The 70,766-nt window shown below is 34.1% G+C and overlaps 8 protein-coding genes and 1 pseudogene across 9 annotated transcripts; 4 read left to right on the top strand and 5 right to left on the bottom strand.

The window, feature by feature from the left end:
• Window positions 1–842: 842 nt before the first annotated feature.
• On the bottom strand, window positions 843–5,406 carry LOC120257480 (acetate/butyrate--CoA ligase AAE7, peroxisomal). Its single transcript, XM_039264934.1, has 3 exons — window positions 5,148–5,406; window positions 2,041–2,631; window positions 843–1,941 (listed from the first exon to the last, which is right to left on the bottom strand). Exons 1-3 carry the CDS (start codon window positions 5,358–5,360, stop codon window positions 1,045–1,047), a joined length of 1,701 nt encoding a protein of 566 aa, XP_039120868.1. The 5' UTR covers window positions 5,361–5,406; the 3' UTR covers window positions 843–1,044.
• A 5,773-nt stretch (window positions 5,407–11,179) lies between these two features.
• On the top strand, window positions 11,180–21,293 carry LOC120257478 (calmodulin-binding transcription activator CBT). Its single transcript, XM_039264932.1, has 13 exons — window positions 11,180–11,338; window positions 11,442–11,567; window positions 12,732–12,847; window positions 14,148–14,236; window positions 15,000–15,045; window positions 15,840–16,029; window positions 16,150–16,284; window positions 16,357–16,415; window positions 16,977–17,366; window positions 18,241–18,950; window positions 19,460–20,015; window positions 20,375–20,686; window positions 20,899–21,293. The coding sequence occupies exons 1-13, from the start codon at window positions 11,275–11,277 to the stop codon at window positions 20,923–20,925; spliced, it is 2,820 nt and encodes a 939-aa protein (XP_039120866.1). The 5' UTR covers window positions 11,180–11,274; the 3' UTR covers window positions 20,926–21,293.
• Window positions 21,294–22,239: 946 nt separating this feature from the next.
• LOC120257484 (serine/threonine-protein kinase TIO) lies at window positions 22,240–32,705 on the top strand. Its single transcript, XM_039264939.1, is given in 25 exon segments — window positions 22,240–22,494; window positions 22,593–22,667; window positions 23,122–23,214; window positions 23,293–23,367; window positions 23,496–23,588; window positions 24,374–24,437; window positions 24,861–24,945; window positions 25,287–25,359; window positions 25,480–25,548; window positions 25,656–25,736; window positions 25,844–25,937; window positions 26,025–26,159; window positions 26,382–26,520; window positions 27,283–27,454; window positions 27,592–27,690; window positions 27,778–27,923; window positions 27,925–28,321; window positions 28,966–29,049; window positions 29,051–30,103; window positions 30,184–30,417; window positions 30,641–30,784; window positions 30,869–30,949; window positions 31,483–31,671; window positions 31,827–32,359; window positions 32,429–32,705. Coding segments are annotated over 24 exon segments (4,014 nt in total). The 5' UTR covers window positions 22,240–22,404; the 3' UTR covers window positions 32,076–32,359; window positions 32,429–32,705.
• A 255-nt stretch (window positions 32,706–32,960) lies between these two features.
• Window positions 32,961–33,985, bottom strand: LOC120257482 (annotated as a pseudogene).
• A 2,735-nt stretch (window positions 33,986–36,720) lies between these two features.
• LOC120257486 (GTP-binding protein SAR1A) lies at window positions 36,721–39,249 on the bottom strand. Its single transcript, XM_039264940.1, has 3 exons — window positions 38,909–39,249; window positions 38,681–38,812; window positions 36,721–37,267 (listed from the first exon to the last, which is right to left on the bottom strand). Exons 1-3 carry the CDS (start codon window positions 39,035–39,037, stop codon window positions 36,947–36,949), a joined length of 582 nt encoding a protein of 193 aa, XP_039120874.1. The 5' UTR covers window positions 39,038–39,249; the 3' UTR covers window positions 36,721–36,946.
• A 2,827-nt stretch (window positions 39,250–42,076) lies between these two features.
• On the bottom strand, window positions 42,077–46,963 carry LOC120257477. The gene is made up of 7 exons (XM_039264931.1): window positions 46,810–46,963; window positions 46,588–46,659; window positions 46,136–46,200; window positions 45,101–45,233; window positions 44,894–44,977; window positions 44,676–44,792; window positions 42,077–44,587 (listed from the first exon to the last, which is right to left on the bottom strand). The coding sequence occupies exons 1-7, from the start codon at window positions 46,933–46,935 to the stop codon at window positions 44,528–44,530; spliced, it is 657 nt and encodes a 218-aa protein (XP_039120865.1). The 5' UTR covers window positions 46,936–46,963; the 3' UTR covers window positions 42,077–44,527.
• A 3,130-nt stretch (window positions 46,964–50,093) lies between these two features.
• Window positions 50,094–50,944, top strand: LOC120257479. The gene is made up of 3 exons (XM_039264933.1): window positions 50,094–50,495; window positions 50,590–50,787; window positions 50,870–50,944. The coding sequence occupies exons 1-3, from the start codon at window positions 50,094–50,096 to the stop codon at window positions 50,942–50,944; spliced, it is 675 nt and encodes a 224-aa protein (XP_039120867.1).
• Window positions 50,945–58,656: 7,712 nt separating this feature from the next.
• LOC120257481 (argininosuccinate lyase, chloroplastic) lies at window positions 58,657–63,392 on the top strand. 2 transcript variants are annotated; one of them, XM_039264937.1, is made up of 8 exons: window positions 58,657–58,967; window positions 59,607–59,870; window positions 60,550–60,666; window positions 61,549–61,697; window positions 61,872–62,163; window positions 62,282–62,446; window positions 62,751–63,017; window positions 63,104–63,392. In XM_039264937.1, the coding sequence occupies exons 1-7, from the start codon at window positions 58,665–58,667 to the stop codon at window positions 63,009–63,011; spliced, it is 1,551 nt and encodes a 516-aa protein (XP_039120871.1). In that variant the 5' UTR covers window positions 58,657–58,664; the 3' UTR covers window positions 63,012–63,017; window positions 63,104–63,392. The 2 variants fall into 2 exon arrangements, with proteins under 2 accessions (XP_039120871.1, XP_039120869.1); XM_039264935.1 differs by having other exon boundaries at window positions 62,751–63,392.
• A 942-nt stretch (window positions 63,393–64,334) lies between these two features.
• Window positions 64,335–70,762, bottom strand: LOC120257487 (exocyst complex component SEC8-like; the record flags this gene model as incomplete). The annotated part of the gene is given in 13 exon segments (XM_039264941.1): window positions 64,335–64,693; window positions 64,776–64,825; window positions 64,919–65,014; window positions 65,823–65,897; window positions 65,996–66,097; window positions 66,529–66,606; window positions 66,686–66,878; window positions 67,944–68,029; window positions 68,965–68,976; window positions 68,978–69,157; window positions 70,486–70,593; window positions 70,675–70,707; window positions 70,709–70,762. Coding segments are annotated over 13 exon segments (1,155 nt in total), but the record flags the coding sequence as incomplete, so codon positions are not given.
• Between the last annotated feature and the right edge of the window lie 4 nt (window positions 70,763–70,766).

Below are 70,766 nucleotides of genomic sequence, written 5' to 3'. Positions count from 1 at the left end.
AATTTATAATGGTCATTAAATTAATATTTTTGTATATACTCTAAAAAATTAAATTCATTCTATTCATTATATCTAATTTCAAAATTTTCTAATGGTGATTAAATCAATATTATATATATATATATATATAATACTTGAAAAAAATAAGCTAGTTTTAGTCATATTATACTAAATAAAAAATTAATAATGTTTGGGGCAGTTTAAGAAATTAAATAAAATTCTATTTTTGTTATTAAAATATTAATGCTTATATAATTTCTAATATATTTTAATAGTGCATATGGATAAAACAAGTAAATATACAAACAAATTAAATTTTAAATGGTATACATAACATTTGATTTTATCAAGCATACACATAATTAGTTTATTTTTCATCAATATACAGACAAAAAAGAACCCTTATTATTATTATTATTATTATTATGAATTGCAATTTAATTATTTATTTATTTTTATGAAACCCAAACTTATGAAATTGTAAAAAAGAAAACTTGAAAACAATGGAGACAAAGTGCCACAAGTATTAACAACAAAGAGAAAACATCCAACAAACTCAATAAAGAAAAAGAAGTTTAATATCTTGATTAAATTTTTTTTGAAAAAAAAACAAGAAGAAGCTTGACAAACACTTCATTCATCCATGAATGCCTTTTTCACTTAAAGACACAACAAGTTAATTGATGAAACCTACCTACATTTTGTACACATTAGACAAAAAACTAGATTGGTTGTTGCCTTAAAGTATCAAAGTCATCATATAAAGTTTCAATCAATCCAATTTTATTCACAGAAATTTACATTCAAATCTCTATAAGAAAAAAATAAAAACCCCAAAACTATTATAATTAACTGTTATTTATTTCTGAATGTCTCTGATTATCTCAGCAACTATTCCATTCATTTAGTTACAGAACAACATTAACATACATAACTGCAAGTATTTGCATATACAAATCATGTAAATAAATAAAACTTTATTCTTTAATCCCATCAAACACTGCTTAAGAAAATTTATTCATGAGAAACTTCTGCAGATTCTTACTACATTTTGCTTTTCTTCACAGGCCCCATTTCCTTGGCTTTTGCTCTCAACACATGTTTCTGAACCTTGCCGGTGGCTGTCTTCGGCAACTGTGTGAAGACTATAGATTTTGGCACCCAGTACCGTGGCATCTTCGATCGACAAAATGTTATTATGTCTTTACTGAGTTCGGTATGATCTTTAGTACTGATATTGTTCTTCACAGTCACAAATGCGCACGGAGATTCCCCCCATTGTTCGTCCGGACGAGCTGCAACTGCAGCTTCCAGCACTGATGGATGCATGTGCAGAATTTTCTCAACCTCTAAGCTGCTAATGTTCTCGCCGCCGGAGATGATTATGTCTTTTGCCCGGTCCTTGACTTCTATGTATCCGTCTGGATGTTTGACACCGATATCACCGGAATGATACCAACCATGTTCAAAGGCTTCTTGTGTTGCTTTCGGGTTTTTCAAGTAGCCTTTCATAACTAAATTACCTCGCATTACAATCTCGCCGAGTGTAGTGCCATCTGCAGGTACTGGTTCCATTGTCTTCTGGTTGACAACATCCAGGCCTTCCAAGCTAATGTATCGAACACCTTGACGGGCATGGAGACTAGCTTGTGTTTCAGGCGGGAGTTGGTTCCACTCGGGCTTCCAAGCGCATACAGTTGAAGGACCGTAAGTTTCAGATAGGCCATAGGTGTGAGTGATTCGAAAGCCAAGGCGGGAGAAGGCGGCAATCAGTGACGGAGTAGGAGCTGCACCAGCAGTCATAACATCGACAATGCGAGGTAAAGGTTGGATGATGTCACTCGGTGGTGCATTGAGTATGGAATTGAGCACAACTGGAGCTGCACAAAAGTGAGTCACACCTTGATTTGCAATGGCAGAATAAACGGCCTTCGGTGATACCTGACAGAAAAAAATAGAACTGCTAGAGTAACCACAGCAAGAAATACGGCAATTTAGATAAATCATATTCTATAATTTGAGTTATTAATTGGTAATTACCTGACGAAGACATATACTAGTTCCACAAAGAGCTGCAAGACACCATGTGTAACACCAACCATTGCAATGGAACATAGGTAGAGTCCACAAATAAACAGCCCCTTCATTCATTCCCCAGATGAGGGCGTCGCTTAGAGCCATAAGGTAAGCTCCTCGGTGATGTAATACTACACCCTTTGGGCTTGATGTAGTTCCGGAAGTATAACCTAAAGCAATGCTTTGCCATTCATCCTTTGGGGGTTTCCAATGAAATTCAGGATCTCCGGTCTCTAGAAATTTCTCATATTCGATAGCACCTTTGCTAAGAGCATTTTGAAGTGATCTGGGATCACAACTTTGATCACCTATGACGATTAGAAGTGGAGACCTGAAAGCATTTTTCTTTTTGTCGGCTATAATTTTTAAAGATTCCTCTGCTAGCGTGAAAAATTCTTGGTCGACCATGACTACTTCAGCAGAAGAATGGTCCAGGAGAAAAGCAATGGTTGATGCATTTAACCGAATGTTTACACAATTCACCACCGCTCCGGCCATTGGAACTCCAAAGTGAGCTTCATATATTGCTGGGATGTTTGGCGCAATTACAGCTACCTGTAAGTTGGAAATTTGAGGTTTTTGACTCAAAACAAATATAGGCAAACAAACCAATTTAAGTGAAGATATTATGATCACAAACAAAAGTTAATCATTATCATGTGATTATATTGTAAAAACTGCCTAAAAACAGGTAAAGGCATCTGTTTGTGATTCCACCGCATCAACCAAATCTCATGGAGTTCACTCTAACATGAAAGTCTGCATGATTTAAAGATTCAAAACCCAGTCTTGAATTAAACATGAAACTTGGTACGCTTTAAATCACTGATTTGACCCAAATTGGAGCACTAACAATGAAAATTCAAGCCTCTCACTTCACACAATGCTTCACAAAACTCTAAATTATTCTCCATAAGTTATATGATTTATAATTATATACCAGAATATCAATACAAAGGTTTTCAAGATCTATCGATCAAGTCTTAATTATTCACTCAAAACACAAATTACCGTATTCTAAACATACTACATGATCCCTCTCTTTTTCACAATAATGGATCTAATTAACTTTCATATTGGTAAGGCAAAACGAAACCCTTCAGGAGCAATATGCCCTAGCCTGCTCACCAGCCAGGCAACCAAAAAGAAAAATCCCAATTATGTATAACAGATCTTAGGTTCCAATCTATAATCCTCAACCAGCCATGCAAATTCTTTTGTCCATGATCATGACGCCATTCAATACTAAAATGCCTGTTGTACAATACCACTCAAATCAGGAAACCAATCACACTAGATTCAACTTACTATATTAGGCAAAAATTATACTCATGATGAGAACTGGACTATAAATTCATCAGTGAAGGTTATAATAACATTATGCAATCACTCTATGATAGCATTAGTTTTAAACTGGCATGTTACATTAATTTACTAGAGTATAAATACAAAGTTTTCCAAGGGCAATCAATTAGCATTTAAATTATTCATTCCAACACAAAACTGACCCTAATTCCACTCATTTTCACATTAATGGGCCTGATTGAATTTCATCTTAGCAGCACAAAGGCAAACCTTTCAAAGTCACACTATGCCAAACATATCCACTCTTGCAAATCCTCATATTCAAGAACATGAAGCAATCCAATACTAAGAATGCCTGTAATATCATACCACTTGGAATTGGAAGCCAATCACCACCATATGCAACTTATTATATCAGACTGAAAATTTATTCACAATAAGAACTGATCTAGAAATTTAACCGGGTTTTTACAGAAAAATTATGCAATCACATAATCAAGGCTTTAACGTTGTACATTAAGGTGAGCCACAAATGGCAGTTTGATGCATTGTTTACAAACAAAAGCACACCAAAGGAGATTAAGAGTTTAGTGATTCAATATGATCAAATACTCCCGAACTACATAATTCTCTCAGATAAACCATCTGCCTTGAAGACTCATCTAGGGGAAGTACAGGAACCAATCACAGAATCAACAAACAATAAAGAAGGTTACAACAAGTGCATTACATGGCACAAACCAAACAGACAATCAAACATGGAAAATCAGATAAATCATCAGCATAAGAAACCAAAGCATCCTACAAAGTACAAAGAAATAAAAACTTCACTGGCTTGGTTATATAAATAAAAAAATTGTGATTACCACCAATCCGAAATAAACTAACAATTAAAAAACAAAACAAAGACATTTAGAACCAACTTAAACATACAAACCAAGATGAAAATCAAACAAATAATTAGCATAAGAAACCAAACAGCTCAACCAACAAAAAGAACAAACAGCTAATAGCTCCAAAATAAATTTAAGACTATTGTATGTTCTACAACAACTACTCAAACAATAAAATAAATCAACTTGTATTCAAGCTAAGTCAAAGATATAATTTTTTAACAAAATCAGAGAGTATCTCGGAACTAGTAAAGAAGAACAAAATTCAAACTAGAGCTATCTATCAATCAACAGATGCTCATAAAGAACAAAATTTAAGCTAGCTATAAATCAACAGATGCTCATATAGAACAAAATTCAAACTTGCTATCAATCAACAGATGATCATGAAAAGTTTCATCTTTATTACGATAATATTAACTAAACAAAGAAAGAAAACAATCAAAACATCAAATTTTCCGTGAAAGACTACTGTTTATTCCAAAGCAACTACTCAAACAATAAAATAAATTAGCATATATTTAAGCAAGTCAAACATACAATTTTTTTAATAAAAACAGGGAATATCTCGGAACAAGTAAAGAAGCTAGCCATCAATCAGCAGATGTACACAAAGGTTACTTTCATCCTTGTCACAGCAGTAACTAAACAAAGAAAGAAAACAATCAAAATACCATAGTTTCCGCAAAATAATCAAAAATAAAATGAATTTTTAGTTCATCTTTTTTGTTCTTTTCCAATTTTTCTTTAACCAAGACTCCTCATGGGACCCAAGAAAAAGGGAAAAAGCTCAAGCAAATTAAGTCAAAATCCAAACTTTATCACAAAAAAATGGATTACAAACGAAGAAAAACAAAAAATGAAAAGAATCACCGTGGATCCAGGTCCGATGGAGCGGCGGGAGAGAGCTGAAGCAAGGCGGCGGCAACGGCGATAGGTATCGGCCCAGGTGAAGCGGACGGAGCCATGAATGACCGAAGGGCGGTTCGGGTGGACGAGGGCAGCGCGGTCGAGGAACCAGAGCGGAGTGAGGGCCGTGAAGTTCGCCGGATTCTTGGGGAGGTCGTCGATGTCTCTCTCCGCCATCTCGCCGCGCTGAAGAAGGAAAGCGTGGAAAGTCAGTGAACCGAGCTCGGTGAGCTCTTTTTATAGTGAGGAATTGTGTGCTGATGGACACGTGTGCTTTGAGAATCGTGTGGATGTGGAACACGTGGCAGTTTTTTAGTGGATGGAATTTTCTTTTCTGTTAAAAATATAGCCAATAAAAATTGATGAAAATGTATTTTTTTTTAATTGGGGTTTTTTCTTATAAATATATAACACTTTAAAAAATAATAAAATAATAAAAAGGAATCTTTCTCGTTATTATTGAAAAATAATTTGTTTAATTGTCGTACAAGTCCTTATAATTATGTACATTTTATCCTTTTAGTCTTTCTAATATTTTTAGTTATAATTAAATCCTCATATTTAGTTACATTTGGTCATTCTAGTCCACAATAATATTTTTAGGTATAATTAAATTCTTACAATTTATACTTGCCTATCTATACAACAGACTAAAATTGATCAAATTTGGACTTAATTGTACCTTAAAATATTGTAATGACTAAAAAGGCAGAAAATACATAATTACGGTGACATGTACAGTAATTAAACCAAAATAATATAAACTTCATGAACAATGTTAACAAAAAGTATTTAATATTCATATTACTTTTGAATTATAAATAAATTAAAATAAATAAAATATTATTTAGAGAGTGTGTGAGAGTTTGAGACGGCTTCTTAGATAAGAAGTATTTTAGGGCAAGTAAAGGAGGAATCAAAAATGATTTATATATCTTTTAAATATAAATTTAATTATAAATGGAAGATACAAAAAACTGTTGTGAAACTAAATAAATAATATGTATATATATATTTGACAAAGTAGACAAACTACGTCATGGTGTACATGAATACGGAGTTAATCCTTCAGCACACTTGCCCTTGGTGAGCTGAAATTTAAATCTTTTGTCTCAACAATGCATGAACACCATTTTGAAAAGACATGATGCGAAAAAATCAATGAGTCACATATATATATATATATATATATAGAATGCATCATTTATCAAAATAAGATGCACAGTATTTTAATTTAAACTGTAAATCATTATCGTAACAGTAATTGAATCAATTACAATCATTCAATATTATTTCTACTATTCCTGTAGTTTAAAACTAAAAACCAAATCGGCACAACTTAACAATTAATTCAGACCTGATATAATGCTTATAACATTGTTCATGCACTCATCTTTTCCTTTCTCCCTCTTTCTCAACATCTCTCTAACTTTTCAAAATATGGGGACATTCCTATGAACATCCCAAATAATCTTTCTATATAATAAGCTATATTTGATTATTATTATTTTTTTATTTTTCTCAAAGATGATATTTAGTTTTAAAATATTGGGTAAATTGGAAAGAACCGGATTATTTTCAACCAAACATTAAAATTTTCTAACTTGATAAATTACAACAAAACCCAAGAAACATATACCTTATATTAGTAAATTAAAAGATAAATAGGTTTAATTTTCTATTATTTACTATATTTAGTATATTAATAGTTTTACTGCAATGAGGTTTATTATCAAATCTGATACAGCTGTGAGTCTAGGAATAGTTCTAATCTCATTAGGTCAAGTAGGCAAATGATCTCTTTCCTTAATAAAACTATATCTTTCCTTAATAAAACCATAAGAGCTCTATGGTTTATTATCTAAATTATATTTATATATTTAATAAACGGTTTAAGTACAATTTATCACTTGCATAAATGAAATTTATTCCGAGAGAATAAGTACATACACCTCTTTTATATACCAAAAATTATTTCTTTTATTATTATAGGCACCAACTCAAATCATATTTTAAGTCAAACTCCATCAACAAAATGATGAGAAGTAAAAGCACCTTTGAATTCTTGTTCATGTTATACTATACATATTACGCACATAGATTTGAAGATACATTATTATTATTATTATTATTATTATTATTATTATATGGATAACTCATGCACTTCATATGGGCACCAAACAATAATCATTTCCATTCACTAAAGAGAAACTCATCAGGGTGTGTGTAAATACTGATCATCCTCATTCACTCGAGAGACACTCGTCAAGGGTGTGCGCATGTTTTTTAAATTTTACACACCCTTACCCAACACATGTGGAGATTCTATCATCATGCATCACTCGTGAGTATATTCATTATATATAAATTAAATATAATATATTTATTTACGGTATTATTTATGTTGTTTTTAAAAAAAATTACAAAAAGAAACATATTTGAATTTTACATTCATGTTTTGTCCATTTGTTTGAGATTAAATTAGATGTCACTCATTTATTTAATCATGCTATTTATGTTGTGACGTGAAAATCAAAGTTCATGTACAGTAAAAAGCATAGGTTTATTAAGGTTTTAGCTCAACGAATGTACACATTTATGAATATTTTGTAAAAAAAATATTTCTTTTCCGTCATGGAAAAAAAGTTAAGGAATACTATAGTTAAACCAACTTCATGCAAGTGATATTTTCCTAACTAATATATTTAATATATATATATATATATGCATAAAAATTAAAATATTACCTCAGTTAATAATCTATAAATTATCACAAAACTATTTTTCATCTCATGCACAAATTCATTTGAGATAAGTATCTCTAAAGATATGAAATGGGCCGTGACCAGGGTTAGCCCACTAAGGAACACGTCAGTAGCCCAGTGGGCCGGCCTAACATGGCTTAACATGGCTTGAGAATCTTTGCCATGACTAGCTCGAAGATGGTTTTATACTCCCATTTCGGTCCTATTTATACACCTTTTCATATTTAATATATTTTAATGTTTTAAAAAAATTGTAAAACACTATTTTGAAAGTGAGAAAATAAAATGTATAAGTATATAGTTAAAATAATAATAATTTAATAGAATTTTGATGAACCAATTATTGAAAGTTTGTGTATTTTTTTTATAAATTTAAAACTATTAATTATTTTTAATCGGTTTTTTTATCAATATAAATTAATTAAAATGAACATAAATAAATAGGATCAGAAAGAGTAGCACTATAATACTCTGTTTGTATATAAACAGGTTTATATCGAAAGTTTTTGTGGTCGTAGTCACACTCTAAAAAAAATAGTAAACCATATGATACATGTGAACAATGGGAACACGCAAATCTCATTAATGTTTTGAAAAGAAAAACAAATTATTATTATTATTTTTTTAAATTTTATGTGAATTTTTAGGAAATGAGAATCATATGCATCCCCACATCTATTATTAGTGATAAAACAAAGGGTGTGGGACATTAAACAAAGGGACATATTACCCAAAGGGAAAACCAATTTGGATTCAACCACCTTCATATGTGACCAGATCCAAATCATACATGCTAACTGCCAATCAACATGACTATAGACTGAAATTGACCATTTATTATTGCTATGCTTCCACATTGACTTACATGACTTACTTTTCCAATGTCACATTGTCACTTAAACGATAAAAAAATAAAAAAATAATAAATGCATTCATATCCACTTGAACTTGGATATGACTATTTTCTTGATTTATCAGAGATCAAGAATTTAAATTTTTTATACATGATCGAAAATTTAAATCTTTTGAATATATGATTGAGATGAAAATAATATATATGTCTGGTGATTTTTCTATATTATAAAAGTATAAATTAAAATATTATTATTTTTTATTTCAAGTAAAAATAATTTGAATTATTTTTTTTTATTTTGACATAAAGTATGTTGTTTTTCATATTAATTCATATGACTTATTTTTTTTTCACTTAATTGATTCATAGTCATGTTGCATGATGCATTTTTTTTTTAATGTCGAACAATACAAAAACTTTTTTATTTTTATTTAGAGTGGAAAATATTTTGAATTAAAAATATTTATCATAAAATAAATTATATATTTATTATATATATTTTATTTTAAAATTTATTAATTTTCTAATGAAAAACTTGATCGATAGCAACCTATATATTTTGGATTTTATATAATAAAATTAACATATGTTTAGTTAAAATTTACAATTGAAATTTACCATGACTTAATTCAAGGCTATGAAATCGACAAAAAACTTTGTAATCTCAGGTTCACATTGATAATGTTTGGGAGGAAGAGATTTTTCTAAAAAATCAATATCAACTTTTTTTTATGGTTGATTTGATGAATGAATTATGGATAGCCCTGACTATCACATGGGTCCACTGGTTTTTTCATTGAACGGGGACATATAATTATTTATTTGATTTATTTATTGACAAAAACAACATGAGTCATTACTACACAAGAGGATATTAAAAGAAATCGACAAACACAATAATGCACAAGTTATAATATTTTATCGATTATATAAAAATTTATCATGTGAGGTAGGTTAACACACGAGACAATAATGATTTGTCACTTGTGCCTAAAATGATATATTAGAGATCACAATTTACAATTATAAATTTTTTCTACTTTATAACACTGAATAAGTGAATATTATAACTCTCAAATGAGACCAATGAGCAACGTGTGAACAATGATGCTACAATATCCTCCAACTTTGATTTGAATAGTGTTTTTGTACAATGTAATGGCTCGACGATTTGTCTATGCATCACCCACCACTTTTTCAATGATAGTACATTAGTACGGGGACTAATCATACAATGCACGATCGTATTTGTCCATATTTATTTCTAATTTTGAGAAATTATTGTAAATTTATATTTTTTCCTTTTTTTCCTTTTTTTGTGTTTTAAAATACTTTACAAGAATTTGAAAATAATGTTATTTAATATTTAAATTTCACATTAAAAAGTCATTAGTAAACAGTTTTAGATTTTTTATTGAGTTGTTTTAGTAATAAATAAAGCATAAAAGTCTAATTAACATAATACATTTTTTTCCCCAAAAATATTGAGATGCATTCCAAAAATTTTAAATGGGTTATTAATTAAATTTATTTATTTGCATAAAAATAATAATGGCAATAAAATTTTATCTGAAATTGTAAAATATTGATTAAAAAAATTTAATTTAATTTGTATTCCCATGTTTTTTTAAGTGTTTTTCAAATTCTCTATAAGAAATAAAAAACCTTTTCTTTTTTATGTAAATTCCAATACAGAAAATTCATTAATAAAGAAATTTGGATTTTTTATTAAGTTTTTTTTAGTAGTAAATGACAGCACAGAATTCTAATTACCATAATCCATCTTTTTCAAAAACATTGAAACATATACAAAAGTTTTAAATTGATTTTGTAAATTACTACTTTTTTTATTTATTTGTTATTTTTACATCTTCAGGGCTTTTATTTAAAGAAAATGAGGAAAGTAGTCTGACTTTTCTTGTGTTCTTTTCTCCTGAAGTTATTTAATAATTATTTTAACTGAAGTAGGGGAAAATGTGTCATTTTATAAAAATAAATTTTCATTCACTAACAGTGCTATTTTTTAATTCATATAAGTTCACTTAATTTCCGAACTTTTTAGCTTCATTCACTAATGAAACATTATAAATACTGAAAATGATATCAATTCTTTCGATTTAGAAAAATGACATTTTCCCCGCTCCATCCACGCCTCCCGAAATGAACGCAACTTCTTAAAAGGGAAAAAACGCAACTTCTTAAAAAAAAAAATAATACAAGAAACAAAATCCGGATTCGGATCCAGTACACATTCAAATCCGACCCGTTTAAAGTCCTAGGATTAACGAAAAGTATACCGAATCTCAACGCGGGCCCACTACCGACAAGGCCCATTCGTGGGCCCACTCATCCTTTCCCATTATTTCTTTATCTTTTTCTCTCTTTCTCTCTTCATCGTTCCCTCCCCGAGCTCTCTCTCTAACGAGCGCTAGGGTTTACTTCTTCTCCGATCTCGAATCCAGCGATCGGCACCATGTTATCCACCGATTCGGAGCACCTCGCCGGCGCTGAGATCCATGGATTCCATAACACAGCAGGTAGTAGCGGAATCATCGAAAATTTCATTCGGATTGCCTTGTTTTTTGTGTTTCTTTTGATCCGAGAAGTCTCTGAGGAGTTTTACTTGGTTTTCTTGAGTAGATTTGGATGTAGAGGGATTGATGGAGGAAGCGGCGAGTAGGTGGTTCCGTCCGAATGAGGTTCATGCTTTGCTTTCTAATTACACTCGGTTTAAGCTTCAACCCAAGCCCGTTGAACTTCCCCCAAGTATAGTCTTGCTGTCTTTGTTTATGTTTTGTTCTTTTTTTTTGCCGATTTTTTTGTTTGGTTTTATGTTTTTTTGTTTTTGCGTAAATTTCGGTCCTTGGACTGAATCAAGAGCATGAGAGCAAGTGGTTATTTTTTTATTTATTGAAATTTTATGGACAAAAGATCATTGTTTTTTTTTTTTATCACTATGGAATCTTTTGCGAAAGGCTTAGTTACTAACATATAATTTTGGATTACTTTGCTTGCTTCACGAATCCATGACTGTGGTGGGTTTCTTCTTCTATAGTTTGCCTTACTAGCTTGATGATCAGCCTGAAATGATATGAGTGTAAAAGCTAGTCTATATGAGAACAAGAAGGGATTTGAGTTAACTGGTCATTGTCCAGTGTTCCTATTGAACCAAGAAATGGAGACTTATATGAAGTGTTTCACTTCTTTTGTCATATATGATCCTTCTCTCTAGCAAGTGCCATTCCTTTTTCTCTCTAATTAAGCTTGGTATAACTTGTTTGATACATGGAAATGGCAGTAGTATCAGTCTTTCCCTTCTCTAGTGGCCTCACTGTCACTGGCCAATATGCTTTTCATCTCATCTTGTCTTTGTTCATGATGCCTAGCCGGCAGAACATTGTCAATTTTGAGGAATTTGACTTTATTTTGTCAATTAGCTTTAGGACACACCACACCTTAAACCGCTGGTTTACTTCTCAACCAATTCATCTTAAATATGATTTCAAGTTCTCAAAACAAGCATGAGGTTCAAGGGGGCTGAGGTTTTGGCAAATTTAGTACTGACATTCTACCATTAGTTGAATGTGTGATAATAGCATGCAGCATGCACCAAATGATTGGAGAGCAGCAGCATGAGTTTCATTTCATATGCAAATTTCAACATTATTTCAAAGTTTAAGATAGCTTCTTAGGCGTTGTGTGTTTGTGGTCAGGAAATAACCAGATTGACGTTGCACTGTGGAGAGCCATATTGACTATATATGCTATATATAACTGTATAACTATGTTTTATATACTTTCAATATATATATACATATATAATATTCTCTTTTATCTTTAATTTCATTTTGTGTGGATTAGTTATTTTATTTTATCCACATAGCAACGTTTTGGACCAATCAATCTTTCTTCTAATTTAATTTGCTTTAGGTGGCACTGTTAGGTTTTTTGATCGGAAAATGTTGCGCAACTTCCGAAAAGATGGCCATAATTGGAAGAAGAAGAAGGATGGAAAGACTGTTCAAGAAGCACATGAGAAACTAAAAGTTAGTTTGTCTTCACTGCTATTCTTTGAACTTTTGTTTTAGTTTTTCGGACATCATATTGCGATAGGCTTATTTCTAGTTCTATGAAATGCTACTTGGTTTTATCTTTTCATTTTCTTTCAGTGCCTTCCAAATCTTAGTAGAATGTCAAGTTCTATGAGTGTAGTAATTTGCTCGACTCGTGTAATGTCAAACTTAAGCCTTGTGTTGTGAATTATGGGAACCATGTTGGTAATCTTTCGAAATCATTGAGTCATTAATCTTTCAGCATTTTTTTGGTGCTGTATTGCTTTGTGGCCACGAGAAGAATAACTAGCTATATTTCTAACTCAAACATAGTTTTATGACTTCTTATATTTTGTAATCCTTATGCACGATGCTTTCTTAAGTCGAGATATAAACATTACCAAATGTTAATAAATAAATGCCTCACACTTTAAGCGGAATGAGTTTGTTTTTCTGAAGTTACAAGATCACTGTCCATGCAATATATTCTTGAGGTATATATATATATGTTCTTGCTGTAGGTTGCCTTTACTCATCTGCATTTATATTAATTCATGACAGAAAATCAGGGCTAAGTTTAGGTGGATCTTGTTTTAATATAGAGAGAACTCTGAGGTTAGCAACCAAAGCATTCCCTTATATGAAGTTTAACTTTGAAATCTATAATGATGGATCTTCTTATTTTTATCTATCTCTGTCTATTCTTTCTTTTGAGGAAACACCTTGAGGTTAGTAAATTCAACAAGGTGAATCAAATATGTTTAAATGACATAGAACCATTTTACAGAGACAGCCATAGTGCTAATCATATGAACTTTAGATTCCTTATTACTGTTACAGGGACTTAGGAATGAAAATTTTTAAATATTGTAGTGTAATCTTTCTGGTTGATTTTGATTTCAGATGTGCCAGTGACACATTCTCTGACTTGAACTGGCATTAAGCTCTTAGATAATCTGCTTGTGAATACCTTGCTCCTTGAACTGTAACTTTATGGGAAGGAATAAGTTACTATTGTCTGAGAACATCATTCTGGCTTTTGTTTCTTACTTTTTGTAGTGCCATAGAAAATCTGAATTAGGATACCCCATGAAGAAATTTGAGGTAGCTAGGTTAATTGTCTTTTTTTGATCATATTGATCATGATCATTCTTCCCTTCTACTTCTTCTCACCCTAACCACCTAATCACACTAGACTAGTAGCATTATAACCACAAGGTTAATAAGCTTGTGGTTTTGTATTGTTTAGTTTTATGGAATAAAAATGAGTAATTCTGTTTATGGCTTGTTATAGATTGGTAATGAAGAAAGGATCCATGTGTACTATGCACGCAGTGAGGATGATCCCTGCTTTTATCGTAGGTGTTACTGGCTTCTTGATAAGTATGTTTTTCCAATTTCTACTCTCTCTCTCTCTCTCTCTAACTAGTGTTATGATAATGATGTTTGTGTTAGAACCTTTCAGTCTCTGCTTTGTCACTCAATTTACAGGATCATTACAGTTAATGCTTTTAACCTTTTGATGGAATTTTGCATCTCATGAAGCAAGAAGCAAAATTTTTTTCAGTAATTTAGAAATTTCCCTTGCTCAAATAAATGCAGGAGTAACTCCAGTATGACAATTTCTATGGTGTTTTGAAGATATCGTAAGGGAATAACTTGTGAAGTTAATTGGCTCAGATAAAATAGTGCTAGATCAACCAGCCAATAATTGAAGGCTTCTGACTTTCCATGTGGTGATAATTGGCTCCATACAGTAAATCAAGCCATGCCAACGTTAATTTTGATGATGCAATGACATATATGATTAAATCAAGGTTCTATATGATGCAATACGATATCTAGGTCTCTCTTTTTTACTATCATCAAATTAGGATCATGACATGCTTGGTGTTAGATCATCATATATCTTTGGTTGTGAAAAGCAAGAGTATATGGTTACAAGTTGAGATGTATTGTCTGTTCTGATGTAATTTGACTGCTAAACTTGTATTGACATGTTTTCTTGGTTTGGCTAATGATAATTACTAATTAAATGGATCATATATTGCTTTTTTGTTTAGATTTATGATCTTTGCTTTTGAGTTTATTCATTGTTGATATTTTAAATTTCACCTAAAAACATTATTTCATATTTTTTTCTCAGGGATTTGGAACGAATAGTTCTTGTGCATTATCGTCAGACATCAGAGGTTCTTTTTCCATTAGCTTTTATTTTTTATTTTTCATTTTTGTATATTTTATTTCCAAAAATAAAAAAATGACTGGTTAAATTAAACTAGTATGTATAGTGTAGGTTGGACATTAATTAGACTTGCTGAAATAATGACGCTCCCATTGTTTTGTTTGTAGTTTCAGCAAAATGGATGCCATCATAATAAACTAGAACGTTTGAAGGAGACAATACTTGAAAGATCTAAGTTATTAGGTAGTAGGAGACAACTTGTAAACCATCTTTAAGCATCATACCAAGGATCGAGGAACCCATGATTTTTGGTCACATTGACAATCAGATTGTGAGCCAGGTTCAGGGTTGTAAATGGGTGAGCTTGATTGAGCTAGGCCCAGCTCGTACTCGGCTCAAGCTCAATTCTCATGACTAGCTTGATCAATTGGCAATCCTTGCTAGGAGGCACCAACAATGATGATGACAAATACATTTATAGAAGGAACAGTCAAGATTCCAAATGGTTTTTTATATTTTACCTATTCTTTTGGCATCTTGTTGTACATTCACCAAGCTTTTGCTATCGACATGCATGGAACCTAACCTGAACTATGTACGTTCACCTTCATTTAAATGTGAAGACTAATAGGTATTCTAGATTTGGAATATCGATTTGTTTTTATTGATGTGCCAATTTCGGCATATGATTCTGTAGCAAATTTAGATTGTTGATATATATGTTTCTTAGACTTGAAATTTTCATTCTTTCTTATATAAATTTGATGCAATTTCCTTTTTATTTTCTTGTGTTTGTTTCAGGAAAACATAATTCAACAACATCCGGAGTCAGTGGAATGTGAGGGGGATTTGGCTGGGAACGTTGTCAAGCATATTGATTCCCCAATAGCACCGGTGGATTCAAGTAGTGGTTCAGCCCAATCAGAAATGTCTACTTCCGGAGTTATGTCTGAAGAAATTAATTCTAGAGGTGATCCTGAAACAAATACTGGTGAGATGGCCATGTCCAATGATCTGTCATTTTATTTGCTCACTGCTTGATCAGAACTTATATTTGCATTAGACCCTAGGCTGTTAATGTTGAATGATAACATATGTTAAATTGTGTCAGGGTATGGTACATCACAGTTCGAGAAAGTCAATGAACTTACGAATCATGAGTTAACACTTCATGAGATCAACACACTGGAATGGTCAGATCTGGTGGGGGGATCGCCCTATGTGGATTTTGCCTCAGACAGAGGAGGTAATATCTTGATGTTACTGAAAAATTTGTTCATGTTAGAGAGTTTCCTCATATATGACTGCTCTATTTCAGGTGATGTTTCTGCATTAGAACAACCATCACACCGAGAAGTAAATAATATCATTAATAATGTGAGTAGTAAGCTATTGATTGGTTTTCTGCTTTCTGTATCTATTTGGTTTACATTAGTTTTTAAATCATTCATCACGGTATGCTGGTCATGCTATGAATACTTGTTCTTGCTTAAATTTTTCCTGAAAAAGCCTTCACATTGAGCTGTTCAGTGAGTTAAACTTGTAGCTACAGTATATTAGTCTGTACCAAATTCTAGGATTTCTTTGATGTCTCTGAGGTCTACTAAACCCTTGCTCAGTTGTTTTGATTTCTGGTTGGAACTCTGATCTTCTTCTTGTTTCAGATGAAATTTGCATATGGTTAAACTTGTTCTTTGTTCCCTTGATGCTTGAAAATTCTAGACTTGATATGACTAATTATTTTCAGGAGACTGTTCTGTCAAGTTTTCTGGACAACCATAGTTCTCCATTCTTTTCTTTTTAGAAATATATAGGGTCTATGATTTAGGGAAATTGTGAGGTGATTGTAAATCTAACTGTAATTGGGCCTTGTCAAACCTCTCTATTCTCAGCCCTTTGCTTATTATGCATTAACTGCTGCTTCTTGTCTGTGTTTAGGGAAGCCTTTCTTGTTCCCAAGGTATTGGTAGCTGCCAACCAAATGCTCCGTGTAGTGATAATGGTATCTTTGGAATTAATGGAGCCACTATCGGGAATTTTCAATTGTTGGAGAATCAACAGGGACCGGCACAATCGTTTGGAGCTGCAAGTAGCCATTATCAATCAAGTGAAATCAGGTTACCTGAGGATGTCAGTGAAACGGTGGGATTCCCTAAGCAGAATAATTTGGAAAGGTGGGATTCCATTGGCTTTTTCAATGATCTACAACTTGACAGCGAATTTTTAAATCCAGATTCAGCTGTTACAGAAAATGACCCCTCAGCTCAAGAGCTATTCTGCATTGTAGACATCTCACCTGCGTGGGGGTATTCCACAGAGGAAACTAAGGTTCTCTATCGGAACAGAATATTTCTTCATTATATTATCCTTTTAAAATGTTGATTATCTGCGCTTATATCTTTGGTTACTGAACATTTCAAAGGTCATGATTAACTGTTAAAATCTTCTGCTTTCTGTGCATTGTCAGTTTCAAATCTTTTGTCAATTTTATGAAGTTAATTACATGAAGTATTTGAGATCATAATTTGTATAGTTAATTTTTTTGAAAGGTTGGTGTTCTTTTGTTAATTTTTTTTCACTACCACGGAGATGCTGATCTTATATTCTTCAAATCATTATATTCTTCAATTCATGTTATAGGTCTGATGGGTGATGTAAAGAATAGCAAGTCTGTCACTGCATGTTTTATACTTGGAATCTTGAAGCTTTTCTAACTTATAAGTTTGAGCAGCATGACTGAAAATTGCTTGGTGAGGGGGTGAGAATAATGTGTTTGCAACTGCTGCTATTCAATGTCTCAGGCCAGGCTTGATAGGTTCTAATTGATATAGCTTCCTCAAGTACATGAGATTACTCTAGCACTGATTAGATTTTTTTATCATAGTCAGCAAATCTAAAGATGTTGACAAGTATGTGAGCCTTCATGATGCCCACCTTCAATGCTATGATGTGAAATGAGATCATACTATTTTAAGACATCAGTGCTTATCCCCAGAATTCTTGTTTAGCTCTGCCTAGAGATAGAGAGCTGTTAGGAAAGCAAGTTTATGGATCTTCTACTATTCTATGAACATAAACACAAGTTCACTATTGTTTTAGTATCACAGCACCGGCTTTTGTATACCATTTATCTTATGAATGCAGCATTTTAATCAGCCATATTTGTGTAATGTTGGGGTACATTTATTTTCTGTGATTGCAGGTTTTAGTGATTGGGGGTTTTCCTGAATCACAAAAACATTTAGCAGGACATGAGATTTGTTGCATTGTTGATGGGACATGTGTTCCTATGGAAATCGTCCAGGCAGGAGTTTATCGGTTTACTGCACAGCCCCATATGCCTGGCTTGGTTGATCTTTATTTGACAATTGATGGGTATACGCCCATTAGCCGGGTTTGCAGTTTTGACTACTGCTCTACTGCTCTGTTGCCTGGTGGGATTCCATCAGAAGTTAAGAATGCTGAGGCCAAGTGGAAAGATTTTCAGATCCAGATGAGGCTTGCTCATTTGCTCTTCTCTTCTACAGACAACCTATCTGTTATGTCTAACCGAGTAAAGCCAGGCAACTTGCAGGAGGCAAAGAAATTTGCTTCAGCAACATCTCCTTTAGTGGAAAAGGGCTGGGCAAATATGATCAAGTCAACTTCTGATAATAAGGATTCGTCCTCCATTGATACTCAGGGATTGTTTGAGCTGATTTTGAGAAATAAATTACAAGAATGGCTGTTGACAAAAATAGTTGATGGATGTAAAAAAACCCCCCTTGATTCACAAGGTCAAGGAGTTATCCATCTCTGTGTTATTCTGGATTACGTGTGGGCTATTCATTTGTTTTCACTGTCAGGCTTGTCATTGGATTTCCGTGATGCTTCTGGTTGGACGGCATTGCATTGGGCTGCATCTCTTGGGAGGTACCTTTTTAAATCATTGCTTTAAAGTCAAAATCGGTGCTAGGTTATTTGTATTGTTTTAATGTAGTAAAATCTTTGTCAAAATATTGATGGTGCACCCTTTTTTCGTTATCCTATAATTTCATATAATAATAATAATGATAATCCACTTGGTCATGCTCTTGTTTGCGTGCCTCCTGTTTTACACTTTGTTGATCTCAGGTATCGCTGCTACCTATAGTTTTAGCAACGCATCAAGTCAATTTCATTCTCCTTGTCTGACATATTAATTTCCCTGTGAAATGTTTCACATCAAATATTACTTTAGCTTCCCTAAATTGTCATGTTTTTATTAGGCAAGATTTCTCTCTGATGCTGCTTTTGGATTTTGTTTATTTCTGAGAACGCCATTAGATGTTCAAAGCAATGTTAATTCTTCAGCCATCCATGGAAGCAAATGTTTAGCCTCAGTTTAATTTTAGGATTTTCAGTATTATCAGAAGCATCAGTTCACTTAAAACTGCATGCAGGGAAAAGATGGTCGCTGCTCTTTTGTCTGCTGGGGCAAATGCAAGCTTGGTTTCAGATCCGACTCCAGAATGTCCAGGAGGGTGTCTTGCTGCTGATCTTGCATCTAATGGGGGGTTTGATGGATTGGCTATATACCTTTCAGAAAAGGGACTAACAGCACATTTCCAGGCCATGTCCTTGTCAGGGAACATTAGCGGACCAACAGCACCCGCTTCAAGTAGTCTAACAAGATATGAAAGTATCGAGCATCTCAGTGAACAAGAACTCTGTTTGAAAGATTCTTTAGCAGCATATCGGAATGCTGCTGATGCGGCTGATCGCATACAAGCTGCATTTCGAGAGCGAGCATTGAAGCTAAAAACAAAAGCCGTCCAGTTGGTTGAACCTGAGTTGGAAGCCAAGGCAATAGTTGCTGCTCTGAGGATTCAGCATGCCTACCGTAGCCACAATAGGCGCATAATGTTGAAGGCTGCAGCACGAATACAGGGACATTTCCGCACCTGGCAGGCCAGAAGGAATTTTCTTAACATGAGAAAGCAGGTTATCAAAATCCAAGTAAGCACAAGAACACTTCTCTTCATCTTGATTAATGGGCTTATTTTGCTTACTGGACAACCTCTGATAAAATGAAATCAATCATAATTTCTGTTTTGTTTTTCTGGAAACTTGACTTTGTCCTGTTAATGCTTATACCTTCATGCATGAAGAGAACTACAGAAATGATGGATGGGAAAATAATAGACACTTCACTAGGCAATATATTCTTCTTCTTCATATCATTCACTAATTATGCTAAATCCTCCTTTTTGTATAATGGTCTGAAGATATATTAAAGATTGACACAGAGTATCAAGTGTTATTGTCGGTTCATTTTTGATGTTTTCCAACTATATATTCTGGCCATGCTATCTCAGGCTGCTTTTAGAGGCTACTGTGCTAGAAGACACTACACTAAAATAGTTTGGTCAGTTGGAATACTTGAGAAGGCAGTTCTACGGTGGCGTTTGAAGAGGAAAGGCCTACGAGGTATCCAAGTAGAAGAACCAGAGACAATGAAAGTAGACAAGGAACAAGAAAGTGTAGTGGAGGAGGATTTCTTTCTGGTTGGTCAGGAGCAAGCTGAAGATCGGATAAATAGATCCGTTGTGCGTGTCCAGACCATGTTTCGTTCTTATCGTGCCCAACAGGAGTACCGGAGAATGAAGCTGGCCTGTGAAGAGGCAAAGGTAAAGGAGTATTTCCAGAAATAATAATCACTTTTTTTTTAGAAATATTTAACATCATCATGCTAACAACCTAAGCACAGATTACATTAAGATTTCATTATTTTCTTTCATCAAACTGTGCACAGATAGAATGAACCAATCTCACTGCAAGTTGTAGTGTCCTGTAATGTATTTTGTACGATAAGCATCTGAACTTTATTTTGTAATTGCAGTTGGAGTTCGGTGAACTTCTCCAGTGAACACAGATGAATCAGTGAAACATGTTTTCAGCTATCACTATCTGAAGCAAAAGGATGACTGTTCTTACAAGTGCAAACCTGGCCATGGTTCTTCTGCTTTAGCCTTATAGAAATTTGACCATTTCCCGCAATTATGACTGTGGATGTATAATGTTAGCCTGTATATTTATCTATTCACAGGTTTCTCTTAGAGTGTAGAAATAATGTTCTGCAGTCAACCTAGTCAGCTTCGGCATCATGCCAATTGTACATGTGTTTTTCTAGCCTTTTTCGATTGATGTTTGGTGTGTGCAATATCTCTGGGAATTGGTCAATGTAAAATGAAATGCATATTGTGTTCTGATTGCAAGTTAGGTTGTTATTTATTGCATCTCTTTTATTTCATGTCATTCAATGTTTTCATAGAAATACAGAGCTGCATCTCTTTGATGATACATTGCAGGTCACAGGAGAAGCCCAGAGAAGGGGAAATACCCTTTCTGCCCTTCATTGATTAAACTCACGCTTATTTTCGTATTTGCAAATTATTTATCTAAATTTTATTTGCAGATGTGTTCCTGAAATACACTGTTAATTTTGTTGAATTTGTTTTTGTTTGCAAAAGTAATTTTTTAAAATTTATAATTTTGCAGTCAATCCAAACTTAATTCCAAATTTTGATCAAAGGTTTGGGTCCTTTTATTTCTGTGTTTCTTATTTGAGTTTCAAGTTTTTGATCCTTTTTAGTTTGTTACAGAAGCATAATTGATTTGTAATATCTCATGCATGGAGTTAGTTTGTTAATTATTTTTGTTGGAGAGGGTATTTGGCATCATTTTTATTCTTAGTTGATATTTTTAAGAAAGTTTTCCATTGAAAAGCAAGAGATTATTAAACAGGTCATAAAAATGTGTTTATATCGATCTGCTGATCATCTAAGTTACATAATAAAATAATGTAAAAATCATATAAAATCTAAGGTCAAATTTATCTTTTTTTTTTGGTTTATTGGGAAAAAAAAGGCAAAATTGAGATATTATCTTTTATCTTTTCTTTTAGATTTATTAGTTTTGTTTAAAATGCTTTTCAATGAGGTTAAAAAGTCTATGAAAAATTTTCTTTTCATTGATTTTTTCCCCATATTTTTTTTTTTCAAAATCTTTCACTATTCTTTCACCACAATCCAATTAATGAAATAAAGACACGTGTCCACACAGCTTTAGTACTCGCTGTTTTGCATGATCGGGCTCGTGTAGCCGATCCGTTCTCAAAAATTTGAAATTAAACTACAAATGGGCGGGAAAAACGAGAGAAAGAGACGTTGATGATCTCTCTATCACTATTGATTCCAATCAGCGATCCCATTTCCCCCAATTTCAAGCTAAAACTTTGATTTCTAGGGTTTCTCATCGCTCTTAATCGTCCCTGCTGCTCTTGATCCTGAAGTTCCACCTCTTCTGAAACCCTAATCCTTGGTTTTGGCCGTAGATTTGTTGGGAAATGGGGGTGGAGAACTACCATGTGATAGAGCTCGTCGGGGAGGGGTCCTTTGGGAAGGTTTACAAGGGCCGGCGCAAGTTCACTGGGCAGGTGAGATGGGCTTTAGCTGCTGCTTCTTGATTTGACTCGGATTTGAGCTGTGAGTTGATGGTTGCTTTGTTTTCTGATGATTTTTTTTTTTCTCATAGACGGTGGCCATGAAATTTATTCTGAAGCATGGAAAGAGCGAAAAGGATATCCATAATTTGAGGCAGGAAATTGAGGTGCTGAAATTTAGTTTGTTTAATGCAAGTTTATTATTTTGTGATGTCTTATGTGAAATAGTTGGTACCTTGAATCTATTTTGTTTCTTGATTTGATGTAAAAGAACTAATAAGGTAACTTTGGTGTTGATAATAATGATCATTCTTTGAGGATATGAAGCAGATGATATCCATAATTTGAGGCTGGAGATGGAGTTGCTGAAAATTGGGTAGCTTAGATACTTTTCTTGTATGATTTATTATGTGAAAAGTTGATTTCTTGTATATATTTGGTAGTTTAGTTGATGGTGGAAAGCTACTCTTGTAATCAGTGATCATTCTTTCAGATAATGAATCAGGATAGAGAAACTTATCCAGCAATAATGGCACCTTCTGAAATATATACTCTTGCAGCTTACCATCTTGCTTCTTCGAATTTGCTTTAACAGCATTTGACTGTCTTACCTTTCAACAGATTTTAAGGAAGCTGAAGCATGAAAATATAATTGAAATGCTTGATGCCTTTGAAAATCCTCAGGAATTCTGTGTTGTTACTGAATTTGCACAGGTACTTATATTGTATTGATGCTAATACTCTCTCACTCACTCACACACTCTCTGATGTTGTTGAACAACTGTTTGTTAGGGAGAGCTATTTGAGGTTCTTGAAGATGACAAGTGTCTCCCAGAAGATCAGGTGCAGGCAATAGCGAAGCAGCTGGTATGCTAGGCATCTGATGGCTATTTGACTAACACCCCTTCATAGTTTATATAGATTTGTTGCTTTTGTGTTTTTTCTTATGAATCAGTGGTCTTAGTTCTTAAGAGTTGATTCTGTTACCTTGCCAGGTCAGAGCCTTGTACTATTTACACTCAAACCGCATTATTCATCGTGATATGAAGCCACAAAATATCCTTATTGGAGCAGGATCTGTTGTTAAGGTTGGTATTATTTTTATGCACTAAATATCATACTGTAGAATGATTTTGATTCTTTGGAGGTTGATATCTATCCTAGAAATTGAGTTGTTTTTTGCTTTTCCTATGCCTTCAAGTCTCACTAAAGCTTCTGTTTTCCCTCTCTTACCAAATTTCTGTTACAATTTCATGCCTGCACACGGTTTTTGTGTGGAAAAATTCTCTCATCCAGTCTATGGTATGCTAGTTTTTAGTTAATCAAATGCAATTTCCAGATTGAAGGATGGAATGATCATAGGTGATGGGTGGACCAACCATGCTTTGCCATGGTGATTTATATCTGCTGAACAAATGGAATATGCCTATAAGAATGCTTGAGTAAAAATTGAAGAAGTTATTATGGAAGAAGCATTTGAAACGTTTTAGATTCAATACTGTATTTCCATTGAAGGAGTTATTGGTACGCCATAGTGACACATGAGATGAATGGCGGTGATGATATGCCACCTTTTGATGAATGAATTTGAAAGGTGGAAGAAAACATCTACCATATCTATATAAAAGTCAGTCCGTAGCAATGCATACATTTAACACATCTGTACTAGCGCCAAACATTTATGACAAACAGCTTGCACGTACTGAATTGCAAGCGTACAGGTATACATTCTTGCAGATTAATTTCATGAATTATGGAAGTTGTTACAATAATTCTGTAAGGTTTTTGTTCTAAATATATTTTTTTCATGTTAATGCTTAATTTTAAATTATTTTGCTGTTATTTGTAATGTGTTTGTTGGCCTATGTTTTAGCTTTGTGATTTTGGATTTGCACGAGCAATGTCAGCAAACACTGTTGTTTTGCGTTCCATTAAAGGTAATTCCTTCTTTTATTTTCATCTGTCTTTAAGTTTACATTACCTTGTGTTTTCTTCATGTTGGGGATATATTTTCTTTTTATTGAGGCCATCTGTACCTTCTTCTTTATCTGTATAAATTTTCATACAAAATTTCTTACCTCGTACGTTCTAGGGCTCATGAAAGATAGTATTTCTGTGGCGTGGGGTTCTTGTAAATCAGGGAAGTAGGTATGGAATGGCATTTTTAGGGAATGGATATTGATGTCATTTATATGGCAGAGATAACATTGGGTCCAGGAGGGTTTCCTTTTTTTTCAAAAAATACTAGCTTGCAATGGATCTTAATTACTATGTTTGTGATTGTATATTCTTCTTAAGTGAATGAGTCTTGCTCAATTATTTGAACCTTTTGTATTTGAAATTTGGATATCTTTATGCAGGTACACCCTTATACATGGCTCCAGAACTTGTCCGAGAACAGCCATACAATCACACAGCAGATCTGTGGTCTCTTGGAGTTATTTTGTATGTCAAATTTCTTTATTATCAGCACATTATTGGGTTCTCTTCGTTGCAATGCATCTTTCCCTGTCATATGTATATATGACCAGCTAACTTAGAGTATATTCCTTCACTATCTGTAAAAGTGCTTCTTTTATTTTTGCATCTTTAGAGTAATTGTCAGAAGAGAATTTTGTACTATAGGCTATGATCAAGATATAAAGCTGTGAAAATTTGAGATTTCTTATTTTTCAGAATTATCTATGCTAGAAGTTTGCATGTTTTTTAAATTATTAATAGACATCCATCAGGGTATCTCTTGTATATGTAGTCTTATGTTATTGTCTTTTGTGGTATATGGTTAGGTATGAACTATTTGTTGGTCAGCCGCCATTTTACACAAATTCGGTGTATGCACTCATCAGACACATAGTGAAGGTGACAGTCACTTTTCTTTTTCTTTTTCTTTTTTTTTTCTTCTTTTTTGACTGTTCTATGGTATTTTAGAATAAATAATAATAATAATATAATTCATCTATTTGTTATGCCAAATGACAGGATCCAGTAAAATATCCTGACAATATGAGCCCAAATTTCAGAAGCTTCTTGAAGGGATTGCTTAACAAGGTTTCTTATTTGTCCTTGTGGAACTTGCCTGATTATACTATTTATTGTTTTAGCTATATTTAGTATCAACAGCTATCTGACATTGGTGATGAATGTCATCACAACAGGTACCTCAAAGTAGGCTGAGTTGGCCTGCATTACTTGAACACCCATTTGTGAAAGAAAACTCAGATGATGTGGAGGCTAGGGTCAGTTTCTTCTTCCAATGGAATTGATTCTTCAACATGGCTTTCTTTACATGATCTCTGGTCATTTTGCTATTTTCTAGACTGGTAATCTCTGTTGTTTTTTCCAGGAGACACGTGCTGCTGTCGCTGCAGCCAGGGGCTGTGATGCTGCCTGGAGAGGAGAAGGTAATAATGTAGCATCCTCGAAAATTGAAGCCTCAGGTACAAATTCTGATAGTCTAATCTTTGCTGTGTGCTTACTTTTTGCTTTTGATTACACCTTTAAGTAATCTAGGCAGGCTTTTATAGGTAAAAGAAGTCCTGAGACTTCTTCAGAGATCTGCAAAGCTCCAAGCATTGTGAATGATGATAGGGCTGGTTCACCTTCCCCGATTCCAGAAAATCAACAGGAACAGGCTTCCAATGCTTGCATTTTGTCATCGGGTATGGTTCCAAAAATTGCTGGTCCTGGCAAAGCGCCTTCTTCAAACATTCTTTACATGGTTTCTTATGGTGCTAATTTACTAAAGAGTATCATCGTTTTTTACACTAAGACAGGCAGCAAAATGTCTGGCCTTGGTGGTTGTTTTAGTACCGACTATAATATTGAATTTGTCCTGCCAATTTATGTTATTCTGTTTTCTGATCAATTATTACTGTTTTCAGGACACCAAGTTTTGGATAAACTAGAGAAAAACTCTCGTACAGTCAAAGGCGCAAACATTATTGCTCAAGATTATGAAGCATTATCTGCTATTCTGCTTCCTCTGAAAACTTGGTCCAATGGATCTCCAAGTTCTTTGAGGTGAACATGTAATGTGTAATTTGCATGCTTGCTAAACACATAATGCGTAATTTGCATACTTGCCAAGGAATATATATATATATATATATATATATATATTCACTTTTATGTCAGTATAGCAATTATGGTATAATTTGAAAATCCCATCAGCTGGGCATGATTTAGTTCCAGCTTAAAACTTTGGTCTTGCATTTGGCTAATAATTGATTATTTGGGTGTGGGTTTTTTCATCATATATTCCCAATTTATTTTTTATTCCTAATAACATCTTATGGGTCCTATGAATGAAAGTCAAATAATTGATGTTAATTCACATTGCTTGAAATTGACAAAGCTAGTGACAGATTTCATCTCTAGGCACTTTATGATTGTGAAAGCAAGCCGTTTTCAATGAATTGTGATTAATTTTATTTTAGAGTGGAATATATGTAAAGCCATCTCTAACCTGTAACAAAGGTCCTCTAAAATTTCCAAGAGCTTAGGATGAACCATGAAATTAGAAAATTATTCTTATTTGATAGATCTCATCAAATGTGCTGTACGTTGGAGCATTTGATTATTACGTTTTCCTTTCATTCTCATTTTATCATGATAGACTATGAAGGTTTGCTTCCTCTCTCCAAAGCTAGTTATGGTTTTTGTTTCAAACTACTTATTTTGATTCACAGGAACAATTTTCACTTTCAGGTTGTTTCTCTAATTTCTCATTGCGATGTGTTGGTATACTGCTGGACATTAACTCCTTTTTCCCCTCTCTTTTAGGGATCTAAACACTGAGTGTGCAAACCAGTCTTTCAGAATTGTCACAAATATGATTACTGCTGGAGCACATCAATCTTGTGCGGCATTAGATGACATGATATGTGTGCTTCTTGAATTTGCTGCTGCTATTGTCAAGCTAAATCTCTCTGAAGCTGATGGCCTAGCAGTCAAGGTTTTATTTTTCAATCTTGTAGCGAAGATGACTTTCAAAATGTTTATTTTAAATCGCATCTATTAAGGTTCAAGATATATGCATTTACATTATTGCTCAGAGAAAAAACATCATTCATGATATCTCTACATATGCAGAGCCTTTCCACTCTAAAGAAACTATTGGACAATAGTGGAAGTGGGATTGGAAATTCTTATGCCAGGCACTGGTCTGCTCTTAAAGACCTTTATTCTCAGGTGAGTTATTCAGGGTTTAATAAATGGTTCACCAATGCTGTCACTGTGTTTATCCCCTTTTGGTTTTCATTCCTTTTCAAACTGCAGATCCTGACTACAAATTCCGATGCATCTGGAAGAGTTATTTATGAATCTACAGCATGTGTGGCTGTCATGTTGTCTCGAGTTGCTTTAGGGCTCAAAACATCTGTAGCTGCTGATGTTTCTGAGATGGTTTCTCAAAAACCATCACCCAGAACAAATTCTCATCCAGATAGTCAATCATGCTAAAGAATCCGGCATTATGGATCTGTTGTGTGAGTGTCTAGCAGCTTCAGGATCAAGTCTCATGTCAGGAACCTTAAATATGGTACCAGCAACTTGTGAAGCTTGCAAATCTATATGGGCTTTGATTGATGCAGTGGAGTTAATCTCAATGAAAGGGCAAACTCATTTGTTGCCACTGAATCATTCACGACACCATTCTTCTATTCAGGCTGATGCCAGGATTCATGACGAGAACTTAGTGCTTGAGTCTGTCAAATTAGTTGAGATGTTTGTGAAATCTTTTCTTGAATCAAGACATGTGCAAACTGCATTCTATTACTGCATTCACAATGGCCTAGAATCTGCGCTCAATGCTGGTTTTCAGGTATCATACTTATGTTTGAAGGGTAACGTTTTCACTTTATATTTTTCTTCTTTGAGACAATTACTTCTTTACAATCCAATAATTGTTCTAACACTCAAAACAATGCATTTTGTGAGCCTGCTTGTGTGTTTAGGGAGATCCACAGAACGAGTTACGGACTAGAATTCATCATTAAGCATCGCCTGTTTTTGAATGTGTAGAATCATAGTAAATAACTATGCCAATGCAGAATCAACTAAAAAAAGAATGAACTCTATGATCCACACACATTTTTCAAGAGTTCAATTGAGTAGATTAAAAAGTTAAGCACATACATGTATCTGAACTCCATGATCCACGCACATTTTTCATGAGTTCAATTGGTTCCAACTTTTTGATTGTAAGGGAGGGCTGTTCATCAGTGAGGGTTGTGGCTGCACACACAAATACTCCGGAACTCCCTCAGCATTTTGCTTGATGACTAAATATTCTCTTGTGAACTTTGAGGCCTGCTTCTCTAGCATATACTGATGCTCAGAAACTCCCTCACCATTTTGTTTGATGATTAAATAATGTTCTCTTGTGAACTTGAGGTCTGCTTCTCTAGCATTTTATTGTTGTCATGCTAGTTTTTAGTTTTTTTATTTATAATTTGCGTTTTTCAGATAATTTCACGGATTTGCATATCAAATCATCTTGTCTGCAAAGCATTGTGCACCTCACTGAGTTCTTCAACTACATCGGATGAAACTAGATTCGGGTGGCGATGGTACTATCATTTCTGACATATTTTCCTTGTTGTCCCTGTGTGCCTCATATATAAACAAAGAGTCTGGAGAAATACAGAATCAAAAATGTAAACTGTCTAACCCTCATAGATTGGTTTTACATAGTTGCCTTGCCTTGGCAACAGTTGCCAATTGTTTGAGATCAGAAGAAAAAATTTCTGCGTCATCAATTCTCACATCCTCTCAGAAGAAACAGCGAGGACGACTCTCAGTGCTTGCGCATCTTTGTTCTTCTGATGACAGGGTAGTGAATTACAATCAACCACATTGCCTATCAGCAATGTTAGCTTTATCATCAATTCTGTCCCTTGAAAGTGGTTCTACCACTAGTTCCTCTATCTGCGAGTCTGCGCTTGTATTACTGCCTCCTATGGCCACACTTCGTAATCAATTGAAAGTTCTGCTCTCTGATGAAAATGAAGCATTAAGTAAGTACAAACTCTTGAATTGGTATGGAGTTAGGGATGGCTGTGTTGGATTGCTAAAAGCTAGACTGAATTGGGGAGGGCCTCTAGCCATTGAGCAAGCTTGCTCAAATGGAATTCCACAACTATTGACTTGTTTGTTGGCTGATGGACTTAAGAAGGATCCTGAAGGAAAAGAAATCTCAAAGGTTAGAGCTGGATTGTCACCCATTGGAGTTGTGTGGACACTTTCTGCAATGTGTTATTGCCTACCTGGTGGTGTTTTCCGTGATGTATTGTTTAGGAGAGATCACTTGAAACTCATAACTGACTTGATAACTGAATTGCACCTCAAAATATTAAAAGGCTGGAGAGGACTTGGTGGTGGAACAAATGGAATTAGAGATCTAATAAATGCTCTTGTTGATCTTTTAGCATTTCCTTTTGTTGCTGTACAGAGCTCCCCCAGCATGCCATCAACATCTGCATCCATCAATAGTGGCTTTGTTTTGAATGCTGCATCACCTGGTGGAAAAATAGGCCTGGAAAACAAAGAAATGATCAAAGCAATTGAGGCAAATCTGCCGCATTATATACAAGTTCTCTTGGAGGTTACATTCCAAACAACTTAGGTTTACATCTTCCAATGTTTGTTTGTTTGTTTTGCATCTAACAGCCTTTTTTTTTCTAGGTTGGTTTTCCTGGGCGTATACTCAGATGCTTGGATTTTATTGAGTGTAAAGATTTAGGAAGACCAATAGCTATTATTGCCAAAATGGTGGGCTACCGACCCTTGGCTTTGCAGCTGCTTAGAGAAGGTTTATTGAATCCATCCATAGTCCAAAGGGTGCTTGGTGGCTCTAGCCCAAGAGAAGCTGTGGTAGACTTTCTAATGATAGTTTCTGATCTTGCTCGAATGTCAAAGGTTTGATATTTGACCTTTTTTTATGCCTTTTTGTATCTCTTATTCTTTGATATTTTCCGTAAGCTTGGTATTACATATTTGGCTATTTCTTATACACTATTTCCTTTGTCAATGAGAACTCCTGTTTAGAAAATGTATAATTGCGTTTGTAAATTAAGTGCCCATTCTTTAATGAAATCTAATGATGCCATCTTGATGCTCATTTCAATGAGAAATGTTACAGGATTTTTATGAATCGATCGACAAGGCGGGTATGTTGGTTTTTTTGAAAGAATATCTGAATCATGAAGATGCTGATCTTCGTGCAAAAGCATGCAGTGCCATTGGAAATATGTGCCGACATGGGCCCTACTTTTATGGTCCACTTGTAAGATCTTGTCCTTCTAGCTATTAGTAGAATAGTTTTACAAGCATACATGTCCATCCATAATTTCGGTATTTCTTGCTCCAGGCAATAAATAAGATCATTGATCTCCTCATTGATAGATGTTCTGACAGTGACAAACGGACCAGGAAGTTTGCATGCTTTGCTGTAAGATTCTGCTGCAACCTTTTTGGCATTCGCTTCGATATTCATGCCATTGAGAATTGTTTTCCTGAAACTGCAAGTCTCTGTGGAAATATTCTTCCTGGTTGAATTTTTGTTTTTATTCAATGCTATATATATATATGAAGGGGATGAGCTGTTGGCTCCTTTATTCAATCTATCTGCATGCAGTAACTCTGCTTTTTAATGCTCCTAAATAAACAAAATTGGCTTAACAATAGTTGATTGGCTGATTGATGCCATAGATCCTGTTGTCCTTTGCTCACATTTATAGTATTGGTGTTGTCTTGTTGTTATTAGACTTTGTATGCTGCAAAACTTGCAAAAAATGATAAAACCCCAGCATGTTATACTAATAGGTGTCATTGTTATTGGTGTTTTTTATTTATCTTAGGATATGTAAGTAACTGCTCGATTTTCATCTCCAGTGGAGCTATACAAGTGAAATATACTAGGAATCCTTTGAGAAATCTAATGATTTCTGTTTTTGTGTAATTAGTGCATCCTTGTGTCTCCAGGTTGGGAATGCTGCTTATCACAATGACATCTTGTATGAAAATCTCAGAAGATGCATACCTCAACTAACAAAGTTGTTACTCTCAGTGGAGGAGGATAAAACAAAAGCCAATGCTGCAGGTGCTCTAAGTAATCTTGTGCGCAACTCTAACTCACTTTGTGAAGACATCATTTCACAAGGTGCTTTGCAGGTCTGTGGGTTGAGAACATATTCTACTTCAGCTCGTATAATTTATATGAAGAGGCTAAAAATATTGCTTGATGTTATCTTAGTATTCTTTCTACTATTGTATATGCCCCTCATTAATTATTTTGAATGAGCACTAATCCTCTCTGTTTCAAGCAGGCCTTATTGAAGCTCGCAAGTGACTATTCTGTTGTAGCTCTAAACCCGAGTAGAGGTGATGCAATGAATGAATCACCGCTTAAGATTGTGCTCTTTGCTTTGCGGAAAATGTGTGATCATACTCCCTGTAGACAGTTCATCAGTTCTTCAGAATTTCTTCCTCTCTTTACTCAGCTAAAGAGGTCTCCTAACACAATCATTGCTGAGTATGCCTCGGTCATTATAAGCAAAGCCGGTCAAACCAAATGATTTTAAGTTTGTGTCATTCCATTGGTCTTTGCTTGTTCCTTACATTTTCATGTATATGTATGCCTATGTATTTAGTCAAGACTAGTTTGTCCATCCTTCTATATGATGATGATTAAGGGTTCTCTACACTGATGGATCACATTTTTGGCAAAGGCTACTTGATTATACTGCTAATAATTACCGTGAACGCTAGGTTCAGTTTCCACATTTGCATTTTCAAATAAGTGACAACACTGGATCTGTGATACTTATGGCTGCTGATGGAGTTCACACCATGCTTTCAGGTAAATAAATATTTTCATAACTCATAAAGTATGGCATCATTTGAATATGATCATGCTAAAACTTTGCAGATTTTCTCTCAGCCTGGGGCCCTCAGAGATTAAAGAGTTGTTGGTAAAACACCCACTGGGAGTGAGGGCTATCACTACCTTGTCCTGGGAAACTGATGGATCAAAGACCAAAAAAGAAAAGGTGAACTTATGGTTAGGTATCATGTTAATTCTTTCATATTATTGTCCTGTTAGATAAAGACACTTGCATTCTTTTTTAATTCATCTATACTGAATGTACAAAGCACCACTCTTTAAGGGATCTATATTGGTGAAATGGTTTTACTTCTTGCTGCTTGGTTTAGCTTTTTTTTATCAAAAGTTTATGCGTTATTCAAATTTAGGTAAAATCATTTTGATAAATGAGATGCTAACACCCAACCCATGATACTTGATTCCAACAATTGTATACCTTAAATTTTTTTATGCATGTTCTTTCTCACATTGAATGCTGGTTAAATTTAGTCGGAACAAAGATTAGGTTGCTATTTAGGATGCAAGCATGCAACAAGCTCCAGCCAAGTTCACAACAACTCTGCACTGACTTCAGGTATATATTCAACTTAGTCCCACATCTTACTCATACTATTGAACTGTAAATTCCATACATCTAGTTAGGTCTAGTTTGTTTATGCCACAATAGAACTTTATCCTAGTTATCCCATTCAAAATTTTCCAACACAAACTACCAAGTTCACTACTAGTACTTGCACAAAGACCTCAAACAAGTTCAAATTACAAAGCCCTGAGAAACAAAGACATCTTAGACATGGTCCTAGAGTTGACTTTAACTTCATGTAACTTGGTCAAAACAGCCAATGAGAAACCTTCTTCATCTCCAGCTCCTTCTCTTCAATAGTTCCAAGTCCTGGCCTCCACCCTTTGCTTGAGAACTGCCTGCTTAGAAATTCTGGCCTATCTTCAAACACCTCAGGGGACCATTCCAGCACACTCCCCTTCTCCTCTTTCTCATCCTCTTTATCCTCCTTCCTAAACTGCTTCTCCTTGTTAGCCAATCCGGCAATGAATGCTCCACCAATCATCGGAAATGATTGTGATCGGAAAACCGATCTAGTCACTGATAAAATCCTCCTAGCCTTAGCCAGTGTAGCAGCCTTATTCCCACTTATTGGCAGCATTACATAAACCTTCTTAGGGTCCAACCAATGATCAGCTGGGAGCGGCATAGTCTTCGGTGTGCCACCACTGGAGACTAACTGAAGCTCAGCCACACATTGTTGTGGGTGATCAAGCATTAGCTCAGCCACACTAACTCTGTCTTCAAAGCCTATGCACTGTTCCATCTAGCAGCACCAACTTCCCTCCCATCACATTGCCATTGCAAGCCATGTAGTTCCCCATTAGAGGTGAAAACTAGAAGGTAATGAAGTAGCAGGACCTAGTCACCAAAGGTTTGTATGGCATTAGAGATATGAAATAGAGAACTTAGTTATATAGTTGGGAGTGTTGGACTTAGAATTTAAATATAGATGGGAGGGAAGGAAGGAAGGGGTCGTTTAACTGCCCCCTTCTCTTTGCCTAAGTCCTCCCTTAGTTGATGCTGATAAGGTCCATAGATGGTGACACTGTTAAGGATAATGGGAAGTGGGTGGGGTCCATTGATTAGGACACGTGGAAGGTAGTTAATGGTATTGTATGTAAATTGCTGTTTGGGTGGAAATGGTTGGGAAAGATGGAGTTGGTGACCATCTCTGCAAAGGCTTTGGCTTCTGGAAGTTTTATTGACCTGACCTGTGAAGGGAGGGAGAGTGGATTTGTGTTGAAGGTTTATTATGGTAGTTGTTGTTGTGGTGTTTTAAGTCTTTAGGTAGGTGATTAGGACTTGCTAACGTTTATCTGTTGTGACCATTGGGAGATTCATGGGTTTATTTATTTATTAATTTTTTAATTTTGTGCATGTATGTATTATGTATAATATATCTAATAGTAGATATAGTACAAACTACAAAAATATATTTTATATATAGAGAGAAAAGATATTCTGCGGACGTCTGTAGACGTCCGCGGTTGGTAACATGGGTGGTTGCATCCTATTTTTTATTGTATATTATTTATAAGCACAGTAATTCAAACAATGTTCAAGTACAACATAGGAATAATTGTTTATTCATAATCAAGAAATAATTGTATTTCAATCCAACGATCCAAATGAACGTCCATAGATTAATATGGATGTTCATAGTTGATTGATTCTCAAATATATATATATATATATATATATAAAAGAATTTTTTGAAGATACTTGGGAAGGAATATTATACAGCTGTTTAGGATGGGAACAGTATTGAAAAAAAATGGATGAACATTAAAAGAATTTTTTTTTAAAAAAAGTTTTTGAATTGGTTTGATTATTTAGTTTAATTGTGAATTAAAAGTGTAATGGTTTATCATGTATATAAATAAAGCATTTAATGTTTATTATGTTTGTAATTGAAAGAAGTATTTAATGTTAATCTGTTAGTGTGTATATTTATTTGCATACACCAAATTTGGTGGAAGTTTGTTTAGATATTAAAGTGCAGTACCAAATTATGTGGTAATGCAGGGTTGAATTAATATGCAAAGAAAAAAGGACACTAGGGATATATATTCATAAGTCTTTGGTGAGATATAGATTTCATCATGGGTAAGGATTGAGTAAGTTAGGCAGCAGTGTGTTAATTAGCCTTTTGAATTATTCTTGCTTGATTTGGCTGAACTTATGATTAATTTAATTTATATATAATAATTAGGTTGTTGAATTGTTCTTAATTTTAACCATTCAATGATGATTATGTCTTTATGTTTTGTAGATTGATGTGATATAAGGTTTGAAAGAGATGGGAACAAAGGGCTTCTTTCTATGTTCTTTATTTATGCTATTTTTTTTTAAAAAAAAAACTAGAAAGAAAAAAAGCAATTTATGAGAAATTGATATTTACTGTCCCATGATAAAATATAGAGTAAATCTATGGACATTGTTATACTTGTTATAGACTCTGAGTGTGTGTGTTGGTAGGAGTGCAAAGATGCAACCATGTTGAGCATTTTGGAACTATAAAGATGCAAATGAACAAAAATACAAAGTTTATAATTTATATTTAATGTCTAAATTTATGGATGAAAGTGTAAACAAAAACTAAATAAAATCTTTTTTTAAAAAAATTACTTTATCCTTTGATGTAATTTTGTAATTCAAGTTTTATGAAATTCACAGTTTAAGTGTATTCCTATCCTTAGCTTTGTTTAGTGGAAGTTCTATATATATATATATATATATATTTTTTTTTTTACTGGTATATATTTTACAAATTAAAAAAGTAACATGTTTTTCAATTTAATGGTTTATTCAATTGTGTTTTTAAAAGAAAGAAAATTGTTTGTAATAATGAAGACAATAAATAGTAAGTCCGTGTCTTATTGAGTTAGTTGCCTTGTTTATATTACTTTGGAGAAATAGATGTTCAATCAATTTCTCCATTTATGATTTAATTATTAATAAAAAAAATTATGTGAATAAAACAAATAAGAAAAGTTTTGTCTGTTTTGATTCTTTCATTTTCGTTGATTTATATCGCCTAACAGTGAAATTAATTCTTTAAATATGTGATGCATAGCAGCTAGAAGCCTAGAAGTGAGATGTCATAGTTGTCCCCTTCTAATGCTCTAAAAAAATTCAAAATTTAAAAATATTATTATACTTTGAAAAAAAGTTCCCCTCACTCAGCCCACCAACTCATTTCTTCTAGTTTTTAAGAACTAAGCTGTAAACCTCATTATAATGTATTTAAGATGTAAAAATTCTATTGACTACCATTAATCTACTATATTTTTTTACCAAGATGAGCGGCTAGTCGCTAAGAAGGATAAAGGCGTGCATAAATCCTGACGGAGTAAGTGAAAATGGAATCCATACACATATAAGCACTAAACTTTTACCTGTTGTAAAAACTCTAATAAAAACCCGATTACTAATAGATCACTTGATAATCAATCATTAATCTACTGTATTAATGGAATAAAATTAGTTTGGGAACATGACTTTATGAGTTTCCTGCAAACATAGTTCCAACAAGAGAGTTGTTCATAAACAAAGCTTAGAAAGTTCTTACTATATCAAAATTAAACCAATTATTAAAAGGAGAGTATTTTTTTAAGTTCTTGAAAAACACAAAAGCTGACTAAATAATGATCTCTAAACATAAATAAGATTTATTTTGTCATCCATTGTTTGATGAATCACAAACTAGCAAAACAGTCTCTAAAACATAAAATATACAGGGAAAAAGCATTTTTGATAATTAGACACACACTGAACCAAACAAATAAGTAACCATAAATAAAAAGTTACATTTCAAACTTCTACAATGTTTTTCTTTTTTTGTTCTCTTTGGTGGCCATCCCATTGAATATTTCCACTGGGAGCTGGTGAAGAAGACATGAAATACTGGGCAAGAAGGTGAATAAATAATGATGCAATGTTGTGTTTTTTTTTTCACCATTCACCAACAAGGCTTTACAAAATAAGGTTAAGTTCTTTCACTTGATGTATTGGGAGACCCATTTGAATCCATCGCCGTAGCCCATTTTACGAACAATGCTACACATGAAGACCTCGAGAGGCCGGACATTGGAATCGACAAGATTTACCTTACCTTTGCCTGTTGTGAAATTGCTAAGGCCAAGATGGTAGCGCAACTCTTCTTCTGATGCCGCATATGGGATGTCGATCTTGTTCCCCAGTATAAGGAAAGGTACCTTTGCCAGTGAATCATCCGAAAGGAGCGCATCTAGCTCCTTCTTTGACTCTGCAAACCTGTCCTTGTCATAGGCATCCACCAGATAAACCACAGCATCCACCTGCCATGGAGTTTAGGATTTCATTCTTTCAAGGTCATGCGTATAGGCACTAAAGGGTATAAACACCTTTTTAATGGTTTAACAGTGAGTTAAAAAAAGACAATAGAACAGGCAACACGGGTTAAAAAAAAAGAAGGTATTGCTTGCTGCGAACTTATGTAGGCACATCATATGGACATTATTTGCCATAATTTGAATGGTGACAGGCATGCCATTTCACATAGTGGAGAAAAGCCAACGAGACCGATAGAACAAAAAAAGTCAAGTTGTATAACATCTTGTTAACAATGGAATAAAGAACAAAACATTTATTCATAATCCAAATGAGACAGAATAGAGTTGAGTCAAAAGTAACCAAACCAATTCCTTCATCATCACTCTATATATTATTCTTGCAACTGGGAATTCAATAGGGATGCATTGCACTTAATATACCCATCGATGGTCAATTTGGATTTATTCCACACCATTATCAGCCCATTCATATGGCCAACCTTGAAGATTCAAATCAATTGGTTAGCAGGTAGGAATCAAAAGCTTTCCAACCACCAAGAAATCTAAGCTTAAGATCAATGGTGGGATTTCTCATCTATGTCTCCCCAAGATACTTTATCTAAAATTCCTAAATCACCTCCACAAATAGTAGAGCAAGAAAAACACTAAGCTCCTTGGGGATTTACAGGGCTGATTTAATCAGTAACCCAAACAACCAGTCATAGACATTCTAAAATATTTATTGTTTCAGAAACTAGCTTGCACAGCATCTCATTACCAAGAGCAATCCAAGGGTATTACTATAACAATATCATAGTCTACACTTTAAGAGAGCAAAATGAGTTGAAGAATTCCAATGGAAAGCACAGGCTATGAATGTATACCAACGGGCACAAGGATGGAACAAATTAGACTACAAAGGTATAAGAAAGTGCCTTGAGACGGACGACAAGTCCAAAACAAGTATCATAATTTACAAGTTCAATGGTTTTGTAAAAATAGAAGGAAGCTAGAGGTTTAAAACACCTAAGCTAGAGCTCCGATAGAAAGACAAACATGAACAACATAGATGCACAAACATCTAGAGAGAACAATTGCAAAGCCATAAGGAAGGCCAAACTGAAAATGCAGAACAATAAGGAGTTACCAGGTGACAACATTTGATTTCCAAGAACTCTTATTCAAATATCAATCACAAAAGATTTTTTTTTTTTTTAAAGAAAACCTACTAAGGCACAAGCTTAAGCCAGAGGCAAAGCCATTTTGACACTCTCTACGAGAAATACAGTAAGCACATTTTTTGGGTAACAATTGGCATTCAATCAATAGCTTCCATGTTTTCAGAATCAGAAATAGCATGAAATAAGTTATACTAAAAAGCAGTAAAAAACATATAAGATAAGGAGATCAAAACTAGACCTTGGCGTAGTAATCCTTCCAGACACGGCGAGCAATCTGATGGCCACCAAGATCGAAAGCTTTGAACTTGATCTTCCCAATACTCAGCTCCTCCGATGTTGGGTACTGCGTTGGCTGGTGCTGCACCAATCTCTGTCCACGCACAAGATCAAAACACACTCACCATAAAAAACCCCAAAATTTGAACAAATTCACATCCCCAAACCAAATCAAAAGGCAAAACCAAACCTCATCTTTGAGCATGTGGAGCAGCGTCGTCTTCCCGGCATTATCAAGACCGAGAAACAAGATCTTCGCCTCCTTCTGCCACAATCCAAGCGATGCAAGCACGCCATAGAACCAATCGAAGAGAAACATGGTGGCTGGTGATGAATTACTCGGTAGACGCACCAATCACACCAAATTGCCTTGAGCCACGCCGGAATCCGGTCGGAATCGATCTGATCCGGCGACGCTAGCCCTGATCTAGCCGCCGGAGATGAAGATTAGAAGCGATAGAAACCCTAGAAATAGATCGAAGGCAATGAAAGAGCGAAGAAGAGAAAGAGATGAAGATCGATGAGAAAGAGACGAGGACGTGGTGAGCTTTGGGAGGTTTATATAGAGGGAATGTGGCTGACCGGAATCACCGGACCAGCCGGTGGTATATGCGAGTTATTAGTGTGTCTATATATTTATTATTCTATTTTTTTAAAAAAATATTAATACACCCAAAATCGAATCCAAAGATCTTGGACGAGCTTACTTTATGTCTGTGCAGGGGTTTATTTTTTTATTTTATTTTTAATGGGACACTTGTGATCTATTTATCAAAATAATAATTAATTATAATTATAAAATTTACCTATGTATATATAATATTTTACTTTTTTTCTAATTTTTATTTGTTAATTATAATTATAGATTTCGTTTTATGGTGGGAAGAGTGTTTAATTAGTGGAGGTTTTTTTTATATATTAAAAAAATAGAAGAACATAGTAAAAAAAAATAGCAACTGAAAAAAAACAAAATTAAAAAAAAAACCGTAAACAAAATCATAAATCGAAAATAAAGAAGCAATCACTAGCAGCAGTGAGACACTCCAAAACTAGACTAAAAATAAATAAAACTATAAAAAAAATTATTGACTTAGATAAATCGACAATATCTACAAGTAAGGGTTTACTCATGCTGATGAAGGAAGTGACTCATCTCTCGAACTAGGACCTAGGTGGAGTTTTTTTTTTATTTATGTTTAAAATCTTATAAATATCGAACCGAATTATTACATTAGAAACGATTGATCTATCAAATTAAATAAAAATATTAAAAAATTCAATGTATAATAATCTTATAAAGAAAACACACAAGACCAATTTCAACAGGTAAAAGTCAAAATAAGCAATTATTATCAATTTATAGTATGAAATATTTTCACAGGGTAACCGGGAAAATCCGGTTTGAACTTTGAAATAAAGCCAACCAGGGGAACACCCAATCTGGCCCATGCTTCGTCATTAAACAGATCTCAGCCATTGATTTAAGACCTACTAGGATAACCCTGACCGTTGGATGCTGGGCTGATGTTTGGCTTGTGAGTTCCGCCGGAGCATTGGAACGGATCGGCAGCAACGGTTGGATGTTAGGCTAGTGGTTGGTGGCGCAGTTGATGTGCGCATGGTCCACGTGATCTTCACGTGCTTAAACTTGTATCTCCACGTGATAGATTGTGTTGGTGGGCCGAGCCCAAGATGAAGGATCACGTGATGAAAGTTTTATTAGGCCCATATTAGGGGTTGGCCCACTAATTGAAACCAACTGTGGATAATAACCCATGCTCCAATCTAACTTTTTAATCTCAACCATTCATTAAACTCATTTTTCATTATTTATTTATTGGAATGTTTAAATATTTCACTATTTCAAGCCAAATATTACTATTTGGAATAACTTAATTACTATACAATTAAGTTAAATTAAATTAAAATGATTAATTAATATAAAAATATTTTTAAAAAATTAATAAAGTATTTATCAATTCCACAACAAAAATACTTTTTATACGATGAAGTAAAATAAGAATTCAAATGGTCAAAGCAACCATTTATTCTATTGACACATGATTCTCTTTGTAAAGTAATCGTGAAAAAATGAGTTCAAATTTGAGTCTACGCATAATAAAAGTATATATATTGTTGAGTTTGTGATTACACTTCACACATATGCTTGACCCGATATATGACTTATTCACATTTATATATATATATATAATCAGATGGATCGATTACGTAGTATTTGATGATATATAACATGTTTGATATTCGTTGTAAAATAAAAAATTATGAATTTTGATGAAAATGTTTGAATAATGTATATTTGTATCTTTAAAATTGAGGACATTTCAGTCATTTTACGTCCATCTAAATTCCAAATGGTTGAGGGTTCTGAAGCCTTCTATATAAATAGCAGCTCCTCCGCCCGCGGAAAACCCTAACCCTAGTTTTTGTGCTGGACTTCCAAAGCTTCTGCTCCTTCGGCCTTCACGCTCAGGTTTGAGAACTGAATCGAGCTCGAAATCTCTATGATTTTCTTCTTGTTCAAAGATTTATCCGATTTTGGTGGAATTTTCGTTGATATCGCTGGTTTTTTTCTGATGATTTTGAGCTAAGGAATGGCGAAATCGAAGAACCACACCGCGCATAATCAGTCCTATAAGGCTCACAAGAATGGGATCAAGAAGCCCCGCAGGCATCGGCATACCTCCACCAAGGGGGTAACCATCTCGCCATAGTTTTGCTTTAATTTCCTTAAAAAACTTTCCCTTTTTCCCGTAATTGAAGTATTGGTTCTTGTTGATGATGCAGATGGATCCCAAGTTCCTGAGGAACCAGAGGTACGCCAGGAAGCACAACAACAAGGCTGGCGCGTCTGGGAGTGAAGGAGAGGAGTAGAATGGATGTGGTATCAGCTGCAATGGGGTTCTTTTAAGTCTTTGGTTTTACTTGTATTGTTGAGCTGTTCTTGCATGCTATTGTTTAGGAACTGGAATTCTAATCATTTGGCTGTATTGAGTTATCAACACTTCTTTAGTTACATACTCCAGTTCTTTGTGCTATGTTGTGTTCTTGTTGATTGTGCATTACTTAATCTGAACAGGTGCTGCACCTTCTATTGATGCCTGTATTAAAAATCTGATTTTGCTCAATTTGGATCAATTGATGCATTCTAATTAATAAGTTGTGTGTTTGGGGTTTTAGGATGAATTTCACTCTTGCTATATAAAGTATGTATTTTTGTTGCTTTATCCTGATGCTTGCTATCAACTGGAACAAGGGCCAAACTTTCTACTCAGCGTTCCTGAAGGGATATCCAAACTAGTTGATGTCTTCTAACTAGTCGAGCTATTTATTGTGTGTAATGTATATCAAAGTTGTAATGGGTTTAACTCTATTGCTTGAGCTGAATGTACTCTGTATCATGTTGCTTTTCAGTTTATACTTTTTAGGCCAAATGGGGCAAGTGCTAAACTTTGTACCTGTACTTGTTTTATTGTGCTATGTTTTTGAATTAAGTGTGTTCTCATTAATCTGTTGTGAAGTAGGGAAAGTGAATGAGTTAATGTAAATTGCTTTAGGTTGCTTTTTGGGTGATATTGTTTGCTCTCAAGTGACACAGCTGTGCAAGTGCCAAACTTACTAACAATGTCAATTCTTAAAAACTGATTTTGATTGTTTCTCATTTGAATTATTAGTGGCATAATGGCATTTACATTATACTGCACTATTTATGTATGTGGGAACTTATGTTTTGTCATCAATTCAGTTGTTTGGGTTACATAATTAAGCTTTGCATTCTGTATGCTTTTTGGTTGATCTTGACTTGATTTGAACTAGAATTCTATGGTTATATTGGTTAACGTGCGACTTACTTCAAAACTTCAAAGAGAACAGGAATGCTGGTTATCAATAGCGATGAAGTATGCTTATCGGTGAAGTGAGGGCTCATTTGTGTGTGGAACCTTTGTGTCTTGATCACTGTCATGTCTACTCTGTAGATTTGCAAGCAAGTGCTTATTTTCCTAGAATTTCTAATTAATCCAATTTTTCTTTTGTAACATTTAGCATGATAATCTTTCAGTAATAAAGAATGATTGTTAGACTTTTCGGTGATGTGCTTCCTTTTTGTGTCTTCTTCTTCTTCTCAAATTTGCATTATTTAGAATATATGGATGTATGTAAAAGAGAAGGAAATTGTGGGAACTCATGTGAAACTGTGATGATTCAGGTAAAAATATCAAAAGTATGAAAATAATTATGATATCTGTCAACTATATAATATGGCTTAACCATATGACCTATCATTTTCTTTCAATTTTAATGAAAGGAATGACCATTATAGCATCAACAAGTCAAATTGGCAATCATATTCAATTAAGTAATTGAGTCACTAGATTTTCTGATGGCCCTATAAATGTTTTACCTTATAGTTGGCCTGTAATGATAATTCAAGATTGATTAAGTACTGCCATGATTGAAACATAGATCCAATATGATCATGTTGGCTTTCTGCTGTAACTGGAATTGGACCTCCTAGATTTTGATTTTGATGGATTTGCTGTGATATTAATGAAATTAGACTTCAATTTTGGTTCACCTTCAACCTAACTTATTTGGTTTGGATAAAAATCGTAAAACTACGATACATATCTATGGTCCTTAGTCAGTCTTGTGGCTATGCCTTGAGACTCTTGTTTTAAAATTGGCGGAATTTAGGCAATTCTGTACACGCTACCTTTGGGGTATCTGGATATCTGTTGCATTTGAATTCTGTTGATATTTTTCCATTGTTTTTCCTCAATCTTTTTTCAATTATGTATGACAACTCATAGTAAGCATGTGCTTTGTATTGTCACTGTCTTGCCTGAAAATGATAGGTGGATTGCAATTTGTCTAGAATGCATTAATCTCTTTTGACTTGGCCTGACTGTTCTCCAAATTAGTTAGCTAGTGCCATCTACCCTACTGGCATACCACCGGTGCAAATTGCTCCTAGTATTTTGATAATTTTTTTCCATCTTTTCATGGCCTTAATCTTCCGAGCCTCATTTTGATTTTTGCTCATAACTATTCTTTTGTTTCCTTTGTATTTAAGCATCTAATCAAATTAGGTGAATTGTTCTCTTGTCATTCAACATGCCGCCATTGTTTGGATTCTAGAATGGAAAATTTTAATTGCACCTTGATGTTTTCATTTCCTTAACCTTTTGTAGAATGTGAGATCATCGCTCACCTTCATGCTTCGAACCATGTAATAATTGACTGTCAAATTACTTATTCATTTTGTTTGCTCTGGCGGTTAAAATATCGATGCCAGGGTGAGATTTTATAGTTTGTGTTCTTCTTTTGTTTATGATTGATTACAAACAACCGATGTCGTAGAATGTTTTCATTCGGTTGATGGAAACTTCCCGCCATAATGATTAGTTGCTTTGCATTGTGATCCAAGTGTTCACTGTTTCAGTGTTTCCCACTCTTGTAACACTCACATGGAAATGAAAAGCCTGACTTGCTGCTTAGGAAATGAAACATGGTTTCTTGCAATTATATTTGAATGAATTTGCTGTTGCTTTGAATTACAATGACAACCATTAGATTTCTTCTTTTATAAGTATTTTTATGCTTTGAGTGAAACAGACATAAACATAATAAATAAATAAGTTGCATGAGAGAACTGCATTTGGACTTGATTCTTTTACAAACTCTACAAAAGTCAACTGTTTCTTGTTATTGTTTTTGTGTATACATTTGAAATTGAATTCTGTATTTACTATTACATCAACGTTTAAATGTTGCCAAGGAGGAACTCGAGTCATCTGTGTATGTTTATGATGTGATGCCCTCGTTCATTCATGTCGAAACTATAAGTCCCCTGTTGACAAAATGGATAAGTATCGATTAGTCAAACATTTGCTTACAATCGAGACAACATCTTTTTCAGTTAATGAATTTCAACTTACATGGATCTGTTGTTCTTCTTCCAGATGCTGCTGCCACTGCCAGTGTTGGATTGATGAGACCATTCTCATTATCAGATAAAACGGTAAGACAATCCCGATCGCTCTCAGTATGAAAACCTACCAAATTGAAACTTAATTCATCACAATTTGAATTCACAGATTGATTACAAACTCAATGAAATTACAGTCTTTTTATTCTTGTTGTTTATATAACTCACAGTGAGAAGTGGGAATGCATAGTGATGATCTTCTCCAGCTGATAGCACAAAAACAAGATGTTTGTACAACAAGTAGACTGTGAACTGCACTCAAATGAGATCAAAATCAAATTCATTGTCCCAAAAAAAAAAATCCTTGAAGGTATAAGTAACTTTTTTTTTTTTGGTTTTCTCTTTCAATTGTTTGAAATAGAAATTTCTGCTCACCATTAAAGCAATAGCTCTGCAGTATGAGAAGATTCTTTCAGTTGCTGCATAGCAAGCTGGATTGAAGTAATGATAGTCTTCATCTTCATCTTCTGGCCTTGCTTGGTAATACCTCTGCACTTCCAGACTATCTCTGCATTCAAAGTTAAAAAAGGGTGAATAAGTTTTGGTACATTATTTACAGGCTTATATTTGATGTGATGTTCGTGTTTGTGTGTGTTTTTTTTTTTTTTTACTTTTTAATTTTTCATTGCATGCACACAATCACCAAACCTCATAATTGTAAGTGTATAAATGCAAAATTTACAGTTGGTTTCTTCCATTGTATAAAGGCTCATTTCTATATATATATGATTATGTATATATACTCATAATAAAATGTTTGGTTGCACATTTGTTCTTTCTTCATGTACGTATGTATGTATGTATGTATGTATGCACTTTTCTTATTAAATATGTATATCTTTAAGTATTGTGTGTTTGCCATAGATATATATATATACACATGATTTGATAAACAATGTATATATACGCCAATGTCATCTACGGACACGCGTAGAGCCTCTGTAGATGACTAATTTAAACAATATTGTATATAAATAAGAGTGGATTGATGGGATTTTTTATTATTGACGAGATGAAAATTTTGTTAACTTTTTCATTGTATTATTATTCATAAAATATTGTATATCTTACTTGATATTATTTATAATACTGTTTAAAATCCAACACATAGAGTAATTTATCTACGAACTTTCTCAAAGAACCGGTCTATAAATATATATATATATATGTATGAACTGTGACAGGTGTATACTATACATATGTATATATATATATCATGGTAAAATACATGTAGATAAATTATTATTTGTGTCAATAATGCTGATGTGGCTTGGTGGGACCATTTAATAATTTTAGTAGTGGGGGCCACCAAGCAGTCCTCTGATTACTCTTTTATCTCCCATGATTGTGGAGAAAAATTTAAATTTAAATTCAAATTAAAAGAGGAAATTCATAAAAGAAAAAGTTTACCTAATAGTTACTGGCACATCTACCAGTGCCTTTTTGGGTGGTGCACTGTACCCTGGCTCAAATTTCTGCAAATAAATAAATTAATTAATACAAAATTTTCAAAAATAAATAAATAAATACATTTGTAAACTACATTTCAAATTTGGATGAAAATTTTCTCCATGGATTTAAATAAACACACCTTTTTTTTTTGGTATTTGAAAAAACATAAAATATATATATAGAACTAATCATACCAACCATTTTTAAACTGACAAGATTGATTGCAAGCATAAACACAAAAAAGAAAAAGGGTACTTGATTCCCAAAAAAAACAAAATCAATTAAATAAATAGATAATAATAATAATAATATAATAATAATAATAATTGAGAAATAGAAACAAAACTAAGATTAATGAAGCTTACAAAAACTGAAAACAATTTTTCCATTGTCTTGTTTTGAATTCTCACCTGCAAACAAATTTCACAAACAGTGCTCCCTTTCTCTTCACACCATCTTTGTATACATCCTCTGTGAGCAAACTATAAATACCAAAAAAAAACACCAAAATAACTAAAACATTCATACCTTATTAAAAATAAAAAATAAAAAACCAAAACTTTCCAATAAATTCATGAATAAAAAAGAAAACTAAAAATTTAAAAAAAAAAAAGAGATAATTTTTGTGATACCTTTAGAGTCCCAGAACAAGCACAAGGTGACTCCATTTTTGTTTCTTTTTCATCTTCTTCTTCATGGCAAATTCTACAAATACATAGAACCATAAAACTAGAAGTTGGTGCTCTTGAAGATGCCATTATATACTCTTCTTCTTCTTCTTCTTCTTCTTCTCTCTCTCTCTCTCTCTTTGGTGTGAGTTTAAGTAGAGGAGAGGGAGATGGAGGAGCTAAAAGGATGTGATAAAATGACGATTTTGCCCTTTCAACACGGTTTGATTTAGGCCTGGTTGGACGGCAGTTCAGCACTAGAAAGGACTTTGACCATTCAAGATGAGCAAAATAATATGTGGTGTTTTAAGGGGTTTATTTGAAAATTTTCATTTGAATGGTGGATGTGTAGGATCATGTGCCTTGAGATTTGCAACTGTTTTTATCTGACGGTCAAGATTGTTTGGATTGGTGCTCTGAAGAAGTCTTGTGAACCATTTTATTAGTTTTTTTTTTTTTGTATTTGAGAGTGGTTTTGTGTATATACCCTTGCAAAAATTATAATTATTTGAGAAATTTTCAATTAAGTTACATTTTGACCAAAACATTTAATAAAAAACAATTAATGTAGCAAAAAAAATTGTGATGATTTTTTGTGTATATACCTCTACAAAATTTACTGATATGAGTTAACAGTGATTACTATACTTATAAATAATGTGCAATAAAAAATAGAAATGTATAGTGTTTTAATCTCAAACCGTTAAATTATTTTTTGCACAGTAATCAAACAAATCATATCGTTCAATCCTATCTCTACTGAATCACTGCATTAATTTATAAACGAACCCACTGCATATTAGACTGATTACCATTTAACCAATGGCACTCCCCTATATAATATGTTCTATAAAAGATGTATATCTAATAAAAATCTAAGTACTTAGCATTTTGGCCAAAACTTTTGATAACAAAATTAATTAGTGCACCAAAAAAAAAGGACTAGATTGCTTTTTTCCCCAAACAAAGAAAGAAATAATAATCTTTCTTTAAAAGATTTAAGATATCAACAATTTAATTATTATTAAATTATAACATTTTGGAGGAGGTAGGCAAATCCAAAATATCATTTATAATAAATTATTCCTTTTTATGAGAAAAAAAAATATGCAAGTTTTGGATAACAAGTCCAACTTTTTAGATATTGAATTTATTACAAAACTTTTATATAAATTATTAATTAATTTGTATACTTATTAAGGACCACATTTTTGTTATTTTTTTACAATGTATATAGTTTGTGAATTTTCTTATATACCCCTCTAAAATTAAAATTTTACTTAAGTGTCACACATTTTATTATATGACTATATATATATATTAAATAATCACTTGACTGAAACAAAAGAACAATTGAATTTTTATTCATAACTCAACTTTGTCTATTACCATGATGCCAACATTGACCAAGTCATATATATGGCTTTGTTTGGATTAATATAAAAACATATAAAAAAAAATAAAAAAAGTTTTAAAAAATTTGATTTCATTTGTTTATTTATTGATATTAATTAATTATTTTATAACCACCCAAAAAGCTAGATACATTTCCTTAAAGTATTAATTAACACAATGATAAAGACAAACTATGTGCATGCTTGCATGATAATTAAGAAAAAACTGTGATTAAGTTAAACTTCATGGAACTTTTCATTAGAGATTAAAATAAAATGAAGTCATGAAAAACATAGGGAAATATTTAATAAATAACATTGAAAACATGCTCTAATATGATAAAAATTAAATTATCAACATCTTGTTGTACAAATGATTGTATTGTGTCCTTTGTTATTTGTGACAATTTTTTCATATTTATGGTTGGAATATTTTGTTGTACAAATACAAAAGAGTTTGATAAATCTATCACAATTTTGTATTAGTACATCTACTTGTTTTCATTACAAATATTCACACATACAGAAACAAAAAATTTTATCAGGGGTATATAAGCAAAATAATTAAAAATAAAATTTTATTATTATTATTATTATTTTTCTATGTGATAAATGAAGCTCACAAGAAACTAACACGGGTGTGTGAATTTTTTTTAATTATAGACCATGAAGCTTCATTAATTCTTTTTTTTCCTATATTTTTTTCTCTAATTGGCCGGCCTAAAAGGCTTGTGTATTTTAAAGTGTTTTGGTTGAATGGGTCCATTGAAGTCATTGGATGGATCAATTGAAATCACTTAACATATGCACACTCACATCAATGATTTGATTTGATATTGTATATAAATAAATAAATAACTTTTACATATAATAATTATTTTTTAAAATTTTTGATAAATTATATAAAATACACTCACGTATTTGGCTATCTCAGGACCATTATAGTGATGGTAATTAGTAACCATTTACCTAGATTTCAGGACCATTATAGTGATAGTAATTGGTAATCACCTACCAAAGTTTTAATTACCATTGTCATCAAATCACCAACATTTTTTTAGACATGAGTTTGGCTGAGTATAAGCACTGGCTGGCAAAGAGAGCAGCCATGGCTGAATTTTAATACTAAATGTGTTTCAGTTTGATGACTGAAGTTTTGTTTTAAATTAATAGATGATTAGTAGTGGAACAAGTGGAGGGTCAAGATGAGTTCATCAAGTTTTTTGTTTCAAGTTCTAGGCAGATTTGTGTTTGTTGAGTTGTGGGACAAATGGAGGGCCAAGATGAGTTCATCATGTGTTTTGTTTCAAGTTCTAGGCAAGGTGGTGTAAGTGTGTTGTTGAGCTGAGTTGTTTCATTGTTGGTTAAGTCAAGGGTAGTATTGTCTTTTACTAGTTTATTAGGTCTATGTTTATGTTTTTCCCTCAAAATTGAGCAGCCCCTTTCATTGTTCTCTAAAATTAACTTTTTCAGCCTTTTACTGAGTTTCCTCTGCAAACTGCAGCTCCACCAGGCTGCCTTAGATCTATGAATTGTTTCTACCAGCTCTCCTCAAACCTTCACATGATAGCTCATCAACTGTGAAGTGAGTGGTGTTTCTATTATAATTTTAACATTTATGCATTGTTAAGATTGTAGACTTGTAGTGGTTTTTTAATGGCATTAGGTTTTGTTTGGAATCTTAGGATTTGTATTACTGATGCCTCAGTTTATTCTTATTGAAGGAACCAACCTAGATCTCAGATGTCTGGCAGATGTTGCAATCAAGAGACAAGCCTTGCAAGACCTGGGGACACACGTTGGGGATCTCATTATTGTACAATACTTCGTCTTCAAATGATGTGGCCAGCGGTAATGGATGTTGTTGGAAATGTTCATGATGATGGAACTAATCCTGAACAACAAGGTGTAGCTTTGGGTTTGATTTATCGCATGGAAAGATTTGAATTTGTGTTCATATTATTTTTGATGAAAAAGGTGTTAGGTATAACAAATGGCTTGTCACAAGCCTTGCAAGAGAAAAATCAAAATATAGTGAATGCTTTAGACATGGTTGAAGGTGTCAAGTTTAAGTTGCAATCATTGAGAGATGATGGATGGGATGAATTGTTGGCTAATGTTTCAAAGTTTTGTGTTGAAAATGATATTGAGATGCCAAATAATATGGAAGAAAGATTGTTGGTCCGTGGTCGTCCAAGACGTGAGAAGCAAACCACTACATATTTGCACTATTATCGTGTTGAGGTTTTTTACTCGGTTAGTATTTTTCATATCACTTTCACTTTTTTATTTGTTATTAAACTTTACATTTTTATTGATTAATGTTTGTTTTATTATTTTGTTATGTCAGGTTCTTGATATGATCATGCAAGATATGAATACTCGTTTTTTAGAATCTACTATTGAATTGCTTTCTTGCATAAGTTGCCTTGATCCAAAACAATCATTTTCAAGATTTGATCGTCATCAAATTAGTTCAGTATTGCGAGTTGTATCCGGAAGATTTCTCAGAATTGGATCGAATGGCATTAGTAGATCAATTAGAGATGTATATATATGACATGGGAAAAATGTTGATTTTTCTTCACTAGGAAGCATTGGAGAACTTGCTATAAAGTTGGTTGAAACAGAAAAAACATCTCAGATATCCTCTAGTTTATCGGTTGATTGAGTTGGCGTTGGTCTCTGCTGTTTCAACTGCTTGATTGAAAGAGTTTTTTTCAGAGCAATGAATATCATCAGACCCGATTTTGCGCAACAAAATGGAGGATGATTTTTTGACTGATAGCTTGGTTTGCTATATTGAGAAAGACATATTTAATGAAATTGATAATGAAGATATTTTACAGTATTTTCAAAATATGCGAACTCGTAGGATTCAATTGGCACCTCTTGATCATAGTAGTAATAAGAGTGGCTCAAGTGTTGGCATGTAGTTTGTATTTGTATTTTTCATTGTTATTTCACTTGTTATGTTTTGTATTTGAACTTTGTTCGTATATTTATTATTGATATTGAATGTCGACTTAGTTTGTATTGTCCTTTAAATTTGTCTGTGTCTTTTGTAATTAATATCAAACATTGACTTTTATTTAAGCCCGGGTTGGACCAAATTTCCCGCCACTGTATATTGGATAGATGCCAAGTATAACAATTTGTGAAAACTTGTATTTTAAATTAACAACTATATATATATATATATAAACTTTAAACTATGTTAGATTATTGTTTAACATATGAATTTTAAATTTCAAGCTTTAAGTGTATTATTTAAAGTTTTCATACTAGAATTAAAATAAAGATGTTTCCCTCATACAAAAAAAGGGTCATTATTACTTTATATCCTTGTAAAAAGGTCAAAAACCACATATATATTTATACATCTATATATATATAGAGAGAGGGTAAGTATTCTATGAATGTTACGTTGATTTTTCATTGTTGGATCGAAAGTCAATGGTGGTTATTGTTGAAATGGATAGTAATACAGTATTTATAAATAGTGAAACAGTAAAAAATTGGGATATGTAGTGTTTTAATTTAAACTTTTAAATCATTTTCAACACAGTACTTTAACAAATAAGAATTGTTGATTTTTATTCCTAATAGACCTACAGAAAAAAAAAGAACTAAATAAAAAATACATCACATTACCCTTACCCTTTCTGTCTCTCTCTTGTATGTCTACTGTTCTCATCCGCTGACGTCTAAGGATACTTATTGTCATATAATATATATATATATATATGTTATAAACAAATATTTTAATGGATGCCTACTGTAGCAATTTCATTGTAGCAGCCGATATTATTATAGCAACTTCTAGAGATTCATCATGATCGTACCTGCAACATCGAGTGACCGCCCTAGTAGATCTTGTAGCAAGCCGTAGTGATTACTTATTCCACCAACCGTAGTATTTTTGGACCGTCGGATCGAATCGATCCTGGCCGTTCATTCAACTCTTGTAACCCTATAAATACCCCCTCATTTTGTATACTTTGGAAGATATAGAGAAGAGAAAGAAAAGAGAGAAATAAAAGAAGAAAGAAGAAGAAGAAGTTAATTTTTCAGGGTTTTTGGGTTTTTGGTAAATACTCTGGCTCTCTATTCTTATTACTATCTTTACATTTATAACATATATATTTTTAACACGTTATCAGCACGAATTTGCTCATATGATTTTAATTTTCTTTGACTCATCTAATATATATGTTATATATGTGGAATCCATTTCTAACACTTTGAATGCAGGAAGGATCGACAGATAATATAATACTACCAAACCATACATTTTATTCAGTCAACAATACATAAGATTTTCTTAGAAGCATACATAAAAAAACATACAATTACTAAAAGCCACTAAGGCTAATATTGCGATACTTTTTAAAAATAAACAAGAAAAAAACACTAATATTATTATTACTGATGAGTTTTTCCATCAAATCCAAATTATCAAGCATCATCTTTTTCCTAAGTTTTTCACGGCAACCCTCTCTCCGTGATCGTTGACAAAAACCTGGTAAAAGATCCGTCGAGCCCTTTTTCTCTTCTCCGACGCCCTTCTCACTACTTCGCCGGCCCCTTCGAGGTTTTCTCCGTCGGCAACTCGTGCAGGCTTTTCTCCGTCGGCTGACTCGGTCGGATTTTCTCCGTCGGCCCCCTATTTTCTTCTCTCCCCTATTTTTTTACTTCTTCTTCCCTTTTAAAATTATAATCACTTTCAAACAAATTTTAATTCCCAATCTTTCGTAATAATTGCGGTAGTATGAACGATCCGTATGCATGAGCAGATCTGGTATGCATGAACGATTGTATACATGAATAGTACCGTATACATGAACATTATAGATGCTTTATGTTTTATTCTGTACTCTCTATTCTAATTACATGTTGTATTATTATTTTTGAAGAGAAAATGGCAAATATTGCAAAAAGAGAATTTGAGGCCCTTCAAATCTCGGGTAGCAATTATATATCCTGGAGCCTCGATATCAAGCACCATCTGAAAGCAAGAAACACGAGTAAAACTATCGAGGCTAATAACAATGAGCCTAGTGATAATAAAGGCGAAGGCCTTAATATTTATAAGGCATCATATTGATGATGGCCCTCGAAGAATGAATACTTGACCATTGAGGATCCACGAGGAATTGTGGTTATCCACGAAAGAGATTTGAACATCTCGGAATGGTCTACTTGCCTAAAGCACGCAATGATTGGTCAAGCCTCGGGTTTTCAAGATTTTTAAAAAGCGTGCGAGAATATAATTCCGAGCTATTTAAAATTGTTTTCAGATTGCCGTCTACTGTGGAGAAAGCAGATGACGTAAGGAATGATGCTCGAGAAAAACATTTACTACATTTCACGCATGCGAAATGTTATATTACAACAACAATATAGAGAAAAAGAATTTTTACAAAATTCTCTGAATTAATTTCTTGTCTCCTTGTGGCGGAGCAAAACAATGAATTGTTGATGCGAGATCATCAATCTCGACCATCCGGATCGGCACGACTGCCGAGAAATTAATTTTGGGCGAAAGAAGATGGCGTGGTCGCGGTGCTAGTTTTAAAAAACCAGCGGTGTACGAGGAAATTATGGTGGTCGAGGACTACTGCGGTCAGTGGTGGGAGGGCGAAATAATATCGGACCACGCGATAATAGAATGATGTACATCAGCGAAGCAACAAAAGCCACAAGATGGGGTTAGAGACAAAGAAAGATACATGCTATCGTTGTGGCACGGAAGGTCGTTGGTCCAGATTTGCAGGGACCCCAAAACATTTTTAGTCCATTTTTACCAAGAATCACTTAAAAAACAAGAAAGGTAAAGATATTGAGACAAATTTTCATGACAACCCCATAGTTGATCCAATTGAGGATAATTCCATAAATAATTTAAATGTAATCGAAAAATACATATTTAGATATGTCGATTTTCATATAGACTAGTTTGTAATATGTCTTTTATGTTTTATTAAATTATGTTTTTCTTTTTGTTTTGTTAGAATATGGTTGATGATGAATGCATTATTGATTGCGGGACAATGCATACTATTTTGACTAGAAAAATATATTTTATATCCTTATCAATGAGAAAGGCATATATAGCCACAATAGCAGGGTCATCGGGACACGGTTGAAGGTTCTGGAGAAGCGGCATTGATGTTGCTAAAATGGAACATCCTTGCGAGATAAAAATGCTCTCTATTCCCCTAAGTCTAGGAGGAACCTTTTTAAGCTTTTAAAGATATACGTCTCAATGGATATCATTTAGAGGCGGTTGATAAGGAAGGAAAAGAATATCTTTATATTACCAAGTTATTTCATGCCAAAAAGCGTGTACTTGAAAGCTTTCCTGTATATCCTCAGGATTATATTTTACACGTATTAAAGTGATGGAATCACATACGGTGATAACTCTGGGAAGGTTAATGACCCGGAGATATTTAAAATATGGCATGAAAGACTTGGACATCCAGGGTGCTATTATGTTCATGCCGGGATTATTACTTGAGTTCTCATGGACACCCTGACTGAAGGATTATAAAAAATCCTAACACATAATGAATATGCATGTTCAGGCATGTTCGATGGGAAAGCTAATAACCGGACCTTCTATAACAAAAGGTGATCGGTGAATCTCCTAAATTTTTTTAGAAAGAATACAAGGAGACATTTGTGGACCAATACATCCGTCATGTGGACCATTTAGGTATTTTTATGGTTTTAATCGATGCATCGACTAGATGGTCCCATGTTTAACACATGCTACAAGGAATGTAGCATTTGCAAGGTTATTGGCACAAATTATCGGGGCTTAAAAGCACAATTTCAGGATTATCCCATAAAGACAATTCGTCTTGATAATGCTTTGGTGAATTTTCATCAAAAATCATTTTATGATTATTGTATGGCAGTTGGAATACATGTTGAGCGTCCGAGTAGCTCATGTACATACCCAAAATGGGTTAGCGGAGTCATTAATTAAAAAGACTCTGATTATTGCCGATCGATGTTATTAAGGACGAAAGCGCCTACAAGTGCGTGAGGGTCATGCTATTTTTGCATCTAGCTTTGTAAACTATCTGGATCCGACCCACTCGCATGTAATTTATATTCACCACACCAACTTGTTATGGGTAAAGAGCCCGATATTTCATATATAAGAATATTTGGTTTATGCAGAGTATATGTCAATACCACCACCAAATCAGTACAAAAATGGGTCCACAACGCAGACTTGGTATATACGTTGGTTATGATTCCCCTTCAATTATACGATATTTAGAAATGATTACTGCAAGATTTGCAGATTGTCATTTTGATGAAGCTGTCTTCCCTGCATTAGGGGGAGAAATGATTACTCAAAAATGAGCCAAAAAGAAATTGAATGGAATGCATCACGATTACATACATATGATCCTCGTACTCGATGAATGTGAACTTGAAGTTCAAAGGATCATTAAATTGCAAAATATTACAGAATGAAATACGATGCATTCATCTGATACTAAAATGGTAACTAAATCATATATACCGAAATGCGAATGCTCTGACGAATTGAGATTCCTAAGAATCCATTGAAAGAAAATCAGTAGAAAATAAACCACGACAAAAAGCGTGGAAGACCAATTGGTGCCAAAAGATTCGACTCCTAGAAAAAGGAAGCGAAAAAAATAAAGATAAGGATCTCCCATGTGAAAAGGGAGAGAAATTATAAAAACCCTCGAACAAGTTAATGAAGAATCGATGGGGGATGATATTTACGAAAATGTTGAAAAATCAATTTGCTATGTAGATGATGGTCAAAGATTGAATCGGCATGAGACCCGAAATAAATGATATATTCATCTACAATTTGGCTACGGATATAGAAATAAATCCGATAATGATCCGAGCCACGATCCATCTGAAGAATGTCGACAAAGAAATGATTGGCCAAAATGGAAAGAAGCTATCCAGTCGAAGCTAAATTCCCTATCAAAAGCGTGAGGTGTTTGGGCCGATGAGTGCCAACACCGAAGGGATAAAAACCGATCGGTTATAAATGGGTGTTTGTGAGAAAAAGAAATGAAAAATAATCAAATTATGAGATACAAAGCAAGGCTGGTTGCTCGAGGTTTTTCTCAAATGCTCGGTATTGATTATGAGGAGACATACTCTCCGTAATGGATGGAATTACTTTTCGATTTTTTTAATTGCCATAGCGAGTAGTAATAAATTAGATATGCAGTTGATGGATGTTGTCACGAAAGATATCCGTATGGATTACTGAAAAATGACATATATATGAAAAATCCACGAAGGATATAGAAAAACAAACATTACAAATAATCATCATTTATACTCTATTAAATTACAGGAGATCTCTTTTATGGGTTAAAAACAATCCTGGACGGATGTGGTATAACCGTCTCAGTGAATATCTTATAAAAAGAAGGATACCAAAAATAATAGTAGATGTCCATGTGTGTTTATTAAAAGTTATACTAACGGTTTTGTTGTGATAGCAGTATATGTGGATGATTTAAATCTTGTAGGCACTCCTTACGAAATTGCAGATCTGCAGATCATATCTCGAAAAAAGAATTTGAAATGAAAGATTTGGGAAAGACCAAATTACGTCTAGGTATACAAATCGAGCACTTATCCTCGGGAATATTTGTGCGTCAATCAACCTATCTACGAAAAAGGTCTTTGAAGAGATTCAATATGGAGAAGGCTTATCCATTTGAGAATGCCTGATGGTCGTCCGAACTCTTGATGTTCGAGAAAGATCCATTTCGCCCACCCGGAAGAAGGAGAGATCATTCTTGGTCCGAAACTCCATATTTAAGTGCGATCGGTGCATTAATGTATCTTCGCAAATAATCTGAGACCGGATATAGCTTTTTGCGATAAATCTTCTAGCAAGATACGGGTTCTACGCGACACGAAGACAACCGGAAAGGAATAAAAAGATGTGCTACGTTATTTACGAGGAACTACGGATCCGGGTTTATTCTATCGACATGAGTCTTCATCCAACCTCGCGAGTTTTCTGCGATCTTTGGGTATGTCATCGATCCTCATAAAGGCGATCTCGAGCTGGATACATGTTTTTCTTACAATGGTACGAGCTATCTCATGGCGTTCCACAAAAACAAACTCTTCAGACTACTTCATCAAATCATGCTTTGAAATTCTAGCTCTCCATGAAGCAAGTCGTGAATGCCAATGGTTACGATCTATGATTGGGCATATATAGTCATCCTGCAAATTACCATCAGTAACAACAAATGCTACAGTAATTTATGAAGACAACAATGCTTGCATTTCTCAAATACAAGGAGGTTATATTAAAGGTGACAGAATGAAACATATATCACTCAAAATTTTTCTACACTCATGATCTCCGGAAAGAAGGCGTTATAGAAGTTCAAAAGATTGATCCGAGTGAGAATCAGTGATTTATTCACAAAATCACTTCCTAAGTGCATTCACCGAAAGACTTATATACAAAAATCGGGATGAGAAGACTTAAAGATGTAGGTACTTCGATATAAGTTAAAAGTTATTTATTTGAGAAGCGTACTCTTTTCCCTTCGTGCAGGTTTTTGTCGATGGGTTTTACGAGGCGAGGTTTTTAATAAAGCGATAACCCTCAAATGTGCCAGGATAGTGTACTCTTTTTCCTTAGCTAGGGTTTTTTTATCCCACTGGGTTTTTCCTAGTGAGGTTTTAACGAGGCGTATCCTTTTGGTCGTAGGCATCCAAGGGGGAGTGTTATAAACAAATATTTTAATGGATGCCTACTGTAGCAGCCGACATTATTATAGCAACTTCTAGAGATTACTGTATCAGCCGCAACACTGTAGCGACCACCCATGTGGTCATGTAGCAGGGGCAGCAGTGCTTTATTCTTATTCCACCAACCGAGGTATTTTTGGATGATCGGATCGAATCGATCACTGGCCGGGTTCATTCAACTCTTGTAACCCCTATAAATCACCGCTCATTTTTGTATACTTTGGAAGATATAGAAGAGAAAGAAAAGAGAGAAATAAAAGAAGAAAGAAGAAGAAGAAGTTAATTTTTTTAGGGGTTTTTGGGTTTTGATAAATCTCTACAGCTCTACTATTCTTATTACTATCTTTACATTTATAACATATATATTTTTAACAATATATAGTTTTTACAAAGATACAAAAGAATTTCAAGAATTGTTTTAAAAAAATAAAATTTATAAAATAAAAAAATACATAGCTATTGCCCATAATTATATATTTAAAAAAAATATTAAAATTGGAAAATTAAGTTTAACGGTTGTACATTGCCCAAGCTTACATCCATCGGATCAGAAACGGCCACGTCATCGTTAAATTCCTCGACAAAACCATCTATACACAAAAGTGGAGTTGTCACTGCTTATTTGAAATGAAAACCCTAGCCCCTCCGCACAACCAGCTTCTTCGCTCGTTCCCGGGGCACCGCCGGAGCATCGACGCCGGCGCGTGGAAGCGGCGGTGCTGGACCCCAGCGGCGGATGCCATGGCGGCGGAATTCAAGACGGAGCACGAGAAGAAGGGGGAAAAGGAGAACAAGCTTTGGGGCGGACGGTTCCAGGAGAGCGTCACCGATGCGGTGGAGCGCTTCAGCGAATCCGTCTCGTTTGATAAGCAGCTCTACAAGCAAGATATCAGGGGTAGCCGTGCTCATGCCACCATGCTCGCCAACCAGGTGAATTTTCGCTCCATTTCCTTTTTTTTTGAATCGATTTTGTATTTGTTTGTGAATTTCATTTCGGTTTGTGTTCTTTGATGGATTAGCATCACGCTGGATGTGTGGATTCCCGAGTTGTGGGTTTTTGTGGGATCGAATCAAAAAGTTGATAAATTTTGAAAGCATAGTTTCATCTTTGATAAGAATTCATCGGTGATAATTTCCTTCTTGGGTGAATATGATCTTAAATCAATTTATATCCGACTCAATCTTATTCTTTTTGGGAATTTTGCGAAATAAAATGGTTTTATGTATAGATTTTCTTGTGATTTGATGATTTATGGGCCGAGAAATGCCAGTGAAATAGCTAATGAAAATGAATTTTTGGATGAGCATTATCTTTTAAGTGGATTTAGTTGATGTATCATTTCACTCAACTAGGCGCTCCAATGTACTTGCAATTTAATGCTTTAGGGCTTGACTACTGATTGACTGGCCTTGATGAATTAGAAAGTAGCCAGAAAGTCATTATCAGAGGACCCTGGTTGGATAAAAAAAAAAGACTTTTAAGTAGTTTTGAGTGTATATCATTCATGTAGATTTCACTTGATTGAAGTTTCTGTGACATCTAATATGGTTGTATTTTTATGATTCTAGGGTTTGATGAGTGACAGTGATAGATGCTGCATATTGAGTGGTCTGGACGAAATAGAAAGGAGGATTGAGAATGGGGAGTTTGTTTGGAGGGCGGATAGGGAGGATGTGCACATGAACATAGAGGCAGCACTCACAGACTTGATTGGTGAACCAGCGAAAAAGCTTCACACTGCCAGAAGCCGGAATGATCAAGTTGTAACAGATCTCCGCTTGTGGTGTCGGGATGCCATTGATCAGATTCTGTCATGCATCAAGCAACTTCAGGTTCATTTTTCTGATGTTACTTTGCTCCAGCATTAATCCTCAAATGCATTGTTTCCTTATTTTTTTGGAAATGATCCTTATGTTCTTCTCTGCTTATGAGAACTGTGAAATCATGCTTCTGTTATCAAATCTGTTGTTTGTGATACATTTTTTCAGTGTGCAATCTACTATAATTGTTTGTAGATGTAATTGATGGAATCATTCAAGACTGTGTTATGCTATTGTCGAAGAAGATTTCAATTTGCCTTCTATTTTGAATAGCATTTTAATTTTTTCTTCTTGGTACCAAACTAAGTCCTGTTGGCTGGCTATTATCCATGGTAAAGGTGCTGCTTTCAGTACACTTTTTTTTTTATACTTCTATATTGTAAAGGTTACCCAACCTAGAACATTATCTATCTAACACTGTCTAAAAATCATGCTGTATAACATACATCTTCTTGTATTTAAGCTTCCTCTTGAGAGTCATACAAATATCCTGTATATAAAGTACTCAGTGGCCTTTTCTTTAAATTCTCAGGCTTCCTTTGTTAGAGTAGCTGCAGAAAATGAAAGTGAACATCTATCCTCTTGTTATGTGAACATCTATATCTTCATGTGTTTTGAAATTTCTGGTCAAAAGTTATGCAAGTATTTGAAAAGAATGAAGTTCTTAGTGACATTTTATTTAAATTTTCAGGTTGGACTAATTATGCTAGCTAAAGAGAATGAAGGTCTGATAGTTCCTGGATATACACATTTGCAGAGAGCACAACCTGTTCTGTTGCAGCATCTTCTGTTATCATATGTTGAGCAGGTGTAGTTCAGACCCATTGGCTTCTTTCAAATAATATTTTATGCTAGCTGAGACTGTAGCTGTCATTATTCATGTTACTATTGGTTGATTTGAAAGTAGATAAGTCATAAGAGTCTAAGAATAGAGCATGAGTGATCACCTGCTGTATGGGTAACAAATCGCCAAAATCAGTATCTTAACTTTTTGAAGCCTATGGTCAGATATCAAACTTAAAAACCATCACATTAAGAAGCCTTTGCAAGAAGAAAGACTCTAGTGTGATATTTGACAACCTCATTATCTCTTGAGAGAAAACCTCCTCTGCTTGCATGAAGAAACATTAGATATGCAACCTTGTCATGTTGAAACATTATATTGCACTTGCATGTTATTATATTGCACATTACAATGGTTAAGTTGAATTACAAGTTTGGCATATCTGTTACAAATGCAAAAAAAGGTAAGAAAGGTGACTTGACTATTGCAGTGAAGTGTTATGGTTATATAAAGTTAATGCACCAGTCTGAAAAGAATACATCTTTATTTTAAGACCTTCTATGAACCTTGACTAATTGTTCCATCAGAAATGAAAATCTTGGAAGCTATAGTGAGTATGATCTCCATAAAGGCTGTTACTATCTTGCCAAAACACACACCTTTATTTACAAAGATATGCTTATTTCCTGGGAAATTTGCACTTTTAATTATTCCCAATAATATGCCACATCTACTTGTATTTCTTACATATAATATGTGGTTGACTGTTTTTAGTTTATTTTGAGAAAGAATTTATTAGTTTTTGGAGTGCAGTCCTGCTTTTAATCATTTGACTAGTCATTATTTTTATCTACCCAGTTGAGTTTAAAGACAAAAGTTTTTCATAGTGGCCATGCCTTGATGTAGCTTGAACGTGATTTTTGTCGACTGGTAAATTGCAAAGATAGACTGAATGTCTGTCCATTGGGTGCGTGTGCTTTGGCTGGCACTGGCCTGCCGATTGACAGGTTCATGACCTCAGAAGCATTGGGTTTTAGTGCTCCTATGAAGAACAGGCATGTGTTTTTTTTCCTTGTATCATTTGCATATTCCTGTATTATGCTTTTTTGGTAGTGTATTAGAATGAACATAATAAATACATTCTATTAACTTGCTTGCCATTGTTCTTTTCTCTGATCTCCACCAAAATACATCTTATCAATAAATTTGAACAACTCTTTTATGCTCAGCATTGATGCAGTATCAGATCGTGACTTCGTTTTGGAGTTTCTGGCAGCAAATTCAATTACCGCCATTCACCTTTCACGACTTGGTGAAGAATGGGTCATGTGGGCTTCTGAAGAGTTTGGGTTCTTGACCCCAAGTGACAAAGTTTCCACTGGTAGCAGTATTATGCCACAGAAGAAAAATCCTGATCCAATGGAACTTGTTCGTGGAAAGTCAGCTAGAGTAGTGGGGGACCTTGTCACCCTTTTGGTTCTCTGCAAGGGGCTCCCACAGGCCTACAATCGTGATCTACAGGTAGGAATCTGCTTCTGAATGTGTGATTTTTATGTTCATTCTCTGTTTTAAAAAATTAGAGTGATTTTTGCTTTTATTCTTTTGCTCATATCTGATATGAAACATCATCTTGGAGCAGGAAGATAAAGAACCTTTATTCGACAGTGTTAAGACTATAATTGGAATGCTTGAAGTGACAACTGAGTTTGCACATAACGTCACCTTCAATCGTCAAAAGATCCAAAAGGCACTACCAGCTGGGCATCTCGATGCAACAACACTTGCTGATTATCTTGTGAAGAAGGTAAACTTGCTATGCTACCTTGTTCCCATGGTCCTGTTTTCCACTAGAAATAGGTCAATATACTATGAGCAGCTCGACTGCTTGAGATGTTTGAAGGCGAAAACCGTTTTATGGTTCCTGTTCTTGTGTTCTTTTTTCAAGTGCTTATCTTGGTTCATGTTATGTGATCAAAATAACTTCATGCTAGTGTTATATTAAAAATTATCATTCATAATCTTTACCTGATAATTCGTTCTTACAAATTCATCAAAGGGAATCATTTGTTTAAGTGATTGGCTGTTGATTACACTTTCTTCCTATGCAGGGCATTCCTTTTAGAACATCTCATGATATAGTTGGAAGGTCAGTTGCTCTTTGTGTTGCGAAAATTTGTCAGCTCTCAGATCTTACACTTGATGACTTCCGAATCATAAGTCCAGTGTTTGAGGAAGATGTTTATGAGTTTCTCGGTGTTGAAAACTGCGTTAAAAAATTCTGCTCATATGGATCAACTGGTTCAGAAATGGTGGCTGAGCAACTCAATGCATGGATAACTAAGCTTAACATCAGTGGCATCTCATCATAGAATGAAGTATGATGTCTTCTACTGCATCAAAAAGGATTACTAAATTTTATCGTATTAATTGATAAATTAATTACCCCCCGATCATTTGTTAGTCAACTCCTAGCTCGGACTCTACGGTTTATCAGCGCCCATGATACGGAAATGCATCAGACATTGCTTACCTTTGATACCAGGTTATTCGCAGGCTGCATAATGGCACAGCGCAAGGTATGTAATGCATTCTTACTATATTTATTGTGATTTTGTGTGACTATGGTTGGAGATTAGACCTTCAATTTGAAGGTTCAATGATATATTTATTGTTGTTCTTTCTTTTTTTTTTTGTGCTTGCTTGTGTTTCTATATTCTCTATGGATATTTAATGAAGTTTGCTGGACTAAATGATGTTATACTGATATTATTGCTTCTGCCCTTTGAGATGGTTTTTTGTTTTTTTGAAGGTAACTATGATTGATGTATAAGTTATGTCTCTTATGTACCATTGAACTTAGTTGTGAAACAAGAATGCATTCCATTCTAAGGTTTGAAGGGATTATAACTTTTAAAAGTTTGGTTAAAAGCAAAGATTTTGTTAATATATATAGACTAAATATTTGAAATTATTATAAGACCTTTATTCTCAAATTAGCTACAATGCAATAAATAGAGTTTATTCACCTTTTTATCTTTTTATATCAAGCATCAAAAGTATTTATTCGCTTCTAGGGACAGACGTTGACATTTAACAAGAACGATGATTATTATTTAGGTCAAAATATCAAAATGGTCTCTTTATTTTGTGTTTTTCATCTTTTTAGTCCTTTTAATATAAAATTCACTTTTTTTGTCTTCATATTTACACATTTATGTCCTTTTAGTCCCTCCAATTAATGGATCTGCCATTTTAGTCCTTCCAACTGATAAATTTGGAGGGATCAAAAAAGACAAAAATATATAAATACGAGGGACCCAAAAGACAGATTTTACAGTTAAAGGGCGAAAATATACAAATACGAAGACCCAAAAAAGCGGATTTTATATTAAAAGAGACTAAAAGCGGAAAACGCAAAATAGAGAGACTATTTTGATATTTACACTTATTATTTATTGTAAATAAAACTGTTTGAAAAATGTCTGATTTATATTAAAGTCATTAATTTTTTACTTAAGTGTATCATTAACCATTGAAATGACTCGCATACATAGACTAACTTGAAAAAAGAAAAACAAGACATTGAAGGATAATGATGGCATCAATGTGGAGAGAAAGCTCATGAATAGTAGCTTCTTAGAAGTTCAACTCAACAAGATATGGTAGTCAAAAGGTTAAAATAAATCCAATGGTGAAAAGAATAGAAAATTAAATAGATGTTGTTAGAAATTAATCAAATAACACTAACTTTACAAACTAATTGAGAAAATGACAACCTTGGGTAGAATGGGCAAGACATACAAAAATGGACCATTAGGTCTGAAGAACTTTTTTAAGTCTCAAAATAGCACACCAGAAAAGCACATGAAGCAGAGAGATATTTATATCAACACAAGCCAGCAGTTTCGGACAAAACGTGAAATTCAAAGCAAACCATTTTCTTCACCGGCGATTAACGAAGGCTCAGCGGCCCAAGATCTCTGAGACCCGGGCTTCAGCTTCGGGCGGAATCTCTCTGCCAGGAACCTTAATCTTTAACAGACTTGAATACCTGTAAGCCAGACTTGTATATATATAATTTTGCCTCCTTTAAAACAAGCTTATTTGATCAAAATGCTTAGATATTTACTTACTCTTTTGGTGTAAATGAATACTCATGTTCTGTGATGAAAGCTAGTAAAGCCTGGTCACAAGTAAAGAAATTTTAGATCACTATGCAAGGATAGAATGTAACTAGAAATAAGGGGAAAAAAGGGTTGAAGTTCAAGTTATATGCCTCGAATGGCAAATTTAAGAGCTCGTAGTATGTCCGCACACGATCTAGCCTCTGCTGGACTGCTTCGTTGTCTATTGACGGTATGGCCGCCAGAGCCTGCGTTACAGGATGATATTAAAAATATCCATTAGCACTTGGTCCCTTGGCAAATAAGGGCTATTGGCAAATAGGGCTAGTAAAGTTTTTTTTTTTTTTTACCACATAACAGGGTGAGGTCCTGGGAGTTTTATAAACGAATATACCTCTCCTAACAGGTAATATTTTTTCATACATAAGGATTTGAATTTAAAACCAATTAAACGACCCAAGCTCCGACCACTTGGACCAACTTCCGTCGGTAACAGGGCTAGTAAGGCTGATCTAGATAAAAATAACATGAGTGGCTTTGATTCATTCATACATATATTTAAATGCAAGAGTAGGTGATGTTTGATTAGAGTAAACGATAAGTATGAAAGGCAATTAAATGTTAAAGACAATAATATTTCTTGTTTTGTTCAAGTGAAGAAGAATATCTATTCAAAAAAATGAGGTGAGAAAATTAAGATTTCTCCATTTTCACATACCATATAAATAAACATTTGTCAAAAATTCTTCCTCCAACTTCCCTTCTATCCTCTTGTTTTCTCATCACCGAACGATTGACAGCTAATTTCCGTATTAATTCTATTCAATTAATTATTTTTTCTCCCACCAAACTCAGACTGAAAATTTCAACATGTGCTAATACTCCTAAATTGTCTCACGATGGAAGATAAGTAAAACAAAGGGGCAAACACATCAAACGCAAACAACAAATATCTAGGCCTTTACTTCCTGGGCTTTATGTTCCTCAAATGTTTTCCTTGTGAATCAACTAAACTGATGGCAATTTAAATTTTAGAGTATTGTGAAACCAACCAACCTGTTCAAGTGCAATAGTATTTCTGCATATCTGTTGAACTCCCAAGAGGTTAATGGATTTCATTTCTGCCAAAGCCTAACCAGAAATAGCTTTGTCAGCAATTTGAATTCTCAGTCAGGAAAAAAAAAACTTTGAAGCAGATAAAGGAGAACTTTTTACACAAATGTTCAAACCTTGATTGTTGTATTGGCTGCAACACTACATATTCCTCCAAATATGTAGTTCCTTTTTTGTTCTGAAACAAATGGTGCCATTTCCTCATCACGGCGTGTTATCTATCAAACAAAGAGATTTTGGTTAATATGCATGTTCGATAGCTTCCATCCATAAATAGCCCATAATTCACAGCTATTTCAAATCTTGGACACAGGAGATCAAATTTTAAGGTATTTCGTCCATCATTGATGGTCCAAGTAACATGCGCACAGCATAATCAGGATGCAGTGGTTTTATCTTTTGAAGTGTAATCTAAAAAAAAACACAGCATACAACATATTATGGTTAAATCAGGCGGTCTACTCATATTGGATATACTGAAGTATCACTTATTTATTTATTGTTTTTAATAATAGACTAAGAGGCATAAACATGAATCATCAATTTCCCTAGGTCAAAATTTGACATTCACAACTCCATGATAATTGTAAATGATGGAAAAGAAATGAGCAAGCTTGCTTGAATAAGTATGATTTTTTAAGAAGCTGACCTGTGCAGTAAGTGTGATAACAAAATCATCAGGTTCTTCCGCATCTTGATCTTCCATGTATTCTCTGTTAGTCATTTCCTGAGACCATTTGTTGTCACTCACAACACTGTCTGCTTCTAATGATACATGTACAAGTGCTCTGATTTAATTACCAAACCTGCATGTGGAAAATTGTCTCCAATTGCATTTCCACGCGAAGAACCTTTAGACAATCACCTGCAAGTCTTCGGTATTCATCAGCAAGAGATATGAGATCTTTACTGAGTGCACTTGTGGTTCGTGCATGATGAGCATGAGAATGTTTCCTATCATTTGCTCGAGTGGTTGGTTTGACAAAGGATTGTCCAAGCCTGGGCAATTTCATTAAAACAGGAAAATGAAGATTTGACAGAGTTAACCACGAATACCACAAGCGGAAGTCACATTTAAGAGAATAATTTCCTCTTTCAAATTAACACAATGCTGAATTGAGATCCACAAGAAACAAACGTTTAGAAGATTCCAGTAAATTTATATAATGTCCATAAAGCATAAAACAGATCTTCTCTGAACTCTCCAGGAGAATATAAGACTAATTTATTTGTTCCCACTTTTCTACACTCATAGCTTGGCATTGTATACAAACAAATGCATGATTTCAATGTATGAACTCAGCCAGCAACATTTTGATGCTATTGCCTCATGATGCAACCGCACCATCACCATCCTTTTATACAAAAACTTCAGGGGCAATATACAATTTAGGCAGTTCTTTGACCTTCCAGATCAGATTTAAATATTTTTCTAAATGCCCTTGCACGGCCATGGTAAATCCTTGAAGTTGAAACCTTAAGTTTCAGAACTTGCATCTCACTTTATTAGAACAAAAGACTTTGATCACTAGCCCCAACCTTTTTAACCAATTATTTAAAAGTGAATCTTAATATAGTGCCATATCAAATCAAACATTATGTGACATGAACACCTGATTAAATAGTCATATACTCTAATTGTACATGCTAAATCCAAGATCAACAAAGTTAATCCTAGCCAATTCCATGGTATGGTATCAGGAGAAATCTAAGCTAGAAACATATCAATCCCTATACCAAAATGATGCATGCAGCGTTATAGTGATGCTACAAATGGAAACAAAAAAATAAAATGCAGAGAAACCACAATATGACAAGCATAGGCATGGTACAAATAAAAGTATCATTAAAAAAGAAAAATCAACCATCCATACGGCCATCTATACCATTCAAGTACTATAAACATATGATTATTGTTAAGCTTCAAAATGCTGCTGACTCGCTTACACAATATCATCCACAGATGGACTGCAAATAATATTCATCACCCAAAAGTAGATAGTTACCTATCAATGAAATCTGCTAAGTATTCCAAAGAATTATCAACCAAAAGTATGTAGTTACCTATCAACAGAATCTGCTAAGTATTCCAAAGAATCACTGAGCGATGCCAACAGAATTAGTTTTGTGTCATCTCGAATTAAATTCTCCTGCACATGATTTATAACCCCAAATAATCAGTTTTCAACTTGAAAGAGACTGTACATGATTTGTAACTATTATACCTAAATATGAATAGCTCATAAGCAACTCAAAATACAATACTAACCACTGCAATGGATATCTAATGCAAGTTACTTTTGCATGTTCTCTCATGCATTCAACAATTCATACAGAAAAGCATATTCTAGAATAGTGACAAATGCCAACACCATATTTTCCAAGGAAGCAGATGAATCAAATCTGGGCTGTTTAGTCCTGACAAATGATTAACGCTGTCAATGCTTGGGCCAGCAAGGACTGGCCTGGCTTAGAAAACAGGCGTAAGTGGCTGGACTTGAAAATGAATTGGACCAATACATCTCCATATAAAATTTAAGCAAAATTAGTTGACCCCAAGTGCAAGCTAGGCCCAGGATGAAGCACTCATGAACCAGGCAAGCCTAATTACAGCGCTCAACATGATCCACCAAATCTAATGCAGTGTTGTCCCAACAACGATCCACATAAAAATGTAGATCGGACCTTCAGCCATACACCTATAGTTAAAAGTTATGGCAGCCAACTCTGTCAACTATTGGGACCACCACAGGAATATTCATTAGTATATAATCATATAAATTTCAGAAATTACTATAATATGCAGAAATATATAAAGCATCTAGCTGATAAACTGACAGTTCCCACTCAAGAAAAGATTGATGCTACATGAAATATGGCAACTGCTTGGAAAAAACAAAAAATCCAACGGGCAATGGACCAGGAGCAAACTAGCCCAATTTTCTCATTCACCAACCAGCTATAAGGACCATTGTGGATTCTATTTTCTTTCCTCAATTTTCTATTAATTATGTCACACATCATTTTCATGAGTAAGCCCATACTCTTCACCAAGGGTTCCTTCACTTGACATATGATATTATACCTGCTTAATTGGACGAAAAAGTCAGTAATAGATCACTTATTTCTGTTTCCACTTCAACTGAATCAGAATCTGCAACATTGCTCCTAAAAGCCACCTGTCCAGAACTCAAGCAAGCACTAGCTGGATCGAGTCGCATTAGGCTCTCAAAGTCATTCCTTCCAATCAGCATGTGACTCTGTTTTTCTAGAACAGCCTGAAAATTCCTTGACAAGAAAATCAATTAGCACACACTTCATCCAAGATGTAGCAGTATATACATCATACTAGGAACAAGGTTCAATATATTTGGTAACAGATACTGTTTCTTACAAGCTGATATTTACACCAGCAAATTAAAAAAAAAAAAGAGAATTTCTTTTGATAGGTGGAATCAAGATCAACAACAAAACTAAAGGTTTGCAGCATATGAGAGTCATGATTTAATAAAGTCAGCAGATAGAGACAAGATCAAATACTAACGAAATAAACACAATCTCAATTTACTTGTATGATGAATATACCAGATTGCTTTTGGAGAAAGAATTACATGCATAACTTATCCTCATAATTAATAGCTTCACATTCCTGCATAAACCACTCATTTTTGACAGGTCTAGCCATTAATGAAATTTACAGATAGATCATGCACCATCTCAATTTAGAACAATCGAAAACCATGAGGCCCTCATATCATGCAGACACTTTTAGACAGTATTTGATTGGAGAATAGAGATAGGATTTAAGGTAATCTTTTTTGAGTTGTTCTGGCAGCCAAAGCTTCATTTGAAGTTGACAAAACTTTGACATAATTATTAATAATCAAAATAAAAACTTTATGGTTGAAATTATACTTTTCTAATTAATGATAAATTTGCTTATATAACTATTTAAAAATAATAATTACTGAACATATTTATTTAAATAATTAAATGTCGTAAAAAATTAGGAGCCTCCAAACCCTATCTTGGGTGTTTGGTTGGGGCCCCATCCTCCAACCAAACACCCCAAAGTATAATTGCATTTCCAGTTCATAATTTGTCTAAATTATGCAAAAATTCCATGTGCAGATTATATTCTAATCTACCGTACCATGCACCATATAACAGCTAATATTTGCATGAAGGTTATCTAAGGCACGCTGATACTTATTTCCAATGCTTGATCGCTACAGAACTTACACCTCCACTTAATGCAATGCACATAAACCATATAAGGGTAGGCAACAAAGGATCCATTATATTCCACATGTGAATAGAATAGTCTGCCGCAGTTCACTACAGCTTTTTGAGTCTATAACAATATGCAAAACAAAGGACAGTGAATTGTTATGCCGGTAAAATTCAACAAGTAATCCAAGTCATATAATATAATAGCGGTATTTTATCTGTGGCATTCAATTAAAATAGGCACATCTTAGATAGGAACCACAATTTGCTGAATACATGTCCTTGAAATTTTGTTCTCTAATAGATAAGACTTGTGAGCAAAAGTCTACACCAATGAACTAAATTAGCCACTGGTCATAAAGAATTTCATATTTACCTCCATGTATGATGTCCGGCATCTTTCATGTGCGCGCTCCAGGAAAGTCTGCACATATTCGACTAGTTCACTTGTGTACTTTGGGATTAACTGAGCCCAGCAAAGCACCTAAAGGAAAGGAGAAAACAGCATTTAAAAATTTATCTGAATAAATGCAATAAACAGTTTAGCAAATATCACAAATTGCACCTCTTTGACCAGGAAATCAGTTGCTAAAAGACTCTTGTAAGACAGGGCGTCCTTTCTCCACTGATGGATTGTAAACTGAAGTAGCATTCACC

This window comes from Dioscorea cayenensis, unplaced genomic scaffold, assembly GCF_009730915.1.
Source record: "Dioscorea cayenensis subsp. rotundata cultivar TDr96_F1 unplaced genomic scaffold, TDr96_F1_v2_PseudoChromosome.rev07_lg8_w22 25.fasta BLBR01002160.1, whole genome shotgun sequence".
NCBI lineage: Eukaryota > Viridiplantae > Streptophyta > Magnoliopsida > Dioscoreales > Dioscoreaceae > Dioscorea > Dioscorea cayenensis.
Note: the sequence above shows the minus strand (reverse complement) of the source record. Positions and strands in the feature narration are given on the sequence as shown.

Bases quoted from the DNA above. Each gene is read 5' to 3' on its own strand.
- LOC120257480 (XM_039264934.1), bottom strand. From the start codon at position 5,360: ATGGCGGAGAGAGACATCGACGACCTCCCCAAGAATCCGGCGAACTTC. The intron at 2,632-5,147 runs GTGATTCTTTTC...TCCAACTTACAG, and splicing joins CCATCGGACCTGGATCCACG to GTAGCTGTAATTGCGCCAAA. The intron at 1,942-2,040 runs GTAATTACCAAT...TTTTTCTGTCAG, and splicing joins CTAGTATATGTCTTCGTCAG to GTATCACCGAAGGCCGTTTA.
- LOC120257478 (XM_039264932.1), top strand. From the start codon at position 11,275: ATGTTATCCACCGATTCGGAGCACCTCGCCGGCGCTGAGATCCATGGA. The intron at 11,568-12,731 runs GTATAGTCTTGC...AATTTGCTTTAG, and splicing joins GCCCGTTGAACTTCCCCCAA to GTGGCACTGTTAGGTTTTTT. The intron at 16,030-16,149 runs GTGAGATGGCCA...AAATTGTGTCAG, and splicing joins TGATCCTGAAACAAATACTG to GGTATGGTACATCACAGTTC.
- LOC120257486 (XM_039264940.1), bottom strand. From the start codon at position 39,037: ATGTTTCTCTTCGATTGGTTCTATGGCGTGCTTGCATCGCTTGGATTG. The intron at 38,813-38,908 runs GTTTGGTTTTGC...GTGCGTGGACAG, and splicing joins TCCACATGCTCAAAGATGAG to AGATTGGTGCAGCACCAGCC. The intron at 37,268-38,680 runs GTCTAGTTTTGA...ACTCCATGGCAG, and splicing joins GGAAGGATTACTACGCCAAG to GTGGATGCTGTGGTTTATCT.
- LOC120257477 (XM_039264931.1), bottom strand. From the start codon at position 46,935: ATGGCATCTTCAAGAGCACCAACTTCTAGTTTTATGGTTCTATGTATT. The intron at 44,793-44,893 runs GTGAGTTATATA...TCAATTTGGTAG, and splicing joins ATGCATTCCCACTTCTCACT to GTTTTCATACTGAGAGCGAT. The intron at 44,588-44,675 runs GTAAGTTGAAAT...TTTTGTCAACAG, and splicing joins AAGAAGAACAACAGATCCAT to GGGACTTATAGTTTCGACAT.
- LOC120257479 (XM_039264933.1), top strand. From the start codon at position 50,094: ATGGATGTTGTTGGAAATGTTCATGATGATGGAACTAATCCTGAACAA. The intron at 50,496-50,589 runs GTTAGTATTTTT...TTGTTATGTCAG, and splicing joins GTGTTGAGGTTTTTTACTCG to GTTCTTGATATGATCATGCA. The intron at 50,788-50,869 runs GTATATATATGA...TGGTTGAAACAG, and splicing joins TTAGTAGATCAATTAGAGAT to AAAAAACATCTCAGATATCC.
- LOC120257481 (XM_039264937.1), top strand. From the start codon at position 58,665: ATGAAAACCCTAGCCCCTCCGCACAACCAGCTTCTTCGCTCGTTCCCG. The intron at 60,667-61,548 runs GTGTAGTTCAGA...GCCTTGATGTAG, and splicing joins TGTTATCATATGTTGAGCAG to CTTGAACGTGATTTTTGTCG. The intron at 62,447-62,750 runs GTAAACTTGCTA...CTTCCTATGCAG, and splicing joins CTGATTATCTTGTGAAGAAG to GGCATTCCTTTTAGAACATC.